The sequence below is a fragment of the Pholcus phalangioides genome, unplaced genomic scaffold, assembly GCF_987345545.1.
Source record: "Pholcus phalangioides strain wild (caught in Gottingen) unplaced genomic scaffold, Ppha-v1.0 ptg000015l_1, whole genome shotgun sequence".
Taxonomy (NCBI): domain Eukaryota; kingdom Metazoa; phylum Arthropoda; class Arachnida; order Araneae; family Pholcidae; genus Pholcus; species Pholcus phalangioides.
This window is the reverse complement of record NW_028301608.1, coordinates 13,071,643-13,143,731: the sequence shown is the minus strand read 5'-3', so window position 1 is coordinate 13,143,731 and position 72,089 is coordinate 13,071,643. Positions and strand designations below refer to the sequence as shown.

General features: G+C 37.7%; 1 protein-coding gene across 1 annotated transcript; it reads left to right on the top strand.

The window, feature by feature from the left end:
• The first annotated feature begins 53,869 nt into the window (after positions 1 to 53,869).
• Positions 53,870 to 58,867, top strand: LOC149075463 (uncharacterized). The gene is made up of 3 exons (XM_089245419.1): positions 53,870 to 54,030; positions 54,540 to 54,811; positions 54,984 to 58,867. Exons 1-3 carry the CDS (start codon positions 53,870 to 53,872, stop codon positions 58,865 to 58,867), a joined length of 4,317 nt encoding a protein of 1,438 aa, XP_089101545.1.
• The last annotated feature ends 13,222 nt before the right edge of the window (positions 58,868 to 72,089 follow it).

Sequence of the window (72,089 nt, the reverse complement as noted above, 5' to 3'; positions counted from 1 at the left end):
ATTCATGATAATAATAAAAAAAAGAGGAATTCTTCTCACACACTCTTAAAAATCTTTCAGCAAAGCACTTAAGCTGTCTTCTGTACGAACTCTATCTTACCTAAATTTTTTTCCGAAGGGATTTTCATTGGTCTTGTCTCGCGTCATCTATCACCATAGGGTTCCAACAGAAAAGGTGAAGTCAAAAGAAAGCCGGAGCAAGCACTTCATTTTTTTTCTCTCCTTAAACTACAAGTAGTAGGAAAAACTATCATGTTTAAAAGAGTCCAATATATAAATGATTGATAGTTTGTTGTCGGGCACGTCATGCAATTTGTTTCTCCTCCGCATGAAAGTGATCGATGACTGAGAAACCATTTCACATTGGTGTTGTGCGATTCGCTTTAACAGCCACGGGACAACTTCTCTCCATCAATGAATGGTATAACACATACATAACGTTGGCATTTCAAAGCGTCGAAGGAAATAAATGAATTCCTGGAAGTGCAGTATATAATGTAACTGGAAAGAATATGTATCAACGCCATCGCGTACAGATACTATCTAAACTCAAAGTCTAGGGATTTATGGAGATCCGTTTGGCATATAGTATACATATTTAATAAGTTTCAACAGAGTAATTTCTGCGAGCGGGAAACAATATTTCTCAGGAAAAATTAATATTTACGCAGAATTTTATTCGAAACGATACTCGAATGACAATGAGTCTTGTTGTAATTGACTTATTTGTTTGAAATTTTGCAGCCGTTAATTTAACGAAAATATGGTGCAAAAATTTCCGAAATCTTTTCTTAGAGAGAGAGCAAAATTATTAACATTTTTTGTATTTTCACTACTACCAAGCTTTATTAGGTAGGCGAAAATTTGAGAATAAATGCATAAGTAATGGTAAGCATGAAAAATTCAATAAATTCTTTTCTTAGAGTAGAACATTTTCAGACATATACCTTGCGAACGAAACCCCAATCACTGTATCCAAAAAAAAAAATCACGACTTCAATATTTAGTGGTATTGTTTGTAGCGTCATCTACAGGATTCTTAGTACTACGAGCTTAAAAAAAATCAACATCTCAAATAATAAATATCTTCGCAACATCCAGTTTTCAGTACATCTTGTATTAACAAGTGGAGAACGACATCATGTCAAAAATAATTTTTTGTACAAAAAATATTAATTTTTTAGTTTTTGTGTATAAAATATAAAAAAATGTGACCATCGATGGTGTGGATGTCACATTCGTTTCCCCACCCAACTGTCTATAGAAAATTGCCGTATGGCGATAAGACTAGAGTTGGTGTGAATACTGAAAAGGTGAATATCAGTAATGTGTGGATACGCATCATCTCCGATAGATATTCCTAAAGCTGAAAATTTGGTATGAAATAAGGCTAGTTCCATCGCACTTACTAGTACTGGTGGAAGCCGTTGCTCATAAAACAACAGATCGCAGTGCATCTAATCCATCAGACTCGTTACCTGCAGTCATATTTTTCGTTTACGAGCGGAAAGGATCAATATTTGATTCTGTTCTGGACATGCATAAATAATACAATTACCGCACATCTGGATAGAAATCCAATAAACTAGTTCTCCAAAAGATTTTTTTTCTAATTTTTGAACACAGGCACAGAAATATTTTTGTGTAGAGCGTAGGAGGTTTCTATGCCGAACCCGGATAAAGCTGAGAATGTTTCTAAGAATTGAAATTTTTCATTCAAATATACTCATCTTTATAGCTTCAGTGTGTATACTTTCTGTATAGACAGTGATATATTCAAAGGATGCTATACCAGTACGAACATGTTAAACAGACGTTCTTTCCTTTTCACACGCGAAAATAAATTTCTGGAAAGACGTCGAAAAAAAAACTATATTTCATCAAATTTAAAGGATGTGACGCCTACATAGACAAAATATGTATGAAAGTTTCATATCCTCAAGTATTGCAACATCCCCAGAATATTTTCCATTCATATTCCTGAAAGAAAGAAGTAGGTGCATATTTAAATATAAGACATTCATAGACAATTTCGAGAACATTCATTTTTATTCGGATACAGAATGAAAAACGATCTCATATAAATGGGCATCGGGATTTGAAAAAAAAAAAGGGATCATGAAACTTTTCGATGTTGCTTCTTTTTTTTATTGTTTCCTCAAATCCCAATGATTCAGAAAAAAATAAGGAGAAAAGATCCAAGATCGCTTTGAAAAGAACGTTTCATTTATGAAGCTTTACAAGATTAGCGCTAACAGCGGGACGCTCCGACATTTGGCGACGTGTTATTCATTCGTTACAAAAAGAAGAGCCGCTTTTCATCTCTACGTATCTTCAGTGCGTTGGTTCGGCTCGTGATCACCGACAACCGCTATTGTACTGCGTGTCCTCCTGGAGAAGAGAAGCATCTGGAAATGATTTGAATCGAGTGATTAATAGCTCTTTATACCAAAAGAACAGCGCCTTCAAGGCTCTTCAAGAGAGGAGGGTATATTTTCATTTAAATATTCAACTTCCATCCATGGAAACATGAACATCGCTGTCAGCGCGAGTGTCGTTGTTACTTAAATACGACAATTGCTCAGAGAATTCTTTTGTGATACTGATTCATATACTTTCTCTTCGATATTGTTGTTTTCAAACACTAGAGGGCAGACTTCTTGTATTTTAAGGTTTTAACTTTTTTATACACACACAGGTTGTCCAACGTTCATCCTACTTAGAAAAAAAAACTAAGAGAAGGGACACACGATTTATACAGATAGACAGACATGACCGCTAACCGCCCAGAGAGACCATCTTGGGATGGTTTGCGCTCTTTCCCACAGGGATGGACGGTCTCGGAGAGCTTGATATCAGACTCGATTGTGGAGGGAGAAAAAATATATATATAAAATAAATAAAAAATAAAATAAACCACTTATTTTATCCCAGGAAGCACCATTAACATTTCGCGAGCAGACATTTAGTGCCTTGATGTTTACATTCTTGCATATGAAAAAAATAATAACAACAAAAAAACAGTATTCTACACGCGATTTATACAGGAAAAGATCTGAATGTCGAAAACGAACAATCCAACGTGTATTCTACACTGGAAAATAAAGAAAAGCTTCACGTTACAAAAATAAGAACAACCAGAAAATGATGAGGAATAACCACAAGAGGGAAAAGCCTTTATTCCATTTATTCTGCAAGTTTACTGAATTGAGAAAACTTTCAAATAAAGAAATGTCAAGAGACAAAATTGAAGCCAAGAAGAAAAGGCTGAAAAGGGATATTTAATTAGACAAAGATCTTGACTGTATAAAAGATAAATTTTGTACTTCCTCTGATTCTTTATTGTTAGAGAGAATAAGAGAATTTCATTTTAACCTCAAAGGAAGCCACTGTGCTTTACTGCTGATGATTCTGATATAGGTGCACTGAAGAAACTGGGTATGAATGATGGCCAAAGATGTCAATTTGTCAATTTCGGATTTGACTGAATCGCCGGAGCCACCCGAGTCCCCGTGAGACAACCAGAAGAAAGTGCTGAATCACCTTGTATGATAAAGCCTGGGTATCTCTCTGTTTCTATCAAGAATAGTGTTTTATGCCTGTCTTTTAAAACTGGGGGGGGGGGGGCGAGGAGGGAGTGCGAAACGTATGGGAAAAGAAATAAAGGATAGAGAAACGATTTCATTAACGGATACATAGCAGCGCCTAAAGAAAAATGCTATGCGTCTGTGGACATAGCTATTATTCGGAGAAAACGGACTGATACCCAGGAAAAAAAAGGAAAAAGAAAAGACGAAGAAACGCTTCATATGCGGACAAATCGCGCCATCTAGAGGTGACTAGAGGGGTTATATACATAAACCTGTATTCTCCACAAATTCACTTTATCCCTTTTAGTACGCACAAATGGTAGAGGGTTTCTTTTTCTGAATGCAGATTTTTTTTAACCTCACGGAGCTAAGCCCTAACTTAAAGACGCACCTGACATGCCTGTGTGAGACGTGGGCATACTTCTTTCCGAAATTGACTTCCCCAAACGTAGCACGGGCAGTCCGAATATTAGCTAAAAAATTGGGCTGCACTCATTGAATCTACTGTTTCAATAATAGATTATGCTAATAACTGCATTATTAACTAAATTAATATTATTATTATGCCAAAAGAAAAGTTTTTGTGCTCCTTGATGGTTAGGTCGGAGTTTGATTTAATTGAACACTTGATATGTAATTTTCTGACGTACATAATAGAGTGCTGGCTAAAATTAAAGAATAATTATTTATGTACAATGCTCTCACACGGAATTATTTAAAAAAACATTTTCATAATAACGACACATTTTTCACAAATATCGAGCATTGCATTCGATCGGTTCGCATCGATTTAATTCTGGAGATGATTTGTGCATATCTAAAATAACTTATCACGGTTGCTTGCAGCGCATTGATGGTTCAGAAAAATAATATCTAAACATGAACCCCAGTACATAGCCCACTAAACAATTATGAAACAATTATATTGAATGTCTAGTCGGCCGTGCCCAGTAGCCGTGTCAGCTCTTACCTCACCCTGTGCGAGCCATGACCATGGGCTGTTGAGACAGTCATCCATCAGTTATTCATCGCCAATGCTGTGCAGTTCATGAGCAAGACATGTTTTGTCAAGCATGTGGAGAAGCAAACTTTTCTAATATTTATTTTCAGCTTTTCTTATACATGGGTTGCTTTCGTCTAGAACTCTTAATATCTTGATGCGAATTCCACGCCATATTGATTGCTATTGTACCTGAAAAATGAAAAATCTTCTATGCCAGTTTTCCTGTTTCTCAAGAACTTATCCTATTTGCGTTCAAATGGGGACAGAAGGGCGGGGGCTTGCAGATAAGAATTAATAACAAGGGGGTGAAGATTAAAAGAAAACAATTCTTTTGAAGATCTCAATGCTGAAAATATCTAAGTTCTACAGAATATGGATTTTAAAAAATTCGCGAATAAACATAAAACAATGTCGGAATAAGCATTCACGGCAGAAAAAATTTAAAAAAGGCATTTTCGCAAAAAAATTTGAAAATAGGGAAAAAAAGACATTTATGGGCATTTTTTCTGAACTTCCGGGTGCTAGTGGCAAATAATGGTGGATAAATTTTTGTTCTTCTTAAATACCAATCTACATCGTCTATTGACGTAAATAATTTGAATAATGCTATTGAAGATATATTTTAAGTAAATGCACATGTTCTGTATTTCGAGTGGTAATGAATTATTCAATTTTGGCGTTAAATAATTAAAATTTCTTTCTCAAGAGTAGAAATACGATAAATTGCATTAAGGTCTTATCTCTTAGGTTATATGAGTTTGCTTAGGTATTATATGAGGTCTCTTAACTTTCGGATGTATTACTTATTAAATTACATAAGCCTTTCTCATTTAAAAAAAAAAAAGGGATAATACGGAAAACAGCATTATGACGTAAATGAAGTAGTTTAAAATTTCTAAAAATTCCAGAACAATAAAACTCAAAATTTTGAATTCTTTTTTGAGGCTGAAAAGACAAAGGACGTAAATAATTTTTTTAAATAACTATTATGATTTACAGCATTGAGATGACAAACAGGTAGTGCATGGAATATTCGTAATTTACTGGAAATACAGAAAATTATCACAAAAATTAGAAACTTTGCCTGGTTTTAATTTATACAAAAATTGCCACGTTTTCAAGACAAATAAAATTCAATTGGTCGAATGGTCGACGCGTTTCGGCTCTTTAATGGAGAACCGTCATCAGGACCTTGTGGTCAGAATTCACACGAATGAGTCGTGGAGGGGTGATGTTTACGTCTGGTCATCCGAAGAGTTCGCCTTTGTATTTGCTGCGTCCGAGTGGTCTTTGGATGCGAATTGGGGAGCCATCTGTTGCAAAGTGTTGAAAGTTTTGTCACGACTGAACTGAATTGAATATTTAAAAATTACCTGCTAACCGTTAACCATGATATACTTTAAAGCTTTATTTGTGGCAACGCATGTTTTATTTACATTCGTTGTTTTGCGTTCGTTCAGTTCGGACGGCTTTTTTTTGTGTATCTATTAAACCTCAGTTCGTTTCTCTGCTCACTCGTACTTTAATAATTTGAATATAATAAAGCCCGCCCAAGCTGACGAAATAGGTGGCGTGTTTCTTCCATCATTAAGGAGGAAATTCTGGCATGTTCTGATGAAGTATCCCTCGAGAAAATTCAATTCGGAATTGTGTGTTGCTTTCTTTAAAAACAAACGCTTTATCAAAATCAAAATAATGTGAACGTTGCCAACGGTGTTGGGCAATAGCCGAACTATCCGTCCGTCCCGTCTCAACATGCTTTCGGTGTTCGAGAACTCGAATATTTAGATTTCTTCCAGTTTGGCCAATACATCCATTTTCGCAATTCTTGCATGGTATGAAGTAGATACCAAATTCTTTGGAGGGTGAGATAGGATCTATCAGAATTGCGAAAATGGATATATATTGACCAAACTAGGAGAAATCTAAATATTCCAGTTCTCGAACACATGTTGAGAAGGGACGGACGGATAGTTCGGCTATTGCCCAACACTGTTGGCAACGTTCACATTATTTTGATTTTGATAAAGCGTTTGGTTTTAAAGAAAGCAACACACAATTCTGAATTGAAGTTTCTCGAGGGATACTTCATCAGAACATGCCAGAATTTCCTCGTTAATGATGGAAGAAACACGCCACCTATTTCGTCAGCTTGGACAGGCTTTATTAACCTCAGTCGTGACAAAACTTTCAAAACCTTGCAACAGATGGCTCCCCAATTCGCATCCAAAGACCACTCGGACGCAACAAATACAAAGGCGGATTCTTCGTATGACCAGACGTAAACATCACCCCTCCACGACTCATTCGTGTGAATTCTGACCACGAGGTTCTGATGACGGCTCTCCATTGAAAAGCCGAAACGCGTCGACCATTCGACTAATTGAATTTATTTGTCTTAAAAACGTGGAAATTTTTGTATAAATATACAAAATGTCCACTTATACGGGGTGGTTATAAAAAAACTATCCCGATATATGGGCCCCTAACTATCATACCATTCACAGAAACTGAATGAAATTTTGGCATAAGGTATTTTGAGGTATGCGCTCAAGAATGATATGGAAAACAGCAGTGTCACTCTAACAGTTACGGTTACAGTGAGAAAATTTCGAAAATATCAAATGGCAACACCAAGTTTTTTGTATTGGAATGCGATCTCCATACTGAAAAACACTAAAAAGCGTTGGAATGGCACCTGTAGCACGGAAATCCCCGGAGCTAGGCAAGGAAAAAGTAAAAAGGACTTTGCCGTGCACCAGAACATTAATGTTCGCTTCATTCGTCACACCGTTTCTTCGGCTGAGATCCCAGCCTGATTAGTCCTCCACAAGGTCATGTGGAAAATTTGTGAAGCACAATAAAATGCTTTATTTTATGCTGCTTCTCTGTCCTTATTGGTTGTCCTCACTTTCAGCCTATCTACCGCCGGTGATTTTCATGCTACAGTTGCCGTTCGAACGCTATTTAGGGTTTTTCACAATAGAAATCACATTCCAATACAAAAAACTTGGTGTTGCCATTTGATATTTTCGAAATTTTCTCATAACTGCAACTGTTAGAGTGACACTGTTGTTTTCCATATCATTCTTGAGCGCATACATCAAAATACCTTTGCTAAAATTTCATTCAGGTTTTTTTTTTCTGTGAATGGTATGATAGTTAGGGGCCCATATGTCGGGATAGTTTTTTTATAATCACCCTGTATATAAAATACATTTCAATAAAAGTATTATTTAAATTGTTCATGTTAATAGAAGATGCAGATTATTTTGACATTTAAAGGAAAAATTTGTAACTTGATTACATACTAATTCAAAAAAAAATTGCACTTGTTTGTGTTTTTCTCCAAAAAACATCATCATAATAAAATCATGTAAGAGTTGCATACATATGTAATATTTATTTCCCCGCGAAATCTTGCACGTGTCTACTTCTTTTTATGTTGAACATGATTTCGTCGTGGAATCGGGAACAAAGTTCCATTTTTTGGAAATAATCTTGGAAAAAAAATCCTTATTTTCAGGTTTTTCAAAAAAAAAAGAAAAAAAAGAAAAAAAAGAAGAAAGAAGGCCTCGTTATTCCGATCTTCCTTTGAATAAAACATATTACGATGCGATCGCACTTCACACTAAAGTTAGTGAACGCATGTAAACGTTCTCATTCGAGGAAACCCATAAACGCGAAATGTACGAATAAAAATGTGCGAGTATAGTATATATATGTATTTCAAGGTGTGTGTGTGTGTTTCGACTCTGAGCCAGTGAATGACCACGAATGTATTGTGCTGGTGGCAACGGTAGCGGAGCGACTAAAGTCTCTCGCCGACAACTTAATGCTGATTTATAGCAGCTTTAAGGAGTTAAGGGGGAGTAAAAAGAAGACTCCCCCGATTCGCCAGTTATATGTACGATCATAATTTCATCTGGAGTTTCGTCTGAGGGATTATCTACATCCTGTTAACGATATCTCAACCCTGAAAGAACAAGAAAATTGATGCCCCCCGTGAAAATACCTTTTTAACGCTATTTTATTCCCCAACGTCCCTATCCACATCCTTACCTTGAACGCTCACGATGTCGCCATTTTTTTTTATTATTTTGTGGTAAGAATTGTTCTTTGCGACTGTTCGTGTGTATAATACTACTATATCATGTTTTAAGCTCCCTCTTGTTTTGGTTGTGTGTGTGTGTATTTTTGTTTTTTTTAATATATAACATTAATGTTCTTGTCATAAAAGGATCATTTAGGTCTCTAGAAGAAATGGTGCCATGTCAGAGGAGCTTTCTTTCGCGCGAGACGGAATTTTTCGTAAAGGTGTGAGGGAATGGTATCTATCGATGTAAGTATGCCAATACAATATCGATGAAAAATTGTTTCAGAATATACCATGTTCTTGATTACTTCGCCAACTGATTGCAGGCCGATTTACACTAGATTCTTGATTTCTTCGACAACCATTACTGCTGCGCGATTGTAAGAGATTCTCAATTTCTTCGCCAACATATTTGCTTTGGACGATTATACTAGATTCTTGATGTCTCCACCAAGCATTGCTGAACAATTATACCAGATTCTGGATTTCTTTGAAAGCCATTGCAGGACGATTATACTAGATCCTCGATTTTTGAAAACATTGCTGAGCGATTATACGATATTCTCGATTTATTCGCTAACCATTATGAACGATTATACTAGATTCACGATTTATTTGCTAACCTTGGCTGAGTTATTATACCAGATTCTTGATCTTTCGCCAGCCATTGTTGGACAATTGCACCAGATTCTTGATTTATTCGTCAACTGTACTGGATGATTACTAGATCAAGAACTAGGAATAATAAATTTCCGTATATATATATATATATATGTATATATATATATACAGTGTTTATATACACGGAAATTTATTTTTATTTGTGCATTATACACACTCTCCAACTATATTAAAATAATGAGATATGAGATGGCCTGTGTCTGGTCTCTGTGGTGACTACACCGTTTCTAAAAGTACTTTGTTTACCATTTCACTTTATACACGAGAATAACTCTACACAATAAAGACGGTTGACTTTGTTGACGAAACCAATTCAAGAAACATCAGGGGAAAGAGTTTGAAGTGTCAGTGTGGAAAAAGGAACTACGTGATGGGAGTTCATGGGTTATACGAACCTTATCGAACTGAGTCATGATTTCACCTCTTTTGCGACTTGATTTATCCACTTTTTCCATAGATGTTTGTTATTGGTTGTATACCGAATCTTTAATTTTCATCATTTTCATAACGATATATGAAATTTTTGATGTATGAATAAATTTTGGTTTGCTGGAGATGCACGTTGCCCCCTACCGGGGGTTGAAGCTTTTTGTGACAGAATTTGAATGTTTCGCAGTTTCTTCAGTTTCAGCTGTGGTGGTCGAGTGGTCATACTGACGGGTTCGAACCCCGACGTCGCCGCAGTGGTGGTCGGCTGAAGTTGGTTTTCTGTGGTTGCGCCAACTTAAGGTGCAAATGCGAGCCAATTTCCCAGTTAAAAAGTCTCGCCATAGAGAGTAACAGGCCTTCAATGGTGTAATTATTCAATCATCACACTTCATTCATACATAGTTAAAAAATTTGCTGGCAGAATTACAATTAGCATGCATTACACAGAAACAAACTTCACGGTAGGTCCATAACATTCCAACATGGTACATGTTCCATTCCGTACATCCCAACATGTACCAATTCGTTAGAAGTTCCGCAGAGGAATATGAACGAGTTGCATGTATGGTTTAGTAGTAGTTTCTCCAGTTGATGGAACAATTCATCACAATTTCTTGAACGAGTCCTACCACCTATTTTGACCGGAATAAAATCCAGATAAAAGTTCATTCGTACAGGGTCCATTGCAGTTGGGCATAACCCAAACTGGTACAGCCACACATTGCAGATTGGAGAAGCGGTCTTCATTCTGTAACTTATAATCAACATTGATGGGAAAAATTTGGCTCCACTTGAAAACCGAATATTTCCAGCTACTATCATGTTGTGATTCGTCGACGATACAGACTACGACGGAACAAATGCAATAATCATTCATTCGTTACGGAATGCGGTCAGCTTTTACTATTCCAGATGGAAATACATCGTCGAAACGAAAGCCGCATATTATAATGAAGCAGAAACAGGAGAGAGAGAGAGAGAGAGAGATACGTACATACACGTTCGTATTCCCGCATCGTCTCCATCCGTCGTTTATTACAATATCTGGTTCGGCGACGAAAATTTAAAAGGCAAATTCCAGTATATTATATCAGGAGGGCCCTCTTTCTCTGTCTTTTCTCTCGTCCCGACTAATAATATTCGCGCGTTGTCAATATAACAAACTCCCCAAGAGGACAATCCTAATTAAAGTGGTGGTGGTTGTTGTTGTAGTACAACACATACACAATAAATCAGCGAACCGAAGAACACCATACATATAAGCATCCACCCACATACTAAATTCCCATTCATTCATATTCAACTTTGCCAGATGCTAGTTACTGATTACTCCGAATAATTCGATCAACATTTTCCCGAAACTTAATCGTAACTAATTCTTCTCCTCCCCCAATAATTATTTTTCAAGGTACAGCGTGAAATGGAGGAGGTAGATTTTTCTCTCGGAAGAACACATGGGGAAAATGATCCGAATTTGATGTTTCGGATTAAGTAATCTGACAACTATAAAACATGTATATGTTACAGTAAATGTGATAAAGCGGCTATTTATAATTACCAGTTATTGTGCATACTTACCGATCGTGTTGGGGAGCTTGATAAATCTATCACTTTTACCGGCGAATATGCATAATACCCTAACGTCGTTGGTAAATTTGATACATACTGAAAACATTATCACTTCTACCGGTGATTATAACCAAGTGTAGTTAGTAAATTTGGTAAATACTTGAAATTTATCGCCATTATCTGTGATTATGCATGAAAACCTAGTGTAATTGGTGAATTTGATAAATATGAAAAAAACTCCAAATCAGCCTAGAGTAGGTGTGACGAATATATAGTCGCACTCCGATATTATGATAACAAATTTTATTATCGTATCCAGATATAATGACACAATACATGTATGAATTATCACTGTAGCCTATAGTTTACCACATAGTAAGGCTCACGAGTTATTTGACCTGAAACGGTATACGAATTATCATGTTTACCAACGACTCGATGCTTGAATACCATGCATAATAACCTGTAGAAGGTTATTATGCACCACCACCCCCCCCCTAAGGTATATACCAAACCTTAGGGGAAATTTAGGGGAAATAACCGCGACATATTTTCAGATCACTTTATTGAGCTTCGGCACAGTTCCCGATTAGTAAATTGCCCTGCGTCACACTTACAGATCATTTAAGTGACCCGAGGTTCTGTTCAACTTGATTAAATGATGCGTGACATGCTTCCAAATCAATAAAGTGGCCCGCTCTTTCCTAAAGGTTGAGCATCTTTGCTTTATGGAGTGATAGGGCGCAAAATAAAAAATGAATGTGAATAAAATAACGATTTTTTTTTCAGCAATCCGTGTGCATAAAACACTGCGTTCAGGTCCTGGGGTCGATTTACATTTGAAACAGAGTAAGGTTATTATTAGGTGCAAACAACGTCCGAATGGCAAGAAATTCATTATTACAGTATTCCCACGAAACACGTTGCTAACAATGGTTATCGTAATGCCCTCACAGAGCAATTTATCGCAGGTGGAGGAAAATATTTCATTTGACTTACTTAAACCTGTAATGTCCAATCACGCTCCTTACCACAGTCGCAAATGTGTTTCAGTGTTGAAATAATCTATGTTCCTAGAATGTTTCGTCACAAGAACAATTTTTCAGCATCACAATCAAAACAGAGCTCTCTACTGAAAAGCTGTCAATATACTCAAGAACTTTAAAGTCAGATTCTCTCCGTTGCTCTACAAAAGTTATCAGTGGCCGCACGCACTCGCATGCAAAATAAACCTGCAACAGACAAGGTCATACTGCGATCACACGCCGAGTTACAAGTTCAGCACCAGGGCAGCCAACAGATTGCGCTTCCATCGTGATACCAAATGATTATCAACACTACGAGCATCTCTACCAGGGAACTTGATTGCTGATTCCGGTGAAGGCGATCGAAATCGAATTTTAATCTTTATGCTATAAATATGTGATGTGTAATACTGATCATGTGAAATATACATCATTTAATATTTTATTTTACTCATAATATTTGATTATTTTAAATTCACACATTTTATTACATACATTTAGAGTAAACATTAAATGAATAAGACGTAATTAATTACAACTAAATTTTAGTATTCGTAAATTTATTATATTAAAGAATGATTAACGATTGCAATGATCCGGCCGATTTTCCGGCGTCCAAACGGCATGCATCCAAGTGTCTCGCATGGTATAAGCTGTGTCCAAACGTCATGTACCCACACAAAGTGTTTGGAATTCATAGCAGCATATCTGCCAACATTAAAGAGCGCCACTATACCCGGAAAAAGTCAAAAGGAGCATTATGTTGGAACTTTATCTCTGGTAAAAATTTAATAAAATAAATTTGTTTTGCGATTTTTCCAGTCCTGCTGTACGTAGTTCTGCATTAGTGCGATAAACGTAAATCCACACTGTGAATGCACATTGAATTTCGACTGCATGCGCATTCAAGGATGAATGCAATAACGACAACGATATCTAATGCATTAAATTTCTCAGATTAATGCTTTCATTAACGGACATCCTAATCAAAATCATTACGCGAATCATTAGAAATAAGCTAGCCATATGCTCCTTGATTAAATTACACATGTCTAGACATATTTACAGCCTCTCCACTACACAAAGCACGACGAATCAATATATATATTCGTTTAAGTTCATTACGTGAAGCTGCCGTTAATTTAATTTAGCAGGTATAAGCAGGATCGAGATTGAGAAAGAAATCATATTTAAATAAATATTAAAAATATTTTCTGAGCCAGGTCTTAATGGACTTCAATCGGCTGATCATTTCTTTCAAATTTCAAGATGGTCTTGAGTGGAACTTTATTTATTTGTCTTGCGGCAGGAAAATGAAAATCTATGTAGAAAACTTTTAACGAGAAGTGTGTGATAATTTAGTGTTGAATTGCGAAGTATACGTAAAAAATATTGAGGGAATATAGAAAAAAATTAAAGTTAATTAGTTGAACACAAAATAGAATGGCATTAAACAGTGACGTCACATAAAGTTGATTGATGTTACCCACCTTCTATCAACTTCGACACAATAAAAGGGACCTTGAGTTTGTCATAAAAGTATGACTCATTCTGCGGTGGATTTTTTCGGATAAAAAATGTAAAAAATGCAATCATTGCTTCTGAAATCTTCGCCATCGTTGTTTTTTTTTTTTTTTTTTGTTGTTGCTTTTATTGCTGGTTTTTTTTTGTTTTGTTTATCCATTTGCAGCGTCACTTGCGCGACACTCGTGGTACAGTGATGCAGCATCTCCTAGAGATAATTCCCTGCTCGTGCCAGTATCATCGTTGTGAAAAAAGAAATGATCGGGTTCAGAATTGGCGATTTCTGTGCCCCACATCCAATCACTATTTGTGAGCCAATCAGGAAGATTCTACGCCAAAAGAAGAAGAAACGAAATAGCATGCTGTGTTTCAAAATGTGGTAAACTTGTAGTCTGAATGACGTTTAGGTAGTCTGAATGACGTTTAGGTAGTCTGAATGACGTTGTCTGAATAACGTTTAGGTAGTCTGAATGACGTTTAGGTAGTCTGAATGACGTTTAGGTAGTCTGAATGACGTTGTCTGAATGACGTTTAGGTTGTCTGAATGACGTTTAGGTAGTCTGAATGACGTTTAGGTAGTCTGAATGACGTTGTCTGAATAACGTTTAGGTAGTCTGAATGACGTTGTCTGAATGACGTTTAGGTAGTCTGAATGACGTTTAGGTAGTCTGAATGACGTTTAGGTAGTCTGAATGACGTTGTCTGAATGACGTTTAGGTTGTCTGAATGACGTTTAGGTAGTCTGAATGACTTTTAGGTAGTCTGAATGACGTTGTCTGAATAACGTTTAGGTAGTCTGAATGACGTTGTCTGAATGACGTTTAGGTAGTCTGAATGACGTTTAGGTAGTCTGAATGACGTTTAGGTAGTCTGAATGACGTTTAGGTAGTCTGAATGACGTTTAGGTAGTCTGAATGACGTTTAGGTAGTCTGAATGACGTTTATGGCAAACACTGCAGAGGCCTCCTATCGCTAGGAGGCGCTGAGTGATGCATGCGTTACGCCAACGTTCTGATAATGCGTGCGTGACGCCGACGTTCTAGTAATGCATGCGTGACACTGGTTATTGGCGATCCTGTGATGCATGCACGACACTGGTGATTGACTATCCAGTGATGCATATGTGACACCGGCGCTCTAGGAATGCATGCATGACATCGGAGATCCAGTTATGCACCCGTGACACCGGCAATATGGTAATGCATGCGTGACACCAGCGTACTAGTGATGCCTACGTTACACAGGTGCTCCAGTGCTGCCATGCGTGACATCCGCTATTTAGTAATTTATGCATAACGTCTGCGCTCTAGTGGTATTATCGTGGCATCAGCCATATTGAAAAATTAATGCGATGCCCTAGCGTTAGTGATGCACGCGTGATACCGGCGATTCAGGCATGCATGTGTAACACCGGTGATCTAGTGATATCTTGTTTAGCGCGCGCGCGCATGGGCCATTTAATAATTTATCCATAATGTCCACGATCTTGTGATACCATGAGTAGCGTCAGCAATCAAAAATCTTATGCATGACAACGATGATGCAGGCATGCATGCTTTACACCAGTGCTTCAGTGATGCATGCGTCACACACACATGAGGGGATCTCTATTGATTTCCGTAGAATTCCAAAATTAATGATATCTAAAACCATCAGTACTCCGAAATGCCAGTGATCTCTCTCCGTAACTTGCTTTAGAAAAAAGGAAATTCCATACTCCTTAGTTATGAAGGTCTTTATTGCATGTAACGTAGTTATGTCAGTGAAATGGGAACTTCAGGGTAATTCAAAACTTCACCTAAAAACATTGATGAAACAGTAGGAAAACCGAAACATAAAATATTTATGTTTTAAAAAACAAGTGATTATTACCAATGGAATCACCTAAAAAAGGGATAACAGGAGGCACTTTACACTGGAACTCCCCTGCTAAGTGTGGTAGGGTTTTTTTTTGTGGATGACTATCAATGACGTGATACAAAACATCCCGCTGCTTCTAAATTAGACTTAATCACTATTGCTATTGGCATGCGTGACTTTTGTTATTCAATAGTGCATGCGTTACTCCGGCAGTGCAGTGACGCATGCGATGTAGGCGTGACACTGGATATGCATTGATGCTCGACACTGGCTTCATAGTGATACACGAGTTACACCGGCGCCGCAATAAAGCGTTATACCGGCGATGTGTTGATAGATTTTTTTCAAACTGCAATATCTACAATGTGTTGATGTCCGTTTTGAATGAAGCTGAGTGAAAAAGCATGGCGGTGGAAGTATTTTACAAGTATAATTCTGTCATCACCCACCTGAACACTAGCCGACAATGTTCCTAATAGCCTGAAGGGTACAATCCCAGTCACATGTTCCACGTGAATAGGATTTAATTCAGGGTCCCCCATCTCTCCACCACAAAGCTTTTATATGGAATTCATAAACACCCGGGTAAACGAAAGCGAGCGAAAAACAGAAATAATCATGTACAACCACGTTGTTCAATCGCCAAATATGCATAGAATTTCTTATATTTCTATCTTGAAAAATCTTAGATGCATTCCTAGATATCTCACAAATGTAGATAGAGAGATAAGCTGCATATAAATAGAGTTTAAATAATACCATAAAGAGAAATTTTCTTTGTATCTAAAGAGTTGAATATAAGGAAAATTCAATTTTTACATTCCGTGTAATTCGCCGAAAAGAGATGGAAAAATGGAAAAATAAATACTTTCGATAGATATTTAAAATGGCGACGAAAATAAATAATATTTTTTAAGTCAAAGTTATATATAAGAAGAGAAAAAATAATAAGTACATGTGTAAGGACGCGTTTCTCAATCTATTTTCATAGATATAAGTAAATAAGCACGCGAGCCAAATCTCGTTAGCATAAGCAAACGCACCCCGTTATACACGAAAAGGAAGTAATTTCCAGATCCAGAACATAAATCTAAATAGATATGCAAAGTTATGTGCATGTTATTTATTTATGATAATCATATACATTTCGTTGAAGTGTATATGTAAGGAATTTTTCTCTTTCATTTCGAGAAAAATTCTGTGATTTTTTTTTGGCTCTATTTTTCTTATCTCTCTTGGAAATACGTGCATTATAGATAAAGATGTTGGAAGTATTTTTAAGGATGGGAGTGTTTGTCTTCAAAAAATTCACGTGTAAACAATAATTTTTTTTTTCAGGAAGAACTTGAAAGACCGAGTATTGATGTCTTTATGTAGGTGGCGTTATATTGTGTATGCTATCCTATGCCAGTAGAAAATTTTACATATCTTCAATAATTAAATATTTCCAAATTTTCAAAAAAAAATCGCATTAAAAACAGTTTAAGCATAAAATTAAAGATGCAATAAAATTACGTCAATGAAATTGAATAAAAATTGATTCAAAATAAAAGAAACTGTTCAGTTTATAAAATGGTGGAAACGATTTGAGATCAATTCATAAAAAATAATTGGGTTATAATTTTTTCTAATTTCTTAAATTTTTAAATTTTTTTTCATTTAGATTTGAATAAGGTTGATTCGATAAAATCTTAGTTTTTTTTATCATTTCATTCTCGAACGGGACAGTTTTCTATACTTTGAAACATTTTATATTCAGTTACATTGATTTCATGCAATTTTCGCGCAAGCTGTTTTTAATGCATTTTTTGAAAATTTGTAAAAAAATAGATATTAGAGATATATGTGTGGATGTAAATTTTTGTAATGGCATAGGATAGCACATACAATGCAATATATGCTACAAAAGTTTGAAATAAATCAATTCGTATAAATAATGTTTTTTATAATATTTCCACATGAGAAAGTTTTTTACCATATTAAACCCCCCCCCCTAAATGAAATATGAAAAAATTTGGTTAGAAAATAAAATCTTATTTAAAACTCGCATATCTTCCCAACGCTTTGAAAAAACCCTATTGATCTGGATTCAACTTACCACGATGATTAATCGCGCGCACACACACACACACACACAAAGCAAGAATTAAAAATTAAAAATATATTTAATAATTAAAAACTCAATTACGGAATCAAAAACTTGTCTTACTTTTTTTCAAAAATTAAGAGAAGTTATAATTTTTCTCTCGCAAAATAAACAGATTCAAGTTTTTAAATTCCAATTAAATTACTTAATGAATATCAAACAGTCCAACGGATTTAATGAGTTTGGTTATTAATCAAATCAAAACTATGATGATCATTTCCGTTTTCCGTGTAATCAAAACTGATGACTATATCGTTTTTTTTAGCATAATTACATATTATTTTTTTGATGGTTATTTACTTCTTTTTTTTTTCAAACACAGATTGTTTTCCTCTGGTTTTCCGATTCCTTGGTTTACTGCCATCTTTGCATTTCTCTTTAAATATGGCATGTATTTTTATTTTCTGTGAAAAGTAATAGACGCATGTGGCCACGCGAACACACGTTACGGTAAATGTGTAAATGTGATAAATCGGTAATTATCCATATAACCGGCTATTATGACTACTTAACAATCGTATGGTAAGTTTGATAAATTTATCACTTTCACCGGCGAATATGCATAATTCCCAACCGTCTTTCTGATTGGTAAATTTCATAAAAACTGAAAAAATTATCACCGGTGATTTTGCATGATAACCCAAGTGTCGTTGGTTGATTTCATAAAAACTTGGCGAATTCGATAAATATGAAAGAAATTCCAAATGAGTCTAGTATGTGTGATGAATGCTGTCAGACCCCGATATAATGATAACAAATTTTACGATCGTACCCGATATAATGATACAGTACATGTATGAATCATCATGTATACTATGTTATGTAGTACGATTTATCATGTTTACCAACGACGCGACGCTTGGGTATTACACATAATCATCGGTAAAAGTGATAATTTTTTTAGTACTTATTAAATTCACAGAAGACGCTAGGCTGATATGCATAATCGCCGATGAAAGTAATAAATTTAGGGAAATTTATCAAACTCACCAAAATGCTCAGCGATGATGCATAATAACCGGTATATTGTGTATAATGATCGGATTTATCACATTTACCGTAACATATCTCTTTATAGAGGAAAAAATATACATGTACTAGGAAGAGAAAGGCAAAGACGGGAGTAAACCAAGGAATTGGAAAAACCGGAGGAATTAACCTCTACATGAAAAAAAAGTAAATAATCACATAAAAAAATAATACGTAATTATGCTGAAAAAGCCTAATTTTCTTTTGAAACCATAATTCCCTATTATTTTTAGATCGTTATTTATCTTTTATTTTTCAGGAACAGATTAATTCCTCCGGTTTTTCCGATTCCTTGGTTAACTGCCATCTTTGCCCTTCTCTTCGTAGAGAGCATGCATTTTTCTTTTCTATAAAGAGTAATAGACGCATGTAGGCACATAGACACACACACAGACATATATATATACACATGAGAGTCGGCTTATCTGGAGTTAGTGAGGATAAGTCTAAGCCCTCGAGTCTGGAAGAACTCAGATAAGATGCTTGTAAAAACGGGAAGAAGAAGAAGGGAGCGAGTAAAAAACGCTAAAGGTGCGTATGTTCAAGAAACACAGAGAAAAAAAAAGTACATTTTATACGTATTTTCCTGTTTTTTTGGCATGGAGGGTGAATGTTTCCTCCTTCTTTTTTAGATGAATGAATGGAGAACTGCCAATAAACTCCGTTTTATGACATGTAAGATGCAACTTTGTGACCTCCCTATCCAGGTTTGGTAAAAAACAAACAGAAATTTACAACATTTTGGGCTTTTCGGACATGACACACACACACACATTAACATGGAAAAAAAAACTTCTATAAGTTTCATCCATTTTTATCAGGTATTTTGTTCTGATAAGATTACATTGAAAGTAAACTCATAGGAAATTAATGATATTTGATTTACATCGTAGTAGATTCTCAAAAAATATTTGAAGAATAGTGATTGATCTTAAAGCGGTTTTACGGAAAATCCATTGATAACAATTCACCGCATCGCAATTTATTGATAAGAAAATTTACTGACAACAGTTCGGCACCAGCTAGTGAGTCACCGAGTGACTGAGAAAGTAACTGAATATGTGACCGAGTGAGTCATCGAGTGATTGAGAAAGTGACTGAATCTGTGAGGGACCAAATGAGTGGTTGCATGAGCTAGTGAGTGTGAGTGAGCAAGTCTATGAATGGGCGCGCGTGTGTGAGTGTCTAACATTATGAGTGAGTGGGTCAGTGTGAGTGAATGAACAGTGAACAATCGCATGAATTACCGTATGAATGATTGAGTGAGTGGATCAGTGTGAGTGAGTGAACAATCGCATGAGTGATAGTATGAATGATTGAGTGAGTGAGTGACCGAATGAATCAGTGAGTGTCAGTATGGATGACCGAGTTAGTAACCGTATGAATTACTCAATCACTCGTTCACCTGCTTGCTCATTTGCTCACCTGCTCTCTTACACACTTATTTTGTCACTCACTTGCCCATCCATTCACTCACTATATCACTTTGTCGATTAATTGTATTTATTATTTATTGTAATTTGGTATATTTTTGGTAAAAATTACGATGTTAGTCGTTTCCACCAAAAAAGAACATATCCACCTCGGTGTTTTTTGATAGAACCTCTTGATAACGGTCACCCATGGGACCTAAAACGAGATCCGCTAACGAGGAGTGTCCGTTAATGGCTGGTAAAATACACAGTCCCATCGACATAATTCCAAAAAGTGTTCGTTATAGGAAGATCATTTACTGTAGAATAATCGTGTTTCTTATGCTAATAACGAGAGGGCAGTAAGGGTAGCTTCCTTGGCTAGGTCAAAACCTTCTGGAATCAACAGGTGACGTAGACATTTCCAATTTTTCAGACATTGCCAGCAACAATTTTAATCAAAAGGCAACGTTTCCCAAATTTTCTTTCAAAACGGTAAACTTCAAATAGATAGCTCCCTTGGATGTTTACCATGAAACATAGTATTTTAGCATTCTTCTACCATTCCTGCATGCAATCTGTTAGGCTATTTTCTAGTTCTATAAAGCAGTCTATTTCGGAGGAGTACGTTTTTTACTTCTACTGTAAATTTAGTATAAGTTGAAATAATCCAATTTGAGAAAATAAGCTCCTCATTTTTGAATGTTGTTACTCAAGTCTAATATAGCCCTGACGTAAAATTTTAGCAGTTGTTACAGTTTTGTTACAGCAGTTATTAGAATTTTCTGTTCTCGTATTAATTGAGTTGGACTTTGTTTTGTAGGTCTTTATCAGTTTTTTTCAACTTTAGCTAGATTCAACTAGCACCGTTTATTTCGTGTCCAGTTTGCCGCGTCTGCTTCAGCAATGTATGTGTGTTTGTGTGGTCCATTTCTATTTAGTCCTTTCTCATCGTGTCATAAGTGAGTTCCGGGCGAACGTGACACCTGCCACGTCTCCGGCGAAATAAATCAATTACTTCTGACTGGCCCGTCGGCCACTCACACGTCCGTGCGTGTTTCGTCTTGTCCCATAACAAGACTCGGTTGCTTGCAGTTCCCAAACTATTGCTGCTAGCGTGAGAGAGAGAGCGAGAGACGCGAGCGTTCAGTTATTTGTTTCGGACGTAATTAGAAGTCCTCTTGTGTTAGAATACAACCAATTCTAGTCCACTACAATCAATACCAATATCGATATATATATGTACCATCTATTGAGATGTTAAGTGATACGACGCGCACACACACGGAGTTCGAGTGGAATTCGGAGCACGCGTTTCGTGGACGAAGTGCTTCAAGTTGTAAAGGAAATTCTATGATCGAGAGCATCGGAGATCAATCCGTATATATACGTTATCGACCCAAAAACTAAACTAATTGAAGCTAATGAGTGAGCTTTTAATGTACAAAATATTATAAAGCTTTCCTACTGATAGTAAGAACATTCTAAAGGTACCATTTTACATACAGCCTATACAAAAAGTTCCCGGACTCTTTTTTCTGGTCGTCTCGTTCGTTGCACCATCTTATGAATATCGATTTGAAGTATAATTTGAATATACAAAGTGCGTTCCATAAGAGTAACTCAGAGTAAAATCATAAAAACATCGAGATTTATAGGTACAGAAAATAAAAAAAATAATTTATTCTTTCTCAAAGTATCTTCTCTCAGATGATGTGCAATGGTCTTATCGTTCACTCCATTTTTCAAAGCTAGTACAGAATGCCTTTTCTGGAAGCTGTCTCAGTGAACTCTACAAAGTTGAAATAACCGATAATTCTCCCACGGAGCTTCTCCTTCAACGTCGGAAACAGCTAGAAATCGCATGCTGCAAGATTCGGACTGTAAAGGGAGTTGTGGCATGTTTTTAATAGGGTATTTATATATTTTTGTTTTTAATATTTTCTGACAACAAACTTCGAGAAAACGTCGTGAACTGGTAGAAATTTCAGTTGTGCAGGGTTCAATGAGGCAGCTTCCGGAAAAAAAAGAAGTGGATTGGACGATGGCACTATCGCATATAAACTGACGGAAGGTACTTTCCAAAATAGTAAATAATGTTTTGCTGTACCTATATTTCTTAATTTTTTTTTTTGATTGCATTATAGAACGCGCATTTTAAATTTGAGTCCAAAACTTCCATCTTAGCCTGCTGTAAATTACTGTCAATTATTTTTTTCTTTTCCTTCATTTTTCCATATGACTAGAGAGGCAGCAGCCTCAAAATCTTGTTTCATACTAAGGAATTCGTATCGAAAATTTATGAGCTGATTAAGGTTGCCAAAATGTATGACTGCATATTTAGTGCAACTGTTTTCTGTGTAATATTAACATTTCAAAGACATGCTTTAGCAGCATCTGCAAGAGTACCACTGCGCCAATCGTGCGGTGTGGTCATCTTCCACTGTGAAGGTTACCGTCAAGGTCCTCGGGTTTGAACCCGAAGAACATCAGAATCAAGTTCTTTACCTACCGAGCTTGGCGCGACCACCGATATATATAGATGGCATATTCATTTACCACCCAACTCCAGCGGTTGGAAATTCCCGTGCGGCGATATATGACCGGATTTTGGATGCTGTAAAGTAGAGGTGTATAACAAGTTAGGTTCGGTTGTTGAAGTCGAAGAGGTGTTCCACAGTTTTTCTGCGGTTTTCAACTTCGAGGTCTGAATGCGAGCCGATCTCCCCGTTAAAAATCCTCGTCCCAGAGATTAAGAGACGGACAACAATACAAATACTCAATCATCACACTTCACTCATAGTTTGAAAAATAGATGGCAGCACTAAGTATTTACGCGCAACCCTAGGTACGCACTCAGATATTTAGCTACACATGCTCACTTCCAGCAAAACTCATTTTATAGTAAATTTCCAATGGCGATAGACCGGAGTTGTGTTCAGTTTGAAAGAAAGAAAGAGGCGTACAGTTGCCGAAGACGGATCAAGGTAGGGGCGTTAAGCATATATATCTCACGGTAAAAAGGTCAAACACACCTGCGCAGTTTCTGGATCAAAGACCGGCATCTTGTCACATTTAGATATTTCACCCCCAAAACGAAACGGGGAATTGAAGGGGGTTCAGGGGTCAAGATTTGGCTTTGCTCTGGACAGACAGCATTTCTAACATTGTCTGATAACACGTTATTAAAGCCTTTGCAGCCAAAGCATACGAATGCGTTAGAGTATTGTTAGCAAAAGAAGGATGCTATGTCGAATATTGGCAGGGAGTGGTGAGATTTTGTAAAATAAAATGTATATGGTGTTCCACAGAGTTTTAATCCGGAACTCTTTCAACAGACAGTGCATATTAGATTTCTCACCAGATTTATTGGACCCGAAACTTCTGCTCCGCTAATGACCAACCTGTATTGGATATTCAATTTTTTTTCCATTCAAGTACGCATAAGAACGTATAGTTTTTTTTTCTCACGATCGCAAATACCATCATCAGACCTATTTTGTCATAAATCTTTTTCAAGGATCGGCAAGGATGTTCTTTATTATTCCCGTGGTTGGCGTTTGTATGAATCGTAACAACAAATGGCTCTGGAAAGATTAAAGAAACGATCTCGCAATAGGGAAGGATGTTGTTACGATTATACCACGAAATTGCCAGCTCTAAATGGAAGTGTCTGTGTTCGAGAGTAATCTTCAAATTGCGAGGGAGTCATTGTATGAGTTCTGGATGGAATTACCAAACGGGACTAAGGATCTCTAGGGAGAAGCTTTTGACGGTCGCAGACACGAAGTTGGGGATCAAAGCTGTTTTGTGTGTACGTAATACTCCCGATAATGGATGGATTTTGTTAGTACAATGATACAATTCATGCCGCTTAATGTGATCACATCGGGACTCTGATGATAATTACCGAATCATAACTATATTCGAAAAAAGAGCCTTAACTCGGGCCTCGGACCCGGTCACAACTACGATAACCATACTTCCCGTTTGGTTGAACGGGACGTATGAAAACGTTTGCAAAATGTTCAATCGTTCCGTTTTTCTTTTCTTGCTATTTAGAAACGAATTTTTCGTTGAAGCTGAAATCCTGCATTTTTTAATTTTACGATTCAGCCATTACAGGACGACGCATTAATATGGACGAAGTACATGTGCGTGTAGTTTAGTAGTAGTAGCCATTGCAGGAGGTTAGAATAGAACTAAATGTGTGAAAATGGAATCTCTCGCGATGGTTTTTTTTCTCAACGTATGGTTCGCTTCATAGATATGTTGGAAAAATCTTTAGGCTGAGTAACTGTGAATCTAGTCAACTACTAAACCACTCATGTACCTCGTCCACATTCCTCTATTTCCAACGAATTGGTACATGTTAGAAACTTAACATGAAGTTAGTTACTGTGCAATGCTTGTTGAATGTGTATCTGTTATCAATTTTTCTAACTGTTAGTGGAGTGGAACGATTTATTATATCGCTGTAATGATTGTATAATTGTATCGTTGTGAGCCTGTTGTTGCTCAGTGTGGCGAGACTTTTAAAAGGGGGAATCTAGTCAACTGAAAGAAACGGACAAAGAACTAAAACGAAGTTTTTGCCATGTTATGATATAGGTCCGTTCCATTATTTTCGGAAGTGATAACAATACCAGAATCATAGCGTTGTAGGAAAGTGCAACACATTAAACAACTTTACAGGGGCAATGCAGGCAACTGAATTTTATTAATCAACTAATTAATTACATTGTTTTCGCGGTGAATAAATGCATAAAAACACATTTTCTGGAGGTACTGACACTGCCAACTGAGAAAAGATTACAATAGCTTAAATTTGGTGACACGTGATGATAATGTTGCCTCTCGATACACACTATAATCCCTTTACAACGATATTTTCCCCTGACCCGCAGAGTGCCGTTATATCGAAGTTCCATGGTATATCTATTCCTTAGATTTTTATGAATTTTCAAATTATTTACTTATTTTTGGGACACCCTGTATCGTTTTAATGAAAATTCAAATTCAAAGCCTACACTGCTCAACACTGATTTTGTTCTTGAATATATTTCAGTGATTTTAGGATGACCTTGGGGCGCCGAATCTGGCTATAGTTTTCTCGAACTGACTCTAGTTTTTGAGATAATGCATACTCTCAACTATGTGATTTGTACACTGCCTATGTATACCCATTGAAATTTGATTTTCACTTTATGTCAGACACTAGAGTCAATCTGACAAAACCAATGCCGGATTCGGAATCAGAGCAACAAAATCACCCTAAAACCACTAAAAAGAATCACTTAAGAACGCGATTTTTTTGGTTGAGCAGTGCTATTAATTACTTGCCGTTGCCGTGTCAGACACGGGCATCCGCTTCTTCCCGATATTGATCTGCCAGTGTCTAGCACGGGCATCGTAATCCTTGCCCCCTAGAGGACGCTAACTTTAACGGAAAGTAAAATTTTAACTATATCTACACAAACACTATGCTTCATGCGACATTTGCCTAGATGAAGAGGGGTACAGACTGCTTTACAGTGGTATTTGGGATCCCCTTAGACCAATTATGGTTCTGGTAATCTTTTACGCCTGTTCTGATTTGCCAGTGTTTTTCTGTTTTCGTAATTTTTGTCCCTAGAGAGCGCTAACGAAAAGATAATAAGTGGATCAAAAATTTTTAGATTTTTAAATTTAAAAAAGTTATAAGTATATGATTTTTTGTTATTGCCCTATTTCCTAGTCATAGACATGAATAAAATGAAGAAATAAAAAAACAACCTGACAATTTCTGTGCAGAAAAAAGTGGGCAAAAGTGGTTAATCAAAAATCATGCAACCAAAGAGAAGATTCAATGGAAAAAATCAATTTTTCTCTTCGATGAACAGCTCACAATACACACAAATGCCTCAAAGAATATAAATATCCAGAAAATGAGTTACAAAAACCTCGTATTGAAGATCAGGGTTATGGAAGTACGCGTGGATAAAGGATACGCCCTTATACGTCCAGAAAGAAAGAAAAATATATATATTTATTTATATAAACGTCTAAAAAAAAAAGAAAGAAGAAAGACCTGTGGTTTGAACGGTCGAAATCCCCGAACGGTCGTTTGCGAAGTGATCGGTTCTCGGTTATTCCTCTGGGACAAATCGGCACAAGAAAGAAACCGATGGCGCCTCGAGGAATAGAACAGAGAGAAAATGAGTTTGCCAGTTTGCCCTTTTACCACTTTGGCCGCGAGGGAGCCAATAGATGGCGCTTACCGGGAAAATAACTCCAAAAAAAGAGGGGGGGGGGGGGGAAAGGAAGAAGATAAAATAATACACGGAATCTCACAATGAAATGCAAATAATACATTTCCTTCTCTGTTTCTAAAAAGATCTTACAGGTAAAATCCAGAAACTAGTTCATTAGATCCATTAATTCATTTCCCTTGACCTTTTACGTGGAATTTCTTTTTTCAAGTACAGTACCTGATTAGTTCAGTATTTTTTTTTTTTAACATGATTTTTGTATGCAGGGGGCACGAGGGAAAAGCTGACAGCATAGAATTTAAGGAAAATATATTTTTTTCTGTTTTCTGATTTTTTGCAAAATAAATTAACGTAAGGGACAAAATAAAATTCTTTGGAATCCGTCAATAAGATCAGCCGAAGCGAGGCTTTCTCTCAGTATTTAGGTTTGCCACTGTGCGGTCGGGTCGCGTGGGCATCGTGCCGGACTGTTATCGCGAGGACCCTCCACAGAGAGTGGGCAGAACTGCAAGACAATGTTAAAATTGCGTTAATATTCACTTGGGAACAACACACACTCCCACGTTAACATTTCAACAGGAACCTCTAATGTATAGGGAGCATGTAGGAAAGAAGTCAAACCTCCCACGGAGGCCCTGCACTCCATTAGGAGCAGAAACCCAACACATTCTCCCATGGCATCCGCCCATTAATATTCACTAATGTTCACCACCTTTACTTTAAAATAAGTAAGTCTTTCTAAATATGGAAGACAGATGGTGGCACACAATAAATAACACAAGAGCGCCCGCGTTGCGTGGTGATAAGATGCTCATCTACCACTGTGAAGGTTGCTGTCACGGTCTCGGGTCGAATCCGAGAGAGGATATAGATAAGATATTTTTCCTAACGAGCTTGGGGCGACCACCGATAGACAGTGTCTTCATTTCCAACCCATCACATTAATGGCAGCAAATTACAATATAGCGATATGGCCACAGTTGGTGGTTGGTGAAGTAGTAATAACACAAGTGCCTGAGTGTTGCAGTAGTAAGATGCTCGTCTTTCTATCTCGAAGGATACCACCATTGTCCACAGTTCTCCATAATTCCCATAATTTCAATTCATAACAAGGTAAGATAGAAGGTCATAACCAGAGCCTAGGGCTACCACCGATAGATGGCTCCTTCATTTCCCACCCAACTCCATCGGTTGGAAATTGTCGTATGGCGGCATCACGGAAGTTGGTGTGCAGTAATGCAGTGGCGATAACACTAAACAAGCACAACCTACTTACTTAGCAACTGGAACGGCGAAAAAAAAGAGAAAAGAAAAGGGTAGGACAGGAGCAGAAAGTGCCAAGTTGATTTAATAAGATCACAAGATATCGAAAAAGGTTTACGGAAAATTCACCGACAACAATTCACCGCCATGCAATTCACCGCTAGGAAAATTCACCGACCAACAATTCACCGCCATGCAATTCACCGCTAGGAAAATTCACCGACCAGCAATTCACCGCTAGGAAAATTCACCGACCAGCAATTCACCGACATGCAATTCACCGCTAGGAAAATTCACCGCTAGGAAAATTCACCGACCAACAATTCACCGCCATGCAATTCACCACTAGGAAAATTCACCGACCAACAATTCACCGCCATGCAATTCACCGCTAGGAAAATTCACCGACCATCAATTCACCGCCATGCAATTCACCGACGACATTTCGATGCGAGTCAGTTAGCGAGGGAATGAGCGATTGAGTTACTGAATGAGTGACCCAATGAGTGACTGAGTGACCGAGTGAGTAAGTGATTCAGTGAGCGAGTGGGTTACTGATTCAATGAGCGAGTAAGTCAGTCCGTGAATGAGTGACGCAATGAGTGACTGAGTGACCGAGTGAGTAAGTGATTCAGTGAGCGAGTGGGTTACTGATTCAATGAGCGAGTAAGTCAGTCCGTGAGTGAGTGAGCGATCTAGTGAGTGAGTGATCTATTGAGTGAGTAAGTGCCATATCCTAAAGATATGGCGGAAAGTTTAAATAATGACTTTATGAGAAGAAATTCAGATGATACGGATTCGGGTTGCTGTATTTCTGAAATATATGACATCCATATTTATTGTGGGCATCTTTTTCTCGCTGGGCATTTTGCCTGTTGTGGCCTTGTATTTGTATAAATTACAAATTGCTGTTGCCCAATACAAGATAGTATATTCAACAAAATTCCATTAACTTTGTTTTACTCAGAAACTTCTAATGAAATGTTAAAAGGGGTAATAACAGAATTAAAGGATAATAAAGTAAGTGGATACGCGATGAATTAACTTCCTAAAAATGCTTAAAATCATGTCCTGTTATCACTTTGATGTTATAAAAAACATCGCTGATCATCAGTAACCAATGGGTTTTTTTTATGCTGAACTAGCTGTTACCCGCGATTTCACGTGATGAACTTTCAGGAATCCCGCCTTAGTGCGTATCTAGTATATGTACTCTATATTTACTATATACGTATATATATACTTCCTATGCAACGGAAATTAGTGACGATTTTTTTATTACGGGAGTCGGTGACGTTTTTTGAGTGATGGAAATCTGTTACGTTTTTGTGTTACGGAAGTCGGTTACGATTTTGGGATCAAGTTTTCATTTAACTCTTGCATATATCGGGACCCATTTGACACATCGGGACCGAGTTATGTGCATGTACCCAGAGGTTCCCACATCCTACAGCAAGTCCCCTAAGCTGAAATAGATGGCGGGCCCCCAAACCAGCTTTTTTGGGTCCCCGTTACTGGATGTGGGCCCTGGATTTTATTCGTTTTAAAATTGATAAAAAATAAAAATTTTCGTGGCCACTCACAGGGGGTATGTCCGACAAGCCTTCAGGTCGGGGCCCCATGGAAAAGTTGACAGGTTTCATTTCGGGTGTCCCTGGATGAATCTCATTGATTTTTGTTGTTTAACATTGTAAAATTTGCAACACATCGGTAGCCCGAGATAAATCCAGTCAGGGCCCCCACTAAAATTCAACGAATTGGAGTTTGGGGAGCCCCATGAGGAAGTTTTCTGGGGTTACTTGATGAATCACATTTGTTTTTTGTTGCTCTATTATTATAAAATTCGCTTCTTCTGTAAGCTGTTGCTTTCACGTGTCCCTTTCCATAGCACGCTGATGAAGTAGGACGAAATAAAGAAGATATGTTGTGAAGAGAAAAAGGGGGGGGGGTTGGCCGCCAAAGGTGGTAGGGGGGCAGAGCCCCTAGTACTGTATATAAAATACCATGTCCCGACTGATTCATCATCGCCGAGCCAAAACCGCTGAAGCTGTAAATATCAAATTTTGTGAATAGTTTTTTTCACGACGTAAAGACTCACTACTCACTAAGAAATGGTTTTTCCATATTCGATAACCTAAGGGCGTCATAAGAGGGGGGGGGGTCAACGTTGAAATCATGCCGAACCGAAACAGCTGAAGCTATAAATATGACATTAGATCAATATTGTAATATAGACTCATTGAGAAGGGATTTTTCCAAATTCAACCCCCTCAGGGGGGGGGGGGTTTCAAAAGTTATATGGAGCAATCAGCACTGAGCCGAAGTCGCTTAAGCCATAAATATGAAATTTAGTTAGTATTATATTTTATAATGTACATACACACTAAGACAGGATTTCTGAAAGTTCATCTCCCATGGGGGTTATGAGGTAAGAGTAATTTTGAGATTGCAAAAACACACGAGAGCGAAGCCGCGGATAACAACTGGTAATAAAATATAATGCTTACTAAATTTTATATTTATGGCTTCAGGGATTTCGGCTCAGTGATGATTACTCCATATAACCTTTGAACCCCCCCCCCCCTTTATTAGGAGGGGTGAGTTTTGACATTTGACTTACAGTCTTAGACTTAAAACGAACATTCGATTATGTTGATTTAAATATTCTAACAAATAAAAACACTTCTCAGCTGGCAATGTACTATGTTGGTTTAAAACATATTACTACAATAGGAAACAAGCTGCCACACATAATAAATGGTAAAATCAGCACATCTGAAATATAATGAAAAGAGTCCCACAGGGATCGGCCGTTGGGTCATAATTATTTCTAGTTTATATTAATGATTTATGTAAAATTAAGTAGAACGGTAAAATAATTTCATTCGCAGATGACACAAGCCAATATGTTGAAGACGGGGGTGGATTTAGAGCTCGCTGTTGGTAGGGGGGATTTTAAAAATCTTTAAAAATCTAGTCTAAGCATCGGTGACCACATGTCCTGCATTTTGTCTCGTATTTTCCGTGACAGTCCGGTTTTTCTGTTTTTTCTTCTCCATCCAGACTTTTTCAAAAATGTCACAGTTTTACTCGTTTATAGTCGAAGTTTTCTTGAATTTGTTGTTTAATTTGTTGTTGCAATATTACCATATAGAAGTTCCGAAAATTTCATAAAATATCGCATTTCGTTTGAGGGGAAATCTAAGGAGGACACCTACATCCACCAGCAGTGGATTGAAATTGGTTGTTGATGATGCCACACCTATTAAAACCAGTATTTTAAATACAGTTAAACTCGGTTATAACGACATCGAAGATTCCGCGGGATTTCGGCGTTATAACCGAGTCTGGCTGTATTGCTTTCACTTTTAGAATATTGTTCTAGAGCTCTTTTAGTTATTTTCTAACATTTACCAGTGATTATGTATGATCCCCACCTCATATTAGTTCGCTACGACGCAGTTCGTTTTGTAGAGGCCATATAATATAGAGGTCCTACTACTGATGCTGGAAAAAAAATTAATGGAATAAAGTGAATATAAAGATAAGTTTAATTTTCTCAATCAGCAAATCTGGTAAAAGAAAGCCATAGCCTCATATTGTTTAAAGTTATATGCGTGAGTTCAAAAATCGTATGAAATTATCTCGTTTTAAACATCCAATTCTTGGACATAAAACCTCTTGGGTGACAAATAACATTTTCGAAAACTGAAACTCACGGAACCACAGCTTCAAAAAACGATACAAAAAATGACATTTTTTTTTGGGCAATGTTAGAGGAGTATTTTAGAAGGATAATTTTCACACAGCTTTCATTACATGCATATTTAATTGGTAATTTTCAATCAAAACCTACAACATTTAATTAGTAATATCTGACATAATTTTCATTCAAAACATATTGTATTTATTTAACAATTTTCGACATGATTTTCTTCCTTACATATTTATAATTAAAGGGTTCCAATCTACTAATCTAGAAAAGCAGATAACACGCAAATGTAAGAAAAAACGGGAGAAAAATATTCATTTCTCACAAATATTGATATCATAATTAAAATGATACATTATGAGCTATAACCTCTCAAATAGTGTTTAATGTCACATCCTTGATGATACTTATCAACTAAATTCTTTAATCTCTGCGCAGAGTCCCGGTATTTCTTTTTCCTAATCAATGTGATGGTTTTGTCCACTTACAATTTGCTCAATCCGAACTTCATTCAAACCCTGTTCTCTTTTTATGGCACCGATGAACTTCCATATATCTGGGTGGTGAGCAGATAATTGCTGTTGGAACGCTCGATGCCATCCTTCTATAGAATTGTTGGTATTAGGGAAATCGTTACGCGATCAATCACTTACTCACTCGGTCACTCAGTCACTCACTGGGTCACTCAGTCACTCACTTGGTCACTCACTGGGTCACTCAGTCACTCACTTGGTCACTCAGTCACTCACTTGGTCACTCACTCACTCGGTCACTCACTCACTCACTTACTCGGTCACTCACTCACTTACTCGGTCACTCACTCACTCACTTGGTCACTCACTCACTCGGTCACTCAATCACTTACTTACTCGGTCACTCACTCACTTACTTACTCGGTCACTCACTCACTGGGTCACTCGGTCACTCACTCACTGGGTCACTCGGTCACTCAATCACTGGGTCACTCGGTCACTCAATCACTGACTCAGTCACTGGATCAATTACTCAGTCACTCGCTCAATCACTTACTCACTCGGTCACTCAGTCACTCACTGGGTCACTCACTCACTCAGTAACTCAATCGCTCACTCCCTCGCTAACTGACTCGCATTAAACTGTCGTCGGTGAATTGCTAGTCGGTGAATTTTCCTAGCGGTGAATTTTCCTAGTGGTGAATTGCATGGCGGTGAATTGTCGGTCGGTGAATTTTCCTAGTGGTGAATTGCATGGCGGTGAATTGTTGGTCGGTGAATTTTCCTAGCGGTGAATTTTCCGAGCGGTGAATTGCATGGCGGTGAATTGTTGGTCGGTGAATTGTTGGTCGGTGAATTTTCCGGCGGTGAATTGTTGTCGGTGAATTGCTGGCGGTGAATTTTCCGGACACGATCGAAAAATACAGTTGAAAACAAGGGCTGCAGAAAAAAAGTGCATTGATTAGACTATTGGGTATGTATTACACCCGGCACTACTGGAAAGGGAGAAAACGTGCGTGACATACTGAATATAATACTACATTGAGAAAAGATGCAATCAGGGCCGAATTTAGACGTTTGAAAAGGTCCTGAGCACTTGAATGGTTTGGTATAACCCTCCCCCCCCCCCCATCCCGGTCCCTACAAGTATATCTTACTCGATATTGAACCTATAAATTAAAAAAAATTAAATTTAAAACTTCAGAAGTAACTAACCTAAGACAGAATTATGAAATGATTATTTTTATCACGGACATTGAAATTATTTCCCTGCCCCCCCCCCTTTCTTTTTTCTATTTGCAGAGTCGTTGATAATATCTCCTGGATTTTTTTTTTTTGGAGCATTTTAGGAAGTTTTTAGAATTTTTCTTTCATATTTTCCAAAAAGACAGACTTTAGAATTTTAGATTTTTTTTTTTTAAATCTTTTGAAACCATTTCAAGATATTTCCCTGAAATCGACTGCATGTTAGGATTTCATAAACCGGCTTCAAAAGCAACCACTGAATCATAATATGTCCGATATTAGAGTACTCGCAGTTACCTTATTGTTAGTGAACCACAATCATTCAGTACCTAGAATCCAGAGGATCTAGATCAAACTATAAAAGGTTGGCTCTAAGCTGTGTAACCTATGCTGACGCATGGAGCACCGAATCAGGGGGGGGGGGGGAAGGTGAAAGAGGGAAATAATTACAAACATTGCAAAAAAGACTAGAAAAAAAACTGCAAATTTTTAAGTTACAGTATATGAGTGCACTGAATGATTCGAAGAGAAAACCGCGATTTTTGATGTATTTCATCAGGATAGGAACACAGGTGCGACTTTTCGGGATTATTTTACTGTTCCGGCTTACACGCAAGAGGGACACTGAAACTGTCCCACACACAAACTTACCATAAGATGACGATCCTGAATTTATCATCGCCCATTCGCACCCCCATTCATCGCATCTTCTTTGAAAGCAAGCACTTGATCCGCTAATGAATCTCATAAAGATTTGTACATTTTTAACATAACGCCCTTATTCTATAGAAATTGACTTATACTCTTGATGCGTGAGGTATCGACCGGACACAGCCCGAGTACTTCATATTAATTGGATGTGTTTACAGTTTTCGGAAGTTAGCATTCGAATTGGTAGGCAGATATTTTTAGCTAGGTAGGGAGGTCTTAGAAAAATCGGTTGGCCTAAGAGAATTAGGCCTACGATGCTGTTAAGAAGACCCAAGCTTACTTTATGGAAATCGCACAAAATCTAATTTCAGTGTTCTGCATTTGTGCTATTCGTTTGATGAAGGCCCTCAGCTATATAATCAATCGAAAATTCTAGGATTTTTTGTCGAATGATTGGTGCTGGAAAAACGTTTTGCATAAAAAAAAACCTTTTGATAACTTTTTGTGGTGCCCCATTTTTTTTCTGGTGCCCGCTTATTTTGCTTAATGGTTAATCCAGCCCTGGATGTAATTGTGTATCTGCGGAAGGAATACGAAATTAATGGCTAGGAGAAGAGTACACATGCAAGTCTATTGCATTCCAAATATCTAACACACTATTTTTACATGAAAATAAATGAATAAACAATCAGTTACGAACTATATGTAATACGCAAACAACTGCGGGGGGGGGGGGGGCGTTGCGCATTTCCTAGTCCGTCAGTAATTACAGAGGTATAAGTGGGGTGTGACCATTGGGGTCAGTAAAGAATGTGAATGTATCGAAAATATTTTGAGGGAGTGTTGGAGATTAATACACCATATCTTTGTTGTTGATTTCGGCTCTTACTGCGGGTAGTAATTTATGTCTATTTTCAAAGAAGATGATTTACAAGCACAACTTAAATAATACGCATAACATATAAATACGTTAGAACCACACACACACGCGCACACTCAACTCGTTCCTGCATGTACCGATTCGTTAGAAATTCCGCAGAGGAATGCGTACGAGGTACGTATAAGGTGAAGTGGTATTTATGTTTGTAAAATAAGCATAAGGCACGTATTTTCCATATGACATATCAATTAATTGATCGATTTAACCAATGGTTTCGTTAAGCAGATGACGTATGAATGAAATACGTAATCAATGCTAAATATTGCCTGTTTGCGACTAAATTATTTTATATATAAACTCTTCAGGTTTTCGGTAGATAGAAAGATTCTCGAGTGAAGGACCCGTCGTCAGTAGAAGTTGTTCATTGTTTTTTCTCTTAACGTTTTTCTAGTGTTTGTGGTTCCATATTATCGGGCAGTGTCTGTTTTGTTCTCTGACGTGCAAAGAAATGAGCCTGAAAACCAATCGGTTAACTTAGCTACTCTTCTTATTCAACCACAAGCTCTCTAGACTCTAGTTCCGTTGCTGGTTAGAATTTTTCCAATGCGACCCTTCAACGGTTCACATCACTTACACCGTGTTACACCGAGAGGATTGAACGTAAACTGCGGTCGTGAATTTCTTGTGCTATTACACAGTTTGACTGTGGAAAGAGGAGACTTCTAGTGGTTTTTTATGGTTGAAAGCTGATTCAGATCTGACCAGTGTTGACCTGGTGATACAGGACAGGCAACCTGATGCGGGACCTGCAAGGTACAGCGTTGGCTAAATATTCCGACACATGTTGGTTTTTAGCGGAATGAATGGGAATTTCAAAGGGGGTGGAACAACTATACAGAATTAAGCACATTGTAATTTTTCTCTGTTGATTTGGAAGACAAGTGGAAGAAGTACGGTAAAAAAAATCTGCGTAAGAATCTGGTGCGATAGAAGTGAAACTTCTAGGTTTGATATGACTAGAATAACCTCAGTTAAATTTGATTTTAATTATTTGAAATTAAATTTAGAAATTTTAAATTCATTTAAATGCCATAATAATATCATAGTAAATCCCATGTGTGTGGCAGATTTGAGCACTAAAATTTCTGAAGATAATCATGGTTGGCTCTAAATTAGAGGGTGACAGGGACTTTAGCACAGAAGTGCAGAGTAAGAACAAAGAAGAAAAAGAAAAAAGTGAAGCGCTCTGGATGTACAGTGTTGCGACAACGCAGCCAATTAGCAGCTGACACCGTGACGTCACGAACCTTCGCGTGTGAAATAAAGTCTGGTGTTGCCAGAGTGTGCGGCGTCACGAGGGGGGGAGGGGGGTAGTAAGAAAAAGTAACATAATAAACTGTCTTTGTCAGACCCAAACCGTCTAAACTAATTCCCCTCTATTCTCAATTTTCTTATACGGCCAAATGTCTATTGACGTACGCCCGACCACCACTACAATCCATTTGCTTCGCGGAACTTCATCACACAATCAGTTATTCTAAGGAATGGATTTTGAGAAGGAATGGGTTACAATGGCTGCCTTTCCCTTACACACAGACTTTCACTCGTACGTCGCTATAAAAGTTTCAATTAAAAAAAAAAGAAGATCATGCATGTCTTAGATATACATATACACGTTAGAATGGAGAAATCATCTCTTTCTGTGCTGGATAGTAGTTTCTTCGACTAATTTTTACTTATTACATGCGCTTCGCTACATTGCAAATAAATGTCACTCTATAATCCACGCCAACAAATCTTTGACTATCGCAACATAAAGGCAATTTTACAGAGTCTACTATCACATAACTGTGCATGCGCCTCATAAACCTTTCTCTCAGGAATTTTTAACGATTCGGTGCATGCATGTGCATGTTGCGTGTGTGGCCCTAACGTATTTTTATGTTGTCATAATTATACATGTTTCGTGTTCAACTGGTGCTGTGATCTACCTCCAATTACAGAAGCAAAACTTACAGATGCATGAATTTTCGTTTTATGTAATTATTGTGTTGAAGGTCTGCTTGCTATCTGCGGCGAGACTTTTGTGAAAGGCTGTGCGTATCTTTTCAGCGTGTTAAAAGGGAAGAAAGGTCATCTCTCTGTAATATAAAGACGATTGCGAAGCCAACGTGCATTCACTTATGCAAGTTTCAATATAAAAACTCATTTCAGCCGGTAGACATTTAAAAAAATATTACATAACTTGAGGTAATATTTATTATTGATTACAATCCTTAATTAAGAAATTCCATTCTTCGATAACTGAAAGTTAAAAAAAAATACACCCATTCGAACTCATATAACTGTAAAGTTGAGCAAAATTTCATAGTTTAACGCTGATCATTACGTACACAACACAACACTGATAGAATATTCTGTGTGAATATAGCGAATTCAGTGTTTTGCTCTTCTTTAATTGAATTCCATTAATGGAAAAAATTAGTCAATTTCCCGAATTCCAAATGTCTGGAGAATGGATCACGTGGAATCCAAAAACGAGGTTCGATCCTAAAACCATACTCGCAGCACACACACACACACACACACGATCTACCATTCACACACATACACACATATATATAATGTATAATTCCGACCAACTTCAAATGCTAGAATTAATACCGAGTCGCGATTATTATTGAATCACACATTCATTCGTAAAGAGTGGCAGCCACGCGTAGTACGCATATAATAATATATGAATAGCTGGGAGAGTTTGTATACCGTCCAGAAATTAATAATTTCTGGAAATACGGGAGAAAGTGAAAGGGAACCGATTTAGCTATTGGCAAAGTCTATCAGTCGCTTTTCCTGTCCAATAACGAGCTTGCTCAAACCGAATAATTGGTTTTCTTGCTAATCCCTACGGACATAACTACAAAGTGAAAAGGGAATTGATATTCTCTTTCAAAGCAGCAGGAGGAGGAATGGTTGTATCCGTTATGTGTCTCGTACATCTCCATTATATTCATGGATTCCAAATGGCAGCATGGATGAGACTCGGAGGAAGAGAGAGAGAGAGAGAAGGCAATAGAAGTTTTAAATCGCGTCAGTGCTTTTAGATCTTCGTTTCTATCTGCTGTGAGTGTGTATGTGTGTGTGTGTCTCCATCTCTTGCTGCCGAGACTAATTTCCTTAATAAGCTACCACTAACGGAAGAAGGAAGTACGTTTTCGAGTGATCAAGCTATTACTGTGGAAGAGAAATGCCATTATTACAAGCGTTTTAACTTTCCAGATGAAGAGGGAGTTCATTACCGAATACATGCACTTCCACGTCGTCGTCGTGGAGTTTTGGCATTCAAGGGAATACATTAACGATTTAATGTCATTTAAAACGTCATTAACGTCGGGAAAGGCAACAGACCTGGGAGAAGATTCCGAGCCTCTTCGAATACTGTTTGGATTTGAAAAAAAAAGAGTTCATTCGCTGACGCAGGTTTGGGTCTGATATCACTCTTGTACAATAGATGCATACACTTGAATGTGATGACAGCGATAGTGTCCACTGTCCAGGGGAAACAACTACATAAGGACCTCGAATATCCGGAATAATTGGGGAAGATGAACATGGTTAATCGAAAAACACGGTTGAACTACCAGGAGTAAAAAAATTATTTAAAATAAGAAAATTGGAAAAAAGAAATATTTATGTATTTTATCCTGTTTAAAATGACCATCAACTGCATATATTTATATTATCCGGCGAGAAAAATCTGCACCTATTGAGTAATAGCCACATACTGGTTTCATTGATGGCAGAAATAAAGTGGAACCTCGATTACCCGGGCTGATGGTGGTGAAGTTGATCACGGATAACACATAAACACGGTTATATCCTTTTGCTGTCAGCTATTCTGCACAATTATGAAAATGTATTGCGAGAATGACAAGGAATAGCGTTGGTCCAGCCGATGAATCATGCGGTACACGACCGCATCCGGAATTACCCCATTCTTTAGTTGCAAACAAAAGAAATCATTGTATCTTGACTAACTTCCCGCCATTTCCTGGCGGCTGCAAATCTTCGGTCGCCCCAGGACAATGCCAGGTTCTTTTGTGCACGTATGGGGAATCGAGAAAAAACAATAAAAACACCACGGATAGAGAAGAGCTGAACATGAAATTGAAACTTTCGTAGCACGGTTAATCCGCTTTTCAGTTAGTCCACTTACGGATAATCGAAGTTCTATTGTACAAAACTATCAAAAAAGTTCTGTTCATGACATCGGAAACAAAAGGGTGTACAGAAAATGCCACGTACAGTTAGTCCTTGGAGCAGTTAAATCGCCACCTATCAGCTTTCGCTCTCATTAAGCTGTAGGGTTAATGCTGTAGGGATGAAGGCAAAAGTGAGAGATTATTGTGATCGCTGTCAGGAGTCCCAACTGAGAAGAAAAATAACTATAGTTCGTTTCAGGTTAACTTTGCAGTGAAGGGGAAGCTACGAGGGAACCGCATCACACGTTGCTATGACAACGAAAGCCTTTCAACCAATGTATCAATGCGCGGTCACGGTAAGGTATGGCTGATTTTTCGCCAATCTCACTGAGAAAAATCTTTTTTTTTACGTATAATGGTAACTAATATTTTTCTAATTTAAAATTCTTAAACGAATAAAGAGATCGATTCACAACAATATTTTTCCAGTATTTATTTTTCAATCATTTAAAAATTGAAATATTCTGCATAAATGATCATCGTAAGCCTCCGATATGTGGGAACTATATTTTGTGAGGCGAAAGAATACATTCTCTACCTTTCTCTGCACTGCAAAGTTAACCTGAAACGGACTATAGATACGATCGTATACCGATAACAAAGGTGGAAAGACCTGAAAAGGTTTGGTCGGTAACTAATGCTGATTGCATTGGCGAAATTTCTCCACCATCGTCAAGAGGGCATAAATATGTTCTTACTATTATCGATCAAAATTCACGCTACGCAGAAGCAGTGTGTTTACGATCTTTGTCTGCAAAGGCTACCTGTGACGCACTTTCGACTATCTTTCAGAAATATGGTATCCCTGATGTTATTGCGTCCGACCAAGGAACAAGTTTCACTAGCGCACTCACAGTTAAATTCGAAGAGGTATTAGGTATATCTCCTAGATTTAGTACTCCAGATTATCCTCAGAGTTCAGGATTGGTTGAGAGATATAACCAGACTCTGAAAAATATGATACATTTCGAATTGAGGAAGAACCCGAGGGATTGGGATAAATGCATTCCATTTTGTGTCTGGGCTTATAATAAGGTGCCCAATAGCACTATCGGATACGCACCTTTCGAAATGAGTTCGGGCGAAAACCCAGAGGAGTGTTAAATTTTTTGAAAAATGTTATGACCAATGAATTACCATTACCAACGGGAACTACTAAAAGTGCAAGTGAATATTTGATAGAACTTAACTCCAGATTAGAAGAAATAGCCGAAAATGCTCATATTAATGCCGAGGTAAATCAACAAAAATACGTAAATTGCCATAACAGAGGAACTAGACTCAAACAATTCAAGGAAAAGGACCAAGTAATAGTTTTGACTCCAGATTCTACCAATAAACTTTTTGCCAGATGGCAAGGTCCTGTGACAATTTTGGGAAGAGTCAAACAGAATAGTTATGTTGTTGAAATGCCAAATGGGGGTCAGAAAACTTTTCATGCCAATAAGCTAAGGGAATTCAAGGTAACGTGTGATGTGGTTGGGGTAATTTTTCAGGAGGATACTGACTTTGGAGATATTAAGGAAGCCCCAAGGAAACGCATATCAGCAGAAGAGTATGGGAATGGGATATTAGAAAACGATAATTTATCAAAAATAAAGGAAGAACTATTAAAGGAACTAACTCAGAAAAAACAACCGGGAAAAGTTACATTGAGTAACAAGGACGAAAATACATTTCAGGTTCTCAGGGAGAAATTGTGTAATTCTCCTATAATAATGGCTCTCGGGGAATGCTGAGGCGTAAAAATGCTTCACTGGAGAGATTGCCAAAGGTGCTTTCTCTGAAGCAGAGCTGTGGCGAAAAGAAAAAATAAGACGAAGTGAAGAAGGAGGAATTCGAACTGTATAGTAAAGCTATGACAGAACTTTAGATGTGGTGGATTGTGAATATCCACTGAAAATGAACATTCATCTAGGTGGGGAAGTGCGAGGGTACGACATCTCCATTCCGACGATCTCCCACCAGTACGAGGGAGAAGAGAAACAGAAACGGAGGAAAGAAAAAGACCCAAGGGGGTGTGAAGAAAAGAGGAGAAGGTTGAGGAGAAAAATTAGCAAGTTTCCAATCCCTTGGGACGATACCCTCAGCAACACTACTCCTGTATATCTGTGCGACTGGACCCAACAATTCATTAGCACATTCCTTGAGGACCCTAGGATAGATATCATCTGGTCCTGGTGCTTCACTTGCACATACATTTCTTAAAAGATTTAGGACCTCCACGTCTTCTACTTGAATATCATTGAGGGTTTTATTACCCCATGCAACGCCCGTATATCGAATATCATTATCTCCATTAAAAACCGACGTGAAAAAGTCATTGAAAGCACTAAACATGCCTACATTGCTCTCTAACCTAGAGCCTCCTATCGAGACGGGGCCAACTGTCCCCTTACATCCATTATTGACGTATCGAAAAAATGATTTTGGGTCAGAGCTAATGTTATTTGCCAACCTAGATTCAACTTCCTTTTTACTATCCCTTATCGCTTTCTCCAACAGTCTTCTTTTATCACTAAACAATGATAGGTCACCTCGTCCACTTTTATACTCTTTGAATGCTCTTTTCTTTTCAAGATAAAGGTTACGCCACGCTATCCGTGAACCATAGAGGGTGCGATGTACAAACACGCTTTTTTCGAACAAAGGGTATGACGTCTTGCAAAACAGAGGACTTCGTACTAAATTCTTCCCATTGACTTACCACCCCTACTGATTCCAACCGGTCTTTGTAAACTTCCGCTAACCTTCCTCTCAAAACATCAAAGTTAGTTCTTCGAAAACAAGGAAGCAATCTTTTGTTATCAACCTTACCCGAGGAAAAGTTACAGTGAAATCTGACTATACGATGATCACTGGAAGAAAACTCTTACCCCACCGAAACATGTTCAACAAGATCCTCAGAACTAGTAAGAACTGAATCCAAAATAGCAGTACCCCTAGTGGCTTCTGATACATGCTGATACAAAAAATTTTCGAGCACCAACTTAAGAAAGTCTCTTTCATACTGATCTGTAGCTGAAAGGTCCTCCCAATCAATATCTGGGTAATTGAAATCCCTTAGTATCACAACCCTCTTACGCTTACACATGTAGAAAATTTCATCATGCAATTTGGCGATGTAGTTTGGATCTCTATTCGGTAGATTGTAACAAACCCCAACAATAAGTTTATGACGTCTTTTGTTTTCAAGCTCAACCCATATAGTTTCAATATCACTTCTCTGCACGTTACATTCTCTAGCCGTCAAATATGATTTCACTTATATCAACACTACACCCCCTTTCCTATCAGATCTATTTCTCAAAAAAGTATCGTATCCTGAGATGTGTAGGAAAGATTCATCCCCATCATTTGCCCAAGATTCTGCAATGGCTATAAGATCCAGGGCCTCCACAACTATCATAGTTTCTAAAAATTATTTCTTATTACCCAAGCTCCTGGCATTTATTAACACACATTTTAATTTGCCCGGTGGTTTGTTGTCAATCGAGAAGCCATCCAAGTCAGAGGTGGGTAATTCCTCGTCAGTACTGTTGTGATTATCATTAACTAACCCGCATTCCCGACTACGTGGTCTGGGAGTAAAAAACCTGACCTAAGACTATCATAAACCTCCCAGACCCCCCTCTTATTTAGATGGATCCCATCCGAACGAAGCCACTTATCGGTAAATGCAGGAAGCTCCAAGAACGTGACCCCAAATGTCTTTCAGGCCTATATTGAAGTGGTGGATCCTATTCCTATACCCTCTAATACCCATTGGCAGCACGGGAATCACTGCCACATCTGAACCCCCCCCCCCAGCGGTAATAGTAAATCCCGGTACTCTGACAGAGACTCACTAATATTCGCTCCTACCTGATTTGTTCCCACCCACAGAATGCGAAAATCCCTACACACTCTGTTCCCAAGTTCCCTAACCATGGAATCGCCGATGATTGAACCGCTATCACTATCCCCTTCTACCTCATCCACGACCACCCATTCGCCGTCTAAACTGTCGTTGTTCGTGTAGATTGCTTCTTCATCAACAAGTGGCTCGACGCTCCGTTATAACAGGGCCCTCTAGCACCCTAACTTTTTCCCGCAAAGCTTCGACCTCGAGTTCCAGCCTTACCCTATCCGAGAACCCTTTACAATTCAAACTATCAGCTACTATACCCCTAGATCAGGGAAACCTCTCGTCGCAAGTTCTACACAACACTAGTCTAGGTCGAGGCATACTAACACTATTGCTAAAGCTAGATAATAAAAATAATTAAAAATAGGAAAATGAGAAACGTTAAAAGGAAATTAAAATAATGTAAAATACATTACTATGCGAAATATACGTAAGAGATTGTACGAAAAAATAACATAAAATAGAATGCTCAACAGTAAATCACGAAGAAGAAAATATATATGTATATAAATAATACAACACACTCTAAAAAAAGTATTAAGCTACAAAGTACAATTTTTACTTATTAGAATTAGCTAACTATCTCAAATCACACTAACACTACAATAGTAGGCCCAAGTGGGAGGAAAAAAAAGTTATTGAGAGTACCCGGAAAAAGTATACACTGTTTGCAAACACTAACGTCCAAAAAAACCTACGAATTTATATCAAAGAAGCGAGAAAACACAAACCTGGCAAAAATACAATGAAAATGAAATGCGGACGAGAAAAATAAAATTAAGTCGATCGAAAATACACAACGAAAATTAAAAAAATTGAGAGCAATATAATAAAAAAACCACTTATCTAGCAATCCAACGTGTGCTAGAAATAAATAGAAAACACCGCAGAATATGACCCAAAATAAACAACACGCTAAGTAAAACTCACGAGAACAAAGAAAAACACAAAGAAAGACACAAAGTGGCGCAATGACGTGACGGGTAATCCCCGGTAACGGTTTCGTATAAAACTGCTGCTATTGGCCGGTGAGCGGAGTTCGATAAAAACACGTCCGTTCCAAACCACGGCGAAGACGAGGATTGAACATTAACAAGGCATATAATTGAAGAGAATTTACGTATCAATATAGTATGTATACAATGAGATTTGTAGAGAAAAACACCTTTACAGGTTTTCCCAAGTAAGGTGCCCAATTTGTTTGGGCCTGCTATACTTCCTCAAGCAGCCAAAGTCTTAGAAAATTAATTATATGAATATTTCTTCCTTTCGAAAATCGTCATCTTCAAATATAACCAGTCTTTCGAGGAATATTGTAATAACAAGTGGGGAAGACATCTTTCTCTACATGACTGCATGAGTTCTATTCGGACTGTACAATTTCTTATGAAGCTTCATGAAGGTAACAAACTTCTAGAATAGTTAACCAAGGCAATAGTTTCCCAACCTTTCTGATACGGTGAACCCCCTGTAATGAAGGTCAATTTTAAGGCTCCTCAAATATATTGTTTTTTATGATTTGCATACCCTAAAAAATTGAGGCAATAAATTACAATTTCCCAGCACTAAATGTGCCATTCATGCAATTCATGGTGGTAAAGGAAATGGTGCCACGGTCCTCCTACAAAGAAATCACAGACCCACGGGCTCTGAGGACTACAGGTTGGGAAAAACCGTAATCAAAGGGATTCCCTCAACATTTCATGTTCATGATACCCCCAGTGGAAGTGGAACCTCACGGCATACCTCATACCTGGGTATGTTTGGGAATTCGCATTCTAGCAAAACACCGAAAATAACTCTTTTCTTATAGTTTTAAAGTAACTTTAAAATACACAGCACCGAATTTTATAATCCACGTTCCACACACTGAAAAGAAGATTGGACGAGCATGTGTATGTACAAACATGCGTACCTATGGAGATGGAGACGAGTAAAAATGAACTGTACGATGATAAGAGCGTAATTGCAGAAGGGGTTACGTAACAGCTTAGTAATTGCGGGGAAGCGATTACTTAATTTGCGCCTTGGGTGAGAAGCAGCGCGATTAGCAACGGATCTGAATTGTTCATCAACGATAACGTTTCCAGAGGTTTTGAACGTGGTGCAATGTTGATCTGTGTGTGTATGCCTCTGTGTATATATATATAAGCCGCTATATACATAAAAGCAACGGAAACTAGATTATGGCCGCCTTTAAATTAAAGCTTTCGAGCAGAAGAACTTTTGTGTGTGTGTGTTTGGATTAAATTTTCCCAACACTACAGGCCACGTAATGAGTAGAAACTCATTTTCCACAGACAAACATTTCAACGTAGAAGAGCCACGTGTTTGCGGAGCCAAGATCCGAGGTTTTAAGACGAGAGAGCATGAGCAACATCGGGCAAATTAAGCTCTTCTTCTTCTTCTTCATTAAGGGAACTCTTTCCTTGTTAATACTTATTAACTAACCCTCATCTACCTAAAATATCCACGGATGAAAATTATAAAAGTGTTCATTACCTAATCACAAAACAAATTTGAAATTTAAAACCCAAGACTTTGTGTTAAAATGAACTCTACTGAAACTGCAGGATATCGCATATTGTGTTGTTATCAAAATGGAGCCACGACGATTGCTCTCAACACTTTCCTCGGTAGAAATCACTGAATCCCCTGCTAAATGCCGTGATTTTTTTTAATGAAATAAGCTTTCGTGCCCCCCCCTACTCAAATTTTCAGCACGTGCAATGTAAGCGGGATACAGGAAAATGTGTTGAGGTGAATCAACTTCACAAAATATCTGGGCTTGCCATAAGGGGCCGTTCAAGTATTACGTAAGCAAATTTTTAGCAATTTTTCACCCCTCCCCCTTGTTAGCAAAAGTTAGCAAAACTCTGACTCCCATACCTTGTCTGCAAAATTTCATCAGCTCTGCTCGCTACCTCCTAACGCATATTGGTGGGATCAGAGACGTACGGGGGAGAGGGCCATGGGGTCGTTCCTCCATATTTTTTTAATGCAAAGATATATTTTTAAAAAATTAATACTTCAAAAGGAAATACCTTTAGGGTACATGTTATTATAGTCAATTTCTGTTAATTTCAATGCTATTTGAGAGAGAAGGCCAAGAACTAAATATTTATTTTTAACAAATTCATTGCCACACCCCCCCCCCCAAGTGTGACCATTGGGGCCATTGGGGATATCTGATGTGGCCTAGCCCCTCAAACATAATTTTGGGAAAATTCACTAAGCGGCACATTTGAAGATTGCTTAAGTGACCCGTGGCACAGTGCCAGAGTATTTAAGCGGCCCGTGGCACATTTTCAGATCATTCAAGTAGGCCCGTGGCACATTTTCAGATCATTCAAGTAGGCCCGTGGCACAATTCACAGATCACTTAAGTGACCCGTGACACAGTCCCAGAACACTTGAGCGATCCGTGGGGCATTTAGAAATCCTTTGAGTGACGTGTCACAGTTTTAGAGCACTTAAGCGCCCCCCCCCCCTCAGTGCGGTTCTACATTATTCAAGTTACCCGCGGCACATTCCCAGATTATTTAAGTGATCCGCGACATAATAACGGATCACTTGAGTGATGCGTGTCACAGTTTCAGAGCATTTAAGCGGCCCGGGCACATTTCCAGAGGACTTGAAGGATCCGCCAAACAATTAGAGATCACTAAAGTGCCGCTGTAGGGGACTTATCAATAGGGAGAATGTTAGTTCAGGTGCCCACAAACTATCGAAAGTTTTTTTCTCGTTTTTTGGCGCACAAAGTTAGATGTCATTAAGGATATTTCATATTGTTATAATGGGTGGTTGATGACGCAAGCCTTATCCAACTTCCCACACCCAAAATTCAGCAAATCGAAAACCCACGCTCGTCAATGAGAATTCCCGAACCGGTGATCCTAGTTGCATTCAGAATAATACCATGATTAAATTTGTAAGTGAAACGTGGGTTGTTTGAACCAAAATGAGCGACCATGCATTTTGCAAATATGGGCAATATAAACATCAGCTCACCTGGAAAGCAATGTACTTTGAATGTCTCCAACTTGGTGCAATGCTCAAAGCAATGCTGGAAGTCCTACTCACATGAAGCTCCCTAACCCGCCGTCACGCACATTAAAAATCGGACTGGGGGTAAATCAGGCCTCCATTTTCCAGGAATTGGTTTTGAGCCAACTTTTTGAGACGTTTTATTCTGCAAATCACTCGAAAACGAAGGTTTCGTAGATAAATGTTCCTTTTCTTCATCAAAAAACTGATTCATGACCAGAATGACACCTGTTTTTTCAACAGCAGAACGAGGATAACAACCTCCAACTCAGCTACTGAAGGAATGCTGCAGAAGCTTTTACTTGCGTGGGTGTAAGGGGCCGTTCAAGTATTACGTAAGCAAATTTTTAGCCATTTTTTGACCCCCTCTCCCCTCTTGTCAGCAAAATTTCGTCATCAGCTCTGCCCCTCTGAATCCTAACTCATATTTTCATAAATGTTGGTCGGTGACGTAAGCATTATCTAAACCCCCCCCCCCCCCACCATCGTTGATGACGTAATACTTGAATGACCCCTAAGACTCCACTTTTTATAAGAAATATCATGCGTGCTGCTGAATTCATTTTTTGAAACAACGCGTGTTTTTATGCTGATGGTGCTGTCCTATGTTGCTCTAGGATTCGTTAAGTGTCTGCAAGGTCTGTGCAACGATTCTATCCTTCAGTTATTCCATAGGAAGGAGGTAAGTTTTGTTATATCTGAGAAATAGAATGGAAAATCCCAAAAACTGGTAATCAGTTGATTTGGAAAATTGTGTCAAGTCGTACTGTCGGAACCAAATGGTAAACAACATTGCTCTGCAATTCTGGGATGGTAAATTTTACGAAATTCCATATAATTTTTTTAATATCCCGGTGAGTTTCTACAGACCAGGTTTAATCACCAATCGTCAATTTTGCCAAATCCAATTCATACTGAATCCTTGAAAAAGGTAGCGGCCTTTAATCGTACAAAATGCAAATTGCATCCCATATTACAATCATCAGTGAAGATTTTCTAGCAAGCTCCATCTGTTGGAAATATCTTCTCTGGGCATAGGACAGTCATCGTTACGAGTCCATTTCCTTTTCAACGTTATCCCAACGCTAGTGGTTGGCATAATCAAAAAGGGTCTAACAAGGAGAGAGTCCCAAGGTTTTGTCTTCAAAAAATTATTTTAAAAAAATTATGTACATCTCACCTAAAAACAAATTTAAAAAAAAATTAGTGGGGAAATACAACTGTTAAAGCTGCAAAAAATTGCTAAAAACGATAACATAACAGTGGGCTACTCATCGCCTCTCGATCTTCGTCGCGATATCTATAAAATCTTGTTTTAATTTTCTTTTCTCCTGCTTCTTTGCTCTAGAAAAAACGAATTCTCTTCTTTTTCCTCTTTCCTTGTTTGTTCATGTGTTGTTCCTCTTCATCATGTGTTGTATGAATGACTTTACTCACACTCTAGGGAGGGGGGTGGTCTTAAATTCATTCTTGGCTTCTATTTGGAGTTCAAATTATTAATAATTTCAATTTTCTTTTTTGAGTGACCCACAATTATTTCTTCGGAGGTTGTTTTTTGTATTTTTGTGCATATTTGAATTAGTAGAATCAGTGGTAATTCTTTTAAAACTTTCTGAAGACATCACCTTGGACCCCTCTTCTCGTGCGTAGCATTGCTGTGGATACTGAATTAGAAAATTCATTTTAAACTTTTCATGAATCTAATGATCACAGCGTGCATCAATAATTTTTCAGTGCGTCAGACACAGCCTTTTTTAGAACTGCATCTGAAGCTCTCAACGGTTGTGGTGGACAGCCGAAGTTGGTTTTCTGTAGTTCCCGACTTCGAGGTGTGAATTCGAGCCCATCTCCCCGCTAAAAAGCCTCGCAAAAACAACAGGCCTACAACAATACAATTATTCAATAATTACACTTCACTCATAGTTAGAAAAATTTATGGCAGATGGAAGCACTACACGCAACAAGCATTACCCAGAAACAAAACTTCACGTCAGGTTCACTACACTTCAGTAGCAGTAGCTCTCAACGATCCATGTTTACGTAATGCAATTGTGAAGCTTTTAACTAATGAATGACGCACTAACTTGACACTGTCGTCAATTCTAAATCACAAACAAAAAACTCACCATGCGATGCAATTTCAATGATGTTCCTCCGACTATCAATCGAAAAAATTAGAAACTCCAAGCATCAGAGCAAACGATTTCACGAGAAATAATCATTTTCCCTAGTACGGTTATCTAAATACTGTTTCAGATTGTTCTCGATTGGTTTTTCGTAAACGTTTTTTTTTTTCCAAGATGAAAAAAAAATAATCAATAACTTTGACCATCGAGTTAATTGAAATAATAAGAAAATTCTTTAATTAGTTCTCGGTTATTGTGGTTTTTCCCCCTCCAAATATCGACCAGTGAGATTGAGTTTACGAGTCCAATTAATTGTTGAACATGCCTGGAAAGTTGAAAGGAAAAAAAAAATCATCGAACCAATAGGGTTGAGGGGGGATTGGGCTAAGTTCTCAAAAATTGTATTACCCGTAAGTTTGGTAGACAGTATTCCCTAATAAGCTGTGTTGAAACTGAATAAGAAGTTTGGTTTACAAAAAACAACAACAAAAGTTTACTTTTTTTACTTCTGATTGAAAACCGTAATTTCAATCAGATTTTTTTCCATCGAATTTCATTCAATGTAAAATCTATTCAAAAATAATTTACTTACTTTTTTTATATTGCAATTTAAACTAATGATAGCGATGTAATTGAGTCTGCATGTAAGGATCTTCTATTAGACCGATTAACATTTCAATTATTTTCTAAATAACCCTACTATAAATGTCTGGTTTTCTTCCATTGTAGAAATTGAAGCTTTGTGTTTTTATACAATATATGTACAAAAAAATCACTTATTGGATTCCACAAAATAATCAAATCACAAAATAATTTATAAAAAATAGAAATATAATTATTATCCTGTTTGTGTTTTTTCTTTTACAATATTGCAGTTTTATTTTCTCTCCGAACATTATATGACCGGTTTTAAATTTTGAGTAATATCTCCCACAATCTGAAATATTTTCATTGAATCCCTTATCAATCTTACCCGCACGCATTAAGTACGCAATAATAAGCGATAACTACATAAAAAATTGGTATTTTTATGTCAAATTTTAGACAAAATTCAGGTAATATTCGAAGCACGATTGTAAAAGATTTTGTAAAACGAAATATTTTGTGATTTTCACCGTATATTTAGATAGTAATGTTGCAGGCTATGAACCAAAATTTAAAACATTGCATGATATGCTCATATGTCACACACAAATACGTTAATGTACGTGTGAATTTTTTGAAAGTTTATCCTACATTTTGTCTATAAAAAAAAAACTGTGATTCATACAAAAACATATGTGATAGACCTTAGATTTCGGTTCATAACCTGAACAATATATAGCAAAATATCATTAAAATTTCGTAATGATGCAATAAATAGAGTTTTAGAAGTCATGTTTCAAACGCAAGTAAAATGTCGAAAATATTCTTCGTATAAAACACGTTGACAATTTTTATTCACGGATTACTTGTATGTACAAATGCAACACTAAAGTGGGCGTAACTTTGATTGTGAGTGTAATTTAGACAAAACAAGGCTTGTTTGGGAAACACAAAACGTCGTCGGATACCTAAAATACTTAAATACTGGAACGGTAACTGAAAGACAAAATACAATTGTTATAAATTATATATAATTTATTAGAAATGATATTATACTATTACAATTATTTAAATTTTTTTTATATTTTCATAAATATGAGGTGTCCGTCATCTTGAATTTACCCCAATTTTAGATGCGCATCCAGTTTAGATTTTGGTTGAAACTTGGTGTGTCGTTATTCACTCATAGTGATGAGGATAATATCAAACACGTATTCGAAATGCAATGGTAATCCTCATTAGATGAAGCACTGAGAGAGATACCGAATGGACACTTGGGAAATATTCAGGCGAGTAATGCGTATTGATCACGTTACTCTATTCAAATCAAGAGGTAATCGATAAACACCTGCAACAGCAGACAATAATTATACCAGTAAAATCGTCTACAGATGAAATGATAGTTCACAGTTTTGATCGTGTAACATGAAATTGTTATAACTTATTAAAATTATGATTCACTGTTATCGATTAATATGATACGTATATGAATTTGCTTCAAGAGTCTGCAGATTTCGCACGGTCATAACTATGTGGTATGAAGAAAAGATTGTAAGATTGTCTTTTTTTACTAGCCACTGCATAAATCTCTCCAGGCCAACTCATCATTTTATTTATTTATGCAATAATATTTGCCATTCAAGGCCCATACAAGAGGATGCGTAGATTTGTACATATATGCTTTGTAACATTTGACAAGAAATCTGAGATCGTGGGGGAATTAACAGTAGTAGAGGGGAGCTTGTTCCATTCACAACTATGGTATTGGGAAAGAAACTGAATTTAACAATCCGTAGAGGCATAAATAGGTTTTAATTTTTTGGGGTCGTCAAGTCTATTGAAAACATAGGAAGGCTTAGTCAGAATACTGGACGTATCAAAATTTAAATGACCATGAATAATCTTGTAAAGCACGGCTAAACGGGAGATAAATCGGTGAGTAGAGATTAAGTTCGAGTTTAAGATCGGAAACTGAACTAAAAGATAACCAGCAGTCGTGAATAAAGCGGGCGAATTTATTTTGGATAGATTCAAGTTCGTCGATGTTACTAGAGGTGTATAAGGGGGGGGGGGGGTCCCAGACCTGAGATGCATAAGGAACAAATAGAATTTTTGAGGTTGCGGCGAAGGAAAAAAAGTTTGTTGAGACATTTCTCTGGTAGACATAATCGATATGATTATTCCAACGGAGGTCAGTCGAGATTATGACACCGAGATCTTTAAACTGAGAAACTTGGGATATGGTTACGTTATCGTTCAGGTATGAGAATTCGAGGAGGAGAGTTTCACGAGTACTCCACCATTGATACGCACTGTAACGTCTGAATTATCACTACAGCTAATAGCTGTCCTCTTATGTGGTTTCGCTTAATGATTAGATGCCATTTTGACATTGGAGAGAAATTTGGTTTTTTTCTCCCTTGATGAGCCCGCTAGGGATTTTTCAAGGCGTCTTAGCTTTTCCTAGTCTAACTCTACTTCATAACATCACGTTACCCTGCTTTTCATAAGGTTGCTTGCTAAGCAAAGTTGTGTCTTTCGTGGTGTATTGGTGATCACATTATCCCTAATGCAAGACTACCGGGGTTCGATTCGCGGGAAAAATCAGTAGACTTTTTTTTTTTACCAAAAGACCTGCCTATATAATACAAAATTTATTCACGCACATAAGGAAAATGGTGAATCCTGCCTCTGACGTTATTGTAAAAAGGCAAATCTACTATGAGACAATGTTAGTGCATGTCCAAATGTCTTCAACCCGAAAGAGCAAGTGGAGTCTAACAGAACCCATTCCTTTTAAATTGAATTCATTTTCTCGACCTCCACCTGTGAGCTTCTTCCTATTTTCAGTGTAGCTGAGTTTAAGGTTACTATCTTCATGGTGCTATTAAAAAAACACATGCGATTTTTGTAATAAATGATTATTTTTGACAAAAAAATATAATGAAAACCATTTGATGAAAACGACAAATAGCAAACAAACAATCAAGCATGTGTAGCAAACAACACATCTAGCAAACAAATGCATGTTTCGAACGATTTTAAAGCTTTTGTCCGAAATGATATTGGTTCACAACCAATCACTGCCCCCCCCCCCCCCCCATGAATATGGAATAAGAGCGATGAAAGAAAGTTCAAACTGCCGAAAATAGCACCGATAAGAAATGCTTTGAGGATGGCAGACACTAATGCGTGTCTTGGAGTACAGATTTTAACGAGAACGTTGTCGTTCAAATTTACGGATATCTGATGTTTTGGCTATATATTGTTTCGATTTTAATGATAAGACTGCAATAATATTTGATAGAAAAATGCTATTATATGTGGAAACGGAAAATTCAAACTCATCTCTCGGAAATCAGATGTTTGTTTTTGAACATTAAAAAAGAATACGGAGATAGCAATATGCAAATAAAGCTCCATTGAGAATGCAGTCAAGATTCAAGATTCCCTTTTGCAAGAGATAACGAGGAAATATACAAAGGTAACAGGACTAGAAATGAAATTAGTTTTTTGAAGAATCATTTCAGGTTTACACGAGGCAACGCTTTTAATATTTAAATTTTCTCGCGTTACATTTACGTCAGAGACAAAAGTAAACTTCTTAATTTGTATAACAAAGTTTCAATTTAACTTAATTAACTTGAATACACGAATCTCTCCGCATCTTAATTATAAATATATGTTTTTTTCTTACCCACAGCTCGGATTACTCTCTTGCATAAGCTTTTCTCTATAAGAGAGTGAAATACAATATATTCAAAGGAAATACACGCAAAGAAATAAAAATTATTATTAAAAAAACAAAGCTTTAATCAACGCCTTGATGTTATTTTTCCTTTGGAAATAACTAATATTAGAAATGTGAAAAGTCACTTTCGCCCACATATAATGGGGGAATTCAATTTTGAGATTTCGGCACAAAAGAATATCATATACATATATAGTTACGTTATCGTAAATACGTTAAAAATTATTACCTTAAGTGATCGTTTTCTGGGGAAAAAATATTTACCGGATTTTAGTGCCAGACTTTTTAGTCTCATTCGAGTTCTGAAGTTACATCATTTAGTACAGGTGCCTTCAACCTTGTGAGATCCGTGATGACCCTCCACGACGAAAGCGTGGGAAGGGTCAAGGGTCAGATCGGGGGACTGGACAGCTGCATACCAGGAGCCGAGGGACGGAGGAGAGAGAAAGGTGGACAAAGAGAGGAGGTGAAAAAAGAGGGACATTCTAGGAGGGAAGGTACAAACGAGAGGATGTAAGCAGCTCATGTGAAGAGCTGGCTAACAAAATTATACATACGATGTAATATAATACGTGTACATAATTAACAAATATACATTAATTAAAGAAAATGCACCTAGCACAAAAAGAGTGGTTCTTCCCGTGTTTCGGCTGCGTCGTTATTATATTGGTGGCAGCGCGTGTGTGATGATAGAATCCATTGTCTTGGATAGAGGAGTGACGATGTCAGCAGTAGTAGAATCAGCACGGAGGAATCGACGGAACACCGAAAGGACGAACTGACGTGAAATAGTGCGAAAGAGTTTTCAACAAGGGACTGGCGCATTGGAACAACAAGGCTGTATGGAGATCCTGGAAATAAGGGGTGAGTGGCATGTTTATCTGAAACCTTAAGATTGCTGGATCTGATGAGATAAATTCAAGTTGTTTGGTTAATTTTAAAATATTTTTGATAGAGTATAATTAACATTAATAGTATTTCATCATGTCATTTCTAATGAAAGCAAAAAAATGTGATTTAAGGGTACTTGCCGAAGAATTGGGTGAAGATCCCGGTAATGCCATAGTATTTGAACTCAGAAAGTTAATACTTAAAAGTAAAAATTTTGAGGAAGAAGCTGTAGAGGAACGGTTAAAAACTATAGTTGAGGAAAGAAAACAAGAAGAAGAGCGATCACAACAACTTGAGTTAGAAAAACTGAGACTCGCTAATGAGGTGGAGCTAGAAAAAATCAGATCAGGCTATGGATCTCATAGGACGGAAGAAAGCGGTTCCGTTGAAACATATCTGAAAAGTATTCGGGCGTTGACGGTGGAGGTACCGCGGAAGTCCGAAGGCTGGAATTTGTTCTTCTTCAGCTTGGAGAGAGCTTTTAGAACAAAAAATGTGCCAGAGCCGTTGAAAGCCGAAATTTTGATAACATTGCTGGTTCAGTAAAGCGGCAAATATTTTGACTCATTTGTCAGAGGAATCGATAGTGTCTTACGAAGATGTGAAGATGTTGATTCTCAGGGAATATGAGCCGTCTGCACAGGCATGCTTGGAAAATTTCAGGAAATCCAAACGGTATCAAGAGGAAAACCACGTACAGTTCGCATCCAGGTTGATCACAGGGTGGGAACATTACTGTAAACTTAGGGGGGCCGACACGATTGAAAAGGTTAATAAATTGATCGTTGTCGATGCTCTGATCAACACCCTAGATCGGGAGACTGGCGCACATATCCAGCTGAATACGAGCAAAGAGAAATGGTTGGAACCCATTGGAATAGCCCAGGAGTGCGACAAGTACTTCTTGGCTAAGAACAAATCATTTTTGGTTTCTGGATTCAATAAAGAGAAACCTAGGCACTATGGAGGAATGGATAGGTATGAGGAAAAAGGGAGAGACCCTCATATCATAGAAAACTCCCAAATTTGGAACCAAGCTTCACAGGTAAGGGGTGACAGGAGCTGTTTTTCCTGCGGATTGAAGGGACACTTCAAAAAGGCTTGCCCACAGTTGAAGGGACAAGGGGGAAGTGGAGGACATCCGAGATCAGGAAAAACAGGGGTGCACCAAGCCTCATCGGGGAAAGGTAAGGTTCCGGAGGGGGCAGTTTTAGCCAGAGTGTCCGGGGAAAGGTATCTAAGGAGCTGTAATAGCCAGTTTAATGAACTCGAAAGGTGTGCTTTGAGCATTAACGGGAAACTGGTACAGGCGTTAGTTGATTCCGGAAGCGAAATGACTGTCGTGAGGGCTGATGTGGTTCCCGGGATAACTTTAGAGGGGGCGGCAACCATTTATCTTGAAGGTGCTTTCGGAAATGCTGTTCAGGTTCCGTTGGTACAATTGCCAGTAGCTATTGCTTCAGGGATGAACACTAATGTGTTACACCAAGAAACATTGTGTGCTGTAGCCCCGGAGTTGATTGAGGAAATGATCATACACCCCAATACACTAAAAGAACTGAAGGGACAAAATGTGGATTATCCGACCTTAGGAGATACCAGTGAAGAACGAATAACAGCCGGAGTGGAAAAGGATTCAAATTTGTTAGGGTTGTGTGTCATTGAAGAGGCGGATATCAGTAATTTCCCTCAGGATTCGGAGAACACTATATCAAATTCCGAAAGGTTCTCAAAAGAGCAACCGGATTGCCCAGATTTAGCGAAATTTTGGGAAGCGGCAAGAAATAAGAAATCGGGCTACTATGTGGTAGATGGTTTATTATTTCACAAGGATAATATTTTAGGAGAAGCTGTTGGGCAGCTAGTAGTGCCTAAGTGTAAGCGCGAAGAAGTTATCAATTTAGCCCATTCTTCAGTGTTCGGAGGACACAATGGGGCACGAAAAACAAGCCAAAGAATCAAATATTCATTTTTTTGGGATGGTTTGTCAACAGAGGTCAAAAGATTTTGCGAATCGTGTAATGCATGCCAGCTAACGAGAAGAGAAAAGGTTAAAGACAGAGCACCTATTACCCCAGTGGCAAGACCTGATCTGCCATTCCAAGTGGTAAATGTGGATATAATTGGTCCCATAGATCCACCGAGTTCGAAGGGACATAAGTATATTTTATGTTTAGTGGACCAGCATACACGTTGGGCAGAAGCCATTCCACTAGGTAGTTTATCGGCAAAAAGTACTTGTGAGGCGTTGTTGCAAATCTTTTCTAGAACTGGGATACCCAATGTTATAGCGTCGGATAATGGAACGAATTTCAATTCGTCTTTGACCAAAGAGTTCGAAAAAATACTTGGGGTAAGTCCACGATTTTCAACCCCTCAGTATCCACAATCCAATGGATTGGTGGAACGATTTAATCAAACGTTGAAGCGTATGTTGCATCATACCATAAGAGAAATGGGTAGGAAATGGCATGAGCACGTACCCTACATTTTATGGGCTTATAGAGAAGTACCTAATAGTACAACGGGGGTGGCACCGTTTCAGCTACTGTATGGTAGACCCCCAGAAGGCCCGTTATCGATTTTGAAATCTTCCTGGACCGAAAAATATCACAACGCTCAACTGAACACAATGCCCGCTTCGCTATACCTACAGAAACTCAAGGACCGACTACAAAATGCAGCAGATTTAGCTAAGCTAACTTCGGAGGTGATGCAGGAACGTATGGGTAAATATTACAACTTGAGGTCAACAGATAGAACTTTTAGTGTGGGAGATACGGTCATACTGTTGATTCCCGATTCCACTAATAAGTTATACTCACGATGGCAAGGGCCAGGTACAATTGTGGAACAAAAGAACCAACATTCATTCATAGTTGAACTAGAAGACGGTAGTCGCAAACATGTGCATCAGAACAAAATTCGGAAATATGTAATTAGGGCAAACGCAGTGAATGTAATTTTCGAGGGGGAGGAGGATTTCGGACAGGTAGAATTCACACCGGTAAATGGGGAGGAAGCTGTAGTAGAGAAAAAAATATGTGATTTAAAAAATTCTAATTTGGGACCGATGGAAAAACGGGAATTGAAAGAATTACTAACAGAATTTAAAGAGTTGTTTCAAGGTCCAGTAAAACTTGCCAAGGTAGGAGAACACCGAATAGAGTTAGTAGAAGGGGCGGTTCAAAAGAAACCCCATGGTTACAGTATTCCCATGGTGTATAGAGATGAGGTAAACCGACAAGTCCAGGAATTATTAGAATTGAATTTGATTGAACCATCCACAGCCGAAATAGCACATCCGGTCGTTTGTGTGGCTAAAAAGGATTCATCAGTAAGGTTATGCGTTGATTTCAGGGCGCTAAACGCAATTACACGAGTGCCTAATTACCCAATGAAGGATGCACAAGAATTGCTATATACGGCTGGAGCGGCAAACTGGTTAACAAGTTTAGATATGTTGCGTGGTTATTGGCAAATTAAGATGTACGAGGGCAGTAAACATTTGACTTCCTTTGCTACTCATAACGGCACATATCAATGGAAAACAATGCCATTCGGATTATCCGGTGCGGCAGGGACATTTCAAAGGGAAATGAATAACGTTCTGAGAAACCACCAAGAGTATGCACAAGCATATATAGACGATATCATAATTTTTTCTAACAGCTGGGAAGAACATAAACACCACCTCATTTCAGTTTTCCAAGAATTAAAGAAATCAGGTTTCACAGTTAAATTAGATAAATGTAAGTTTGCTCAGAAGGAACTGAAATACTTGGGACATAAGATAGGTGGGGGGAATCACGCTCCAGATGAAGAAAAAATTGCTGCTATAAGAGAACTAAAGAAGCCAGTCACTAAGAAGGACGTTAGATCAGTGCTTGGGCTTATGGGGTTCTATAGAAATTACATACAAAATTTTGCAGAGTTATCGATTCCCCTGACAAATCTGACAAAATCCAATATTTCAAATCCCATCCCGTGGGATGAAGAGGCAGATGCGGCTTTCAAGAAACTTAAAGAACGCCTGTGCAACGTGACCAGGCTGGCAACGCCAAATTTAGAACTGCCGTTTCAGTTACACACTGATGCATCTGACTTAGCAGTAGGTTGTTGCTTAACTCAAGGGGTTGAAGGCAGATACCAGCCTATTGCTTTTGCGAGCCAGAAGCTGAACAACACCCAAAAGAGATGGGCCAGTATAGAGAAAGAAGCTTGGGCCGTATTATTTGGGTTGAGAAAGTTTGAAAAATGGATCCATGGCCTGAACGTGGAGATTATAACGGATCACAATCCTTTGAAATACTTAACCGAAACGACTCCAAAAAGTCCAAAATTGTTACGGTGGTCTTTAGCCCTGCAAAGATGGAATTTAAAGATCACTCACAAGGCAGGAGCGCAGCATTTGGGAGCCGATGCTCTATCGAGGTTAAGTAGAGAAAATTGGGATTAAATTGTAAAAGAGTAAATCTTTTTTTTGTAAATAAGTCTAGTTATGATAATTTTTTTCATATTAATTATAAGTAGATCATTAGAATACAGTAAACGTTTCTTTTATTAGTATTATTATTTGGTATATGCAGTATCCAGCTTTCTTGGGGTGAGGGAAACTGTTCACTTCGCTCTGTTATTACTGCAAGAAAAGGGTCCAGTGTTATGTGTGTGCGTGAAAAAAAAAAAGGAAAAGAAACACCCATTCTCCCAGCTGGTTGGGAAACTGTTGCATTGGAAGAAAGAGAAAACGAGGAGAGTCCGTTAATGAGAAGGCTATCCCGTCATAAAAGGGGGTGAAGAAGCATAATCACCAGGGCTCTTTCTCTCTCTCTACACCATCTCGACGTGAGAAATACGTATGCCAGCATAAACAAAGAGTGTCCGAGGGTCCGAGTCATGGCAAGTCCGTTGCATACTACGGTGCTAACAACAGCGCAAGGAGAAGAAAGAAAAACTCAACCATGAAGGCAGAGTTTTTACTTGTGTTCGGGCGTGTGAGATCCGTGATGACCCTCCACGACGAAAGCGTGGGAAGGGTCAAGGGTCAGATCGGGGGACTGGACAGCTGCATACCAGGAGCCGAGGGACGGAGGAGAGAGAAAGGTGGACAAAGAGAGGAGGTGAAAAAAGAGGGACATTCTAGGAGGGAAGGTACAAACGAGAGGATGTAAGCAGCTCATGTGAAGAGCTGGCTAACAAAATTATACATACGATGTAATATAATACGTGTACATAATTAACAAATATACATTAATTAAAGAAAATGCACCTAGCACAAAAAGAGTGGTTCTTCCCGTGTTTCGGCAGCGTCATTATTATAAACCTTTCACACACACACACACAGGCATTGGGGGTAAATTAAACATTCCACGAAGCCCGTGGGCCACCAAGGCATCCGCATGGCATTCGCGGTTATTGAACGGTGCCCCCCCCCCCAAATTATTGAACCCTTTTATTTAATCTGAATTTGTTTTTTTTTTCATTGATTTTTTATTTATTTTGAAACAACGTTCTTTCGTTAATTGATTTATTAATTATTTATAATCAATTATTTATTTTATCAAATTTGAAATTTATTCCGATTATTCTGAAATAATTTTTTTTTCATTAACTTTAAATTTTCATTAATTATGAAATTATTTCTTCCAAAAATTCTTAATCTTTTTCATGAATTATTACTTTTACTAACGAGGCGCTGCTCGTTTTTTTTCCATATACAGCAAACATCAATGAAATAGCAAACTGTTGTAAAGGAATAACCATGTATGCATGCTTGGGTATATAATGCATTGTTTGGGAAACACATTAATCAAAATAACGTTTTAAAAGTCATTCTTGGGATCCACGAACCATTGTTAGCAGACACAACAGTGTTTTTATTTTTGCCTATTTCGGGCATTTTCCCAGCTCTGACGAACTTTCAAAGCAGCCTATTCAAGTCAGGCCCAGTTTTGCATACTATATGCAACATTTGGTAACGATCGGTCTAAAATTGTAGATATGTATGCAGAACATTTATACACACAGACAGACAGAAAACCAATTTTATATACCGGGTGATCATAATTCAAGTTCCCGTACTCTGTGCGAATACTTTTACTCGAAAACTACTCCGAACACAGCAAAATTTTCAGGATATCTTAACGAGACCATGGGAGAGAGATTTACGCAATAAAAAAACAGTTCAATATTCGACGACCAGGAGAAAGAGTGGCGCTTTTTCATTGTATTACCTTTTTCCATTGTCCATATAGTGTACATATTAAGTTTCAATGGAATACGTCGACCAGAACGGGCACAACATAGGTCGAATTAGCGTCAGTATACTGAAACTACTCAGACCTCTGTTGCATCCGTTATGGTGGACGAACACTACAGAGAAGAACAGTCACTGATTTGACATCTAGAAATATGTAGTCTGTATGAAATCGGTTCACGGAATCTTTGCCCCCGACATCGCTCCTGTAGCACGTTTCGTCCCTGTTACATTTGGTCTCTGGAAATTTCGCCTGCCCTGACATTTCACCTGCCCCGACCGTAGAGGACATATGAATGATGGTACAAGCAACCAAGTGAGCTGGATCGTGACAATTAACCTGTCCTGACTGTATGAATGACCGTACAAGTAAACATGTGAATGATGGTGTGAGTGATCGTATGAATGATCAAGTTGGACATTTAGCCCCCGATGACATTTTGCCTGTTCTGACGGCGAAAGTGACCCTGACCCTATGATCAAGTAAACTGGAAATTTACTCCCTTCACATTTCACCTGCCCTGACCGTATGAGTGACCAAGTATGTTACCGTATGAGTGATCAAGTGAGTTGGACATCTACTTGTGACACTTTACCTGCCCTGACCTTATGAGTGACCAAGTGAGTGACCCTGTGAGTGATTAAGTGAGTTGAACATATACTTCCTGACATTTCACCTGCCCTGACAGCATGAGCAATGATATGAATGACCGTATAGTGAACATATGAATGACTGTATGAGGAGGCCGCTGTGGTGGTCGAGTGGTTATAGTGCCGGACTCGTGATGCGAGGATCCGGGTTCGAACCCCACAGTGGTGGTCGGCTGAAGTTGGTTTTCTGTGGTTCCCAACTTCAAGGCGCAAATGCGAGCCGATCTCCCCGTTAAAAAGTCTCGCCACAGAGAGCAACAGTCCTACAACGGTAAATCATTCAACCATAACACTTCACTCATAGTTAGAAAAACTGGGGGCAGATGACAGCACTACACATAACAAGCATTACACAGAAACAAACTTTACGTCAGGTTGCACTACACGTACACGCACATTCCCGCAGGTACCGATTCGTTGGGGGGTTCCGCGAGGGGGGGGGGTGCATGTGTGGTGTAGCAGTAGTAGGTGGGGCCTCCAAAAAATGGCTCGGGGATCCATGATGTTTAAGTCAGCCACCTCGTTGGGCAGTTTGCCTGTTGTGGCGTTGTATTTGTATTTGTATTTGTATGAGTGACCGCATGACTGATCAAATAAGTTGGGCATTTACCGATTGGCATTTCATCTGCCCTGACCGTATGAGTGACCGTAGAAATGACCGCAGGAGTAACAAAGTAAGTGATCGTATGAATCACCAAGTGAGTAACCGTATGAGTGATCAAGTGAACGACTACATGAGTTTTGAATCGGATATCTCATTTCAAACCCGACATTTCGCCCCTTGTGTAAATGTTAGGTAAGTATGCGGCAGAAATTTGCACAAAGCGTAATACGTATAATGTCTATTGCTGTCACAAATGCATTGGCGTACGTATTAAGCGTGGGGGAGGACGTATTAAGCGTCAGGGCCAAAATACGTGATGTCTCGTGTTATACGAGGACCATATGATTATTTATGCTGTTATTGGTCCATCAAATTTCTAATTTTATCGGTTTCAAGGTTCGGAAAAGTTGAGAAATGCTGGTTTTAATACACTGTATCACCAGAAGTCTGTGAATGTTTTGGAATTTTGCAAATTTCTATAACAAAGACTGGGCAAATTATTGAGATTTAAACTAAGCCTATGCTTGCAGTCACAATAATTCCCAGTGAAAACTGAGTCACGAGTGCATTTAGGGGACCGACAAAAAAATCAAATCAGAAAAAAGGAATCAAAATCAAATGACAGAAAATAATCGAAACACTAATTGTGGAAAACATCCCTTATATCATCCAAGTTCTATCAGCCAGTAACTTAAATTACAGCTCACCGCCTCGCGTATATCTTTCTGAATTTTCATGGCATTCAACTGGAATTTTTATGAGTTGCATTACATATATATTTGGCAACCAAATTATGAAAAATAAAATAGGTATTTCCTGCTCATGCGCGATTAAAATTATTTACGAAAAATGCTCATATCTCTCTGATATAATAACAAATTATCGAATTCCAATTTTCTATACGCAGTATCTCACGTATAGTGTCAGAATTTTCTGTGAATTGCATAAAAATTTATTGAAAACTCCGCATGTTATAAGCAAAATATGCGATGAAAATTGGAATTTTTATGGAAAACATTCATATCTTCGTGAATATACGTGCTATTTTCACGAAAATGCACACAAATACTGCGCAATATTTTGTGAAAGACACAAATCACTTACAAGATTTATCATATAGATTTGACAAAATCCGTTTTTAGTTGATTTTTTGTTGTTCCCCCCTAAATGCACTAAATTGTCACTGAAAATTGTAAATATGCATAGAGTTAACGTGACTGAAATTTCAAAACGATTTGCCCACTAGTGTTCCAGAAATTCGAGAAAATGTCTAAACTCCAAAAAGCGACAGATTTCGGAAATATGGTGTATATATCTATATATCACAGCCACTCAATATAGATATTTTCACTTTACTGACTAGTTTTTAAATATAACTTCAAACGTTCCAAACACGTATGCAATGTTAGAAAAATTCTTCATCGAGACAAAGGATATAATTGCACTCTCGCTGTTATACAAGCAAATACGTACAGTATATATACGGTATTATATTGTCATCGCCGGGAATGCAAAGATGCCACAAGCGGAAAGATATAGCCAGTGGGTGGCATAGAACGAGCGTTGTGTGAGAAAGAAAGGGAAAAATCTAATTTTCTGTGGTCACTTCCCTCACGATATTCTATGACCTTAACGAGATAGCATAAATAGCCCGAAAAATATATCCCAAGGTGTTTCTTATAGCCCCGAGCAGCAACTCAAGTCTCAATACATCCAAGTACAGTGGGGACCGTACCCAAATTTATTTATCACTTGTATACCAATATGCATCTCAGTATCCTATATACCTACATAAATCTCGATGTAAACTTGTAAAACGGCAATTATTCCACAATTAAACATAGATGCTCAACCCACAACCCACAAATCAAATTTGGCTCTTGAAATCAGCTGATGTGGTCCGTGATCTCAATCTTAATTTTGTAAAAGTTAAGCAAAAGACACATTTCTACATCACTTAAGTTAACCACGGTGCAGTACCACATCGCTCAAGTGGTCCGGCACATTCCCGAATCCTTGAGTGACTTGCGGCACAGTTCCGGATTACTTAAAAAGACTGCGACCCCGTTCCAGATCTCTCAAATGTCCCGCGGCACATTCCAGATCTATCAGATCGTTTGAGTGAGTTGCGCCATATTTACAGATCACTTCAGTGACTTGCGGCACAGTTCCAGAGCACTCAAGTGGCCTGAAGTACATTTAAAGATCACTCAACTCCCTCAGTAGTGGTGCCGTTTGTAGGATCCACTAGAAAACACCTTCAAAAAGTTCAGCCTACCTAAATGAAATGATCAGAGACATCAAAATTAGTTCTAGATCTTGTAAACTTTTGTAGCAAATTATTCATATTCAACAAAAAACGAATTTTAGACTGTTTTAAAGTCAAAAATAAACGTAGAAAATGTAAAATTCAAAATTTTCTTCGGGACTGACTCAGATTAAGTGACTCGCGTCACGTTTACACATAGTCAAATAACCTGCAGTGATGTGCCACATCACTTAATTAAGTGGTCCCGCGACATGTTTTAAAATCCTTGAAGTGACCCGCACTGTCATGAACGTTGAAAAGTGAACATTATTGATCTATAATTTCCATTTATATTAACTTAGATTTACGCCTTGATTTTCAGAACACATTCGATCGGGTCCAACATGGTAAACTCTTGAGGCGTTTACACGAGATTGGGATTGGGGACAACTTTCTGAGTTGTATAGAATCGTGGTTAAGATATAGGTCACAACGAGTTATGGCGAAAGGGGAATTCTCTGATTGAACGAGGCGTGACAAGTGGAGTTCCTCTAGGAAGTATCCTTGGCTCCATACTTTTTCATTTTTCATCGATAAACTCGATCATGGTATCGATGGGTTCGCAGATGACGTGAAGCTAATGTGAGTGGTCGGGAATAAAAACAATAGCGGGTTGCTTCAGACAAACTCCAACAGGATTGGAGCAAGGACAAGTGAATGGAGCATGACGTTTAGTGTTTAGCGTGCATGGTCGCTCATTTTGGTTCGAACAACGCACGGTTCTCTTACGAGTTGAATGGTGTCACTATCCCGGATGCAACTAGGGTCAGCGATTTGGGAATTCTCATTGACGAGCGACTTAGGTTTTCTGAACATTGTTCAGCGGTGGTCAAAAAAGCGAATAGAATGCTTGGTCTCATTTTCAAAAAGGTCTCTTCGCGTTCTCCTAAAGTCATTCTTCCGCTTTTTCAAGGCTTAGTTCGTCCTGGACTGGAGTATGCTGTAAGGTTTAGAGATTGGTTAGACTTGGTTGAAGGGGTGCAGAGACGAGATACGCGTGTCCTTATGGGCACACGGGACTTGAGTTATGAAAATAGAGACTTCATTTGTTAAATATATTTGCGACATATATGATGAACGCAGGTGTCGGCGAGATATGATCGAAGTTTTCAAAATTTTCAACGGGATGGATAGGATGGACTTTGAATTATTAGCACACCATCAATCCACTGCTTTTACAAGGAGACACCAATATCGATTGGTAATAGACAATGCGAGGTCATGGTTTTTTTTAATTTTCATCACGTCTAGTTTCCGAGATAATGTGAAAATTAAATTGCGATAGTAATGCATAGGCAGTATACAAACCACATTGAAACTAATATAAAAATTAAATAAATTATTGCCAAAGATAATTCAGTGATTTTAGTGATTTTGGGGGAGCTGATTCTGAATCTGGCACTGGTTTAGCCATATTGGCTCTACTTTTTTTTAATAAAGTGAAAATCAAATGTCAATGGTAACACATAAGCAGCATACTTTTCTTCTCTAATAGTGTTGTTAATAAATGGAATAGCTTATCCTCGGCGGTAGTAAGTATTCTAAGACAATTGACGCGTTTAAAACAAAACACGATAAACATGTGGGGCAAATCGAGAAGCTATCCATACTTAGAATAAGACAACCCCAAGTATTCTTTATGAACATTGTATAATATTTTATCATGTATATATGTTGTTTGTAATTGCATTTTTAATTGGGTTGCTGTATTTTTGAAACATGTGACAACCATATTTCTTATGGCATCTTTTTCTAGGCCACATCGTTGGGAGTTTCGCCTGTTGTGGGATGGTATTCGCACTTGTATTTATTTATATTAAAAGTATCAGAAAAAACAACCCTTTACTTCGGGGTATAAATGTTTCTTATCCAATGCGTAAATGATGAAAATTCTGATAAAATTGGAAGGATTCGGATAAGAATCTTCGGGATTTTGGGATCGGGCCCCCTAGAGCACAAAATTCAATGCACACTTTGCGGAAGTTTTTTTCCGCTCTTTACTTACACGATAGCCGAAAGAGATTGCATTAGGGGAAAAGACGAACCGCCTCGGCTTCAAGGTAAATACCTTGAAACTGCTATCTATAGACAGAAAGAGCAAAAAAAGAAATTGGGCCTACAGAAATTGGCAGGAACAGTAAGGGAAAAAATACCTTTTGTGAGAATTTCGTCACGGGGTATCCAATAAAAAGTAATAAGAAAAAAAAAAGGTCTGTCTAATAAAGAATGTAAGAATTCATCCAAAAAAAAGAACGCAATATTACAGCTTATAGTGATTAGATACGTATATTTGTGATGTATACCAAAAGAAAAAAGTTAATACTCACGAAAATCAATTAAGATACGAAAAAACTGATTTTCAGAAAGAGAAGTGGAATCAAAATGGCTTAATGAAGCTGGTAATTTCTCCTCACGGTCAATATACTCTCGTCATTTTTGTAGATTCATAGACTCATGAATATTCAAATTATCCTCTTTGAATGGCATAATTAGGTATGGAAATTCGATGTTACGCATAATTTCCATCTTGTAAAATGGCTTGTAAGTGTCAGGGTATTTTGAGATATTTTTCTTAAAATCTTCTGATAAAAATTTATGAAAATACTTCACTGACGGTATTTTAATTAACTTAGATAATGATGTAATAATGTGGAAAATTTATCTTGTATTGATTATTTCACAATTACGAAACCATTTAAATAGGATATTTATAAAGAAAACTAAACAAGTGACTTTGAATTTTTATGTTTTTTTGTTTTTATTAAACGTCAACCGGTCTTAAGTTTGATAACAATGAACAGTGGAAGCATAATACAGGATGGTTATCAATAACCTGAGAGTACTCAGAAGTATTAAGTGCTCGTTCTGATTGAGGTATTTTTATAATAAAACGCGGTATATAGCATGGGTTTCCAACTTGTGTTCTGCGGAATATGGGGTTCCGTGACAGATTTTCTTCTGTTCTGCGTGATCAAACGCCATGAAACCCTTAAAATCCTGGAATCGGGAGAGCGTTCAAAAATGAAAAGTTTGTTGTTATTAATACTCGTAAAGCTGCTCTATTTTGAGTTTTATACAAATACAAATACAAATACAACGCCACAACAGGCAAAATCCCCAACGAGGTGGCTGATAAAAGGATGCCATAAAAATATATATGTCATATATTTCAAAAATACAGCAACCCAATTAAAAATGCAATTAACACAAATTATAAACAACATATACACATGATAAAATATTATACAACGCCCATAAAGAATGCTTATGGTTGTCTTATTCTAAGAATGGATAGCTTCTCGATTTACCCCAACATGTTTATCGTATTTCTTTTTAAACGTGTAAACAAGATAGTCTTTCTTAAAAATTAGCAGATTGTAAGAGCAGCATAAAACAGGGAAGGAAGCGTTGTCCGATATAGCTTATGTTGTTTTTTTTCCGAACTTTCTCTCGATTTTCGAATTAAAATATCTCTACGAATATTGCACTTATAAACTGGGATTTTCTTTTTTGTTGGCCATAGAAAAGACAGAGCAACAAGTTCCTGATTGCGTTTTTGAAGACAGGATGCTCGTATGAAACGTTGATTTTTTGTTATTTTCCCAACTATAAAAACCCTGGCATCATGAATGACGTATCTGAGTTCTACACGTTATTTGGATACTTTTCCTAATTGGTTTAAACGGTTTGCCAGCATAATGCGGCAAGAGGAAGGAGGGGGGGGGGGGTTGAGTTATCCATCCTGAATATATATTTTACGCACGAAACATCACTGAACTAGAACTACTGCTGTTACCTATCAAATAAAAAATACAACTGTTATGATTCTTTGATTAAAATTGAGACGACCGGTTTTTGATTAGTGCGCCGCGTAGAAAATGTCAATACAGTATGATATTGATAAATATTTGTTGAGTAATAATATTAAGTTTTGCTTAAGAATTTTAGCAGCTGGTGTTTGTATGCACTAAATTAACATTAGTAAAATGCGCAAAGCGTTTTATAAATGTAATTCAAGAGTATATGAACTAAAAACGAATTGAGTCTTATTCTTGCTCATATTGTACTAATGTTTATTTACCACATGCAAATAGCAACTGCTAAAAGTTCAAATAAAACTTGACGATTCAACCGATGTTATTGCTCAAAAAATATATACCAGTACCAAGTTCCTCTTCACCATACAAAATTCCATTGCCTCAGGAACATTCACACAAATTTTCAAGTCATTCTGACCAGTGGTATTTATTTTACAGTGTTTTGAAATCAGAACTTTAGTTGTAATCACCCTGTATATTGCAAATCATTGCTAATTAAATTGCATTAATTATGCTTCATTGAACACACTGTGATTGCTTAGTTTTTATCACAGTTTTTACGAAATAGATCCTAATTAAGCATATTGAAAGAGTAACAAGGGGAAAACATCTTTATTATATAGCTAATAATAACATTAAGAGAGAATTCTTAAACACAAAATATTTCCTTGAGTTAAGCTATAAAATAACTAAATTATTATTAAATTACATAATTAAATTAAATACTTATTATTAAAATATAAAAAATATTTACAGGTTAATTAATATGGGAATTGTGTTAATTACGCTAATAAACATTTTATTTTGATTAATTTTTAGAAGTTTGAATGATTTTTCAGAAATTTTATTGTTTTTAATGTAAATGTTATTAAAATTAAAAAGAAAACGTTTTAAACTAAAAAAACTGTTTTTTTTTATCAACCCTGCTAAGCGTATTTTTCTGTTGCAGATTTTTGCGGTGGCTTTTTGAAAACGAAAAAACGACAGTAGCACTTCGAAATTTGAAAACCGCACGAGATTGACTCAAACGAGAAATCCCGTTGGTTAACAGGAATAAGGGATCCAGAAATTTCGTCTCCGACACTTCGCCCCTGGAAATTTCGCAATGATATGTTACCCCTGGTACGTTTCGTTCCCGGAAATTTCGCACCTGGCATACCGCCTGCCCTGACCGCATGACTGACTGATTGTGTGAGTGACCATATAAGTGGGTGAGTGACCGTATAAGTGGGTGAGTGACCGTATAAATGAGTGAGTGACCGTATAAATGAGTGAGTGACCATATAACTGGCCGAGTGACCGTATGAGCGAGTGATTATGACTGACCGTATGAGGGACCAGGTGAGTGTGCGATTGTTGGTTTGAATGAATGACCAAGTAAGTGTGCGATGGACTGACCAATTGAATGACCGTATGAGTAACCAAGTGAGTGACCGAACGAGTGATCGTGTGAGTGAACAAGTGAATGATCGTGTGAGTGGACAAGTGAATGATCGCGTGAATGACCAAGTGAATGATCGTGTGAGTGGACAAGTGAATGATCGCGTGAATGATCAAGTGAATGATCAAGTGAATGATCAAGTGAATGATCAAGTGAATGACCAAGTGAATGATCAAGTGAATGACCAAGTGAATGATCAAGCGAATTATCGCGTGAATGACCAAGTGAATGATCAAGTGAATGACCGTATGACTGACCAAGTGAGTATGTGAGTGTGAGTGACTGTATGGTTGAGTCTACAGTAAATGGTCAATTGAGTGATATAACTCACATAATATTTATACAAGGGACGAAACGTCGTGTGTGAAATATCAGGGGCTAAATGTCAAACTCAGTCGCTCATACAGTCACTCAGCCACTCATACGGTCATGCTCTTGGTCACACATATAATCGCTCACATGGTCGCTCATACAGTCCGGGCAGGTAAAATATCAAGGCGAAATGTCGGGGGCAAAGTTTCCGTATAAACCCAAGAATAGAACCCAGCCTTCCATCAACCCGTCGCAATAACCTCAAGACCCCAAAACAAATTCGAGAATCTACAAAATCCATATCATATCATGTTATCAAACACAAAACATCATAAGATTTCCAAGAATCTCACAAAAACCATTGGATAAAAGAATAAATTCCCTCAAGACGAAATATATCTTATCGGAAAAATATTTGGGGGAAAAAAAAGAAGAGAAGGGATTAATGGACACATAATATATATTTTTCCTTATCCTTATATTTTCGAAATCTTTTAGCGAGAATCTTATCATCTACCGATTCGCGGAATCTTTAGGATTAAGAAACAGACGCAAAAAACCCCTAAATAAACCTTTTTTTTCGTCTGATATTTCTGTTCGGATCGATACATTAAAGAGAAAATGGATTAGATGATGTAACACTGTTCTTAAATCTCCAGTTCTTTTAAAGCAAAACTAACATCGCTCCGAAAGAATAGTTAATTCTTAGACGGTGATTTGATTATTGTTCGTATGGCTGTATGTAGATGTTTTCCCAGAAATTTTCCTTGGAATATTTACTGTAATTTTCGGTAAATACAGGGTGATTGTAATTAAAGTCCCCCTCCCCGTAGTTCTGAGTAGTTTTTCTCACAAACTGCTTATCCGAATGTAGTCAAATTTTCAGGATATGTTAATGAGACCATGTGAGAGAAATTTATAAATAAATAAATAAAAATAGTTCGATTTTTTTCCGACCCACTAGGTGAGAAAGTGGCACTTTTTTTTAATCGAATTTTTCTTTTCCCCGTGGTACTATATAGCGCGTATACCAAGTTTCAATGGGATTCGTCCTCCAGAACGGGCACTATATGGGTCGGAGTAGTGTCATTATACTGACGGGTGCTATAATGGTTTGAACAGTGTCAGTATACTGAAACTACTCAGACCTATGTAGCATCCGTTTTGTGAACGTATTCTATTGAAACTTGTTATATACGCTATAAGGACCATGGGAAAATGTAAAATGCAATAAGAAAGGTTTCACTTTATCACCTGGTGATCGAAAATTCAACTATTTTTTATTTCATAATCTCTCTCCTATGGTCTCATTAAGATATCCTAAAAAATTAGCTTTATTCGAATAAGCAGTTTGTGAGAAAAACTATAATCAACCCGTATACCGAGATTTTGCACGCGCGTCCCTCTTAGCTTCGTATAGAGAGAAGGCGCAAGTAATTTTCATTGGAAAAACGAAACATAAAACGCTAATATCTCAATTGCATTGAATGAAACAGTTTTTGAAATGTAAATTTCATACGCTAAAATGTATATATTTATATTTATATAAACCAAAATTCCACAACTGATATTTTTGATTTTTCTTTTGGAAATTTCTAATATTGTTGATCAAACGTTAGACACTGCACAGGATTGCTAATTTAATTTTTTTTAAACTATACCACAATTAATTTTTTCATAATCCAATTCGTTAAATTATTTCAAGGTTTGAGTGAGTGCCCGTACTGATATGGTCTGAGTGGCGTGGTGGCAAGATGTTCGTCTACCACCGTGATTGCTGTCACGGTCCCGGGTTCGAACCCAAGAGAGAATATAGATACGATGTTTTTCTTAACGAACTTGAGGCGACCACCGATATTGACAGCGCCGTCATTTCCAACCCATCGCAGTAAATTGCAATACAGCGATATGGCCAGAGTTGGTTTTTGGTAAAGCAGTAGTATTGAATATGGCTGCACAGTTTCAAACTCGCCTTCAAGTTTTTCTTGCGGCAAAAATTTATTTTTAAAACTGTAGATATACATATAAACTATGCATATATGTAGATTATACACGGTGTACTGTAAGTGCTAATGAGGCCATCATCTCATCAATCGTTTGCCGTAGAGGTATGATTCTAATTTACAAATGCTCAAACTGTGTTCAAAAAGTTATCCTCTACCAGTTTTGAGAGTGAAAATACAGTGCATAACAAAATAAAAAATCTAAATGTTTATACGGTCCTCCTTGTCATCTCACTTCCAATCAGAAAGCTGTTGCCTTGAATCTCCTGACGCCAACAAAACAAATTT

Coding starts and splice junctions, on each gene's coding strand:
- LOC149075463 (XM_089245419.1), top strand. CDS start 53,870: ATGACCCTCCACGACGAAAGCGTGGGAAGGGTCAAGGGTCAGATCGGG. Junction 54,031..54,539: donor GAAGGTACAAACGAGAGGAT/GTAAGCAGCTCA, acceptor ATGTGATTTAAG/GGTACTTGCCGAAGAATTGG. Junction 54,812..54,983: donor CGTTGAAACATATCTGAAAA/GTATTCGGGCGT, acceptor CTCATTTGTCAG/AGGAATCGATAGTGTCTTAC.